This window comes from Pinus tabuliformis, chromosome 8 (assembly GCF_031772625.1).
Source record: "Pinus tabuliformis cultivar Carrire ecotype Pingquan chromosome 8, CPIR1, whole genome shotgun sequence".
NCBI lineage: Eukaryota > Viridiplantae > Streptophyta > Pinopsida > Pinales > Pinaceae > Pinus > Pinus tabuliformis.
The window spans coordinates 231534779-231606867 of NC_142294.1; the positions used below are offsets into that span (position 1 = coordinate 231534779).

A 72089-nucleotide genomic window follows, 5' to 3' on the forward strand; every position below is an offset into this window, starting at 1 on the left:
CCTTATTTGCTTCTATTACCCTCTTTCCATTCATTATTACCTCGTTCATCATTTCTCCCACCTGGGTCCACATAGGGTTGACTTGCCCCTTCCCATTGCCCACACCTTGGGTCATGGCCTGGAATGAAGCCTGGAGTTTGATGTAACTGAAAAGAAAAATAAAATCATATATGGCCACATTCAACAGGAAAATGTACCACAAAATGCAAAAGATGGTCGGGACAAATCTATTAAGCAAGTTGGAAAAAGCCAATACATTAACTCTACCCCATCATCATGGCCATCACCCTGGTTCCTACAGATGATCCTTCTTCATCATATAGGAACCCATGATTGTCCCAACCCCTCATGGGCGATGAACTACCCCACTCTAAAAGGGGTAAGTCATTGCTATATCTTATACATCATTCTCTAACCCCTTGATCCCAAGTAGTCAATCAAAGAAAATCATAAAAAGGAAAGAGGCATAAAAACAAGGGTGGACAAAGGAAGGTCGGGGCACCTCATGTACCATGATTTCTCCCTCCTATACATTATAAACCCAAGTGTGGACTTCCCTCTTATTAGATACCCTTGTACCCAAGTATGTGACCCGGGGTTGCCCCTTCTCATCCCCCAATTCATTCACTTATCTTTCATATGCCACCACCTTTTGAAGGATGTACCTTGAACATATCATCCCCTTTAGAAGTAGAAACTGCCTAATAGGGTACTTGGTTAACCCCATTTAGAGTTTAGGAGACATTAGCACATACCGAAGCCCATTATGGAAGGGCATGCCATTATTTAGTCCCCACCTATCGTCCATGATTTGGTAAGATCATTTCCTTGATTTCTCTAATGACTTGTTGTACTGGAAGGTTAGGTGATGCATTAGATCTTATGCAGGATTGCAGAGGGTTTCCATCTTGGGTTTAGTTTCCCTATACGAGGTCCTATTCCTCCAGAGGGATGCAGTGGAGCATGTAGGGTGAACCTTGAGATCCATGGGCCTCCACAACAATAGATTGCACTCCATGGATCCCCAAAACTATTCATAGATTTCTCGTGGTTCACTTATTGGACAAGGAGGATGCACATGATCCATCATGCCCGGTTGGCCCCAGATCTACACCATACACTTGGCAGATGATCTAGGACTTGAACGATGATGTGGCATCACCTACACCATCATCTTATCCCTTGAAGGTGATCTACAGGAATCTTTGATTTGTTTGGAGACCCATGAGGACACTTGTGTGCCCCCACATATCATTTGGAGTGCCACCAGTTATTACAAGGGGCCAGCCCCTTGTCCACTGCTCTTGAAGGTCCTATTCTTCATTATGGCACCCATGGACCTTATTAGGCCTCTTAGAGGGCCCTGCAACATGCATAGATTATTATTTGACCTCTTGAGAGGCTTACTTTTTCATTTATGAGCTAGTTTGGTGGGTTTGTCACCAAAAGTTGAATTATTAGAACATTATTTTACTTTTGGGGCTTATGTAGGCCAAGGAGGCTAATTTGAACTCCTAAGTTGTGTATAAATACAAGTGATATGAGCTCATTTTCGCATCATCACTTTGGTTTGGATCATTTATCTCTCTTGAAAATTTCACACTTTTTCTAGAGGATGAATTGTAGCTTTATGGATGAGTTTTGATGTGTTGATATTGGTCTACCTTCTCTTGGAGATTCTCTCTTTCAAATTGTGAATGGTTGGATATACCCTATTACATGTAAGTACATGCTTTTTTGATGTTGTTCTTGTTTACTTTTTTCATATACATTGGACTGGGATTCTCAATGTTCTAGGGCTAATTGTTGCATGCATTTACTGCTTAAAATTGTGGAATTTGTTTCTATTATAGCATATCTCAATGTATGGGCCACGTAATATAAGAGAAATCTCATAAAGGTGATTATTTCAAAGAATTTACCTTGATAAGCCATTTCCTTTGCACATCAAAGTATAAAAGTTGCAAGGTTGCTTCTTCTTGACCTAGAAGATGAGCGAAGTGATCTTGAGGCCTCCTTGACTAGGAACCAAGAAATTCTACTCATATTCATCATAGACTCCATTCTCCCAAATATTAAGGCACTTATCTACCAAGGGCGGTCACTAAAAATCATATTCTTTCACCTCCTTCCAGGTCTAGTCAAGTTGGGGTACCTAGGGCATCAATTTTCCACCAAGCTAACCCTCCAAAAATTTCGATCTCCTAGGGTCTCTTGTGTTGGCCTTTCCTAATATCCCCTCTAATTTTGAAGTCATTCTAACGGTGGAGTTAGGAGAAAAGCCAAGCCCTAGATTTGGGATCAAACATTGCCCTACCATCCCCAAAGCTAGTACCTCATACGGTCAAAACAACATCTTCAAGTGAAAATTATTTCTTTGACCCTTTCCCACCTTATCTAGGGTAAATAATATCATTGGTTGCTACATTCTTTCCTCATACTCTAGACTAGTCCACTTGGCCCCATGTGGTCCTGTTCCTTTGAAATATCATTCTTTAAGAACCATCCAGGATACCAATTCCAACAAGGATTTTAGGATTGGGGAAGTACTTCACAAGTCTTATCTCATAAACCTAACCCACAAATCCTCTCTTCCTTTCCTTAGAATACATAGTACCTTTCTTAGAAAGAAAGCATGCTCCATCCTTCAAACTCTTCTAGGAAAGGTTTTATTTGGGTCACTCATATCCACTCATTGACTTATCCTTCATTGGTGACTCCATACCTACCGGGTTTCCTCCCATCGATGAAAGTCTGTAAATGAAAGAGAGCCTTAGTTGAAGTGACAGTACGCTAAGTCTCCATTTGTTTCCCTTGGCCTAGCATTTTCCCTTTAGGTATCCCCCTTCAGTCCCCTGTTATTTTGAGTGGTAACACTCCCAAGGAACAAAGATTTAATTTACTCTTGTCCATGAGTTCTTCAACATATTTTCCACTTGTTTGTATAAGTGTGCTCAATCATCCAAGTTGCATCTAAAACTCGAAGGTTTTCCCACTTTACCAAGTATTCGAAATATTCTTTGTCCTTAGTTTTCTCGATGAATCTCTTGTCCAAAATCCTTTTAGGCTACAAAGTTTCAGTGACTGGCAACTGCTCTTACCATTTTACTAGCTACTGCTTTTGATCATCATTTGTTGGTTGTTTTGTCTCAGGCTCATACTTGTATAAATCTGCTACATTAAATATTAGTGAAATTCCAACTCCAGGTGGCAATTCAAGTTCATAAGCATTAGCAGAGAATTTCTTCAAGATCCTGCAAGGTCCTATCTTTTTAATTTTTAATTTTTTTTACTCGCCCTTTGGAAATCTTTATTTTTTCAAATGTGCAAGTACTAAATCTCCTACTTCAAAATTTTTCTCCCTTCTACTGAGATCTTCTCTTCTCTTATATTTAAGACTATTGTCATGAATTTTCTGCTTTACCTGGTCATGGATGTCTCATATAGTTGTAACAAAGTCTTCTCCTACTGCACTTATCTGCTCTTTCTTTCTAAATTTATGATCTCATGCACTCCTCTTAGGTTTATGCCATACAATATCTAGAAAGGGCTTTGTTCAGTACTCATTTTGGAGTGTCATTGTATGCATATTCAACTTGTGCTAAAATTTGATCCCACTGTTTAGGATGATCTCCAATCAAACTGCATAAAATATTTTCCAAACTTCTATTCACTACTTTAGTCAGACCACCAGTCTGTGGGTGATATGTTGAGTTGAAATTCAATTTTGTACCAAAACTCTTCCACAGTGTCCTCCAAAAATGTCCCAAGAACCTAGTATATCGATCTATAACGAAACTTTTGGGAATTCCATGTAATCTTACCACTTCTTTAAATAATATATTAGCAACATGGATAGGATCACTAGTCTTAGCACAGGGAATAAATTGAGCCATTTTTTAAAATCTATCTACAACCACAAATATAGAATCATTACCTTTCTGAGTTCTTGGTAGTCCTAAAACAAAATCCATACTCACTGAGTTCCAAGGCCTCTCTAAAATTGGCAATGGGTATACAGTCTAGTGTTTTGACTTCTTCCTTTGGAATATTAACAAATTATTTCCTGACAAATATTTGTACATCAACTCTCAATTTTGGCCAATAATAATGTATTTTCAGTAGATCATGTCTTATTTTGTCTAAAATGCCCTCTAAGACCTCCATTGTGCTTTTCCTTAATTAAATTCTCCCTCATGGAATAATTGGGAATATGCAATTGGTTGTTCTTAAATAGCAGTCCATCTTGAATCATATAGTCAAGCCCCGGGCATCAATTTTGAGAAGTTGGATTCTTACAAGCTTCAAAAGATTCTTTGAAATATGCATCCTTCTCATACAATTCCTTCATAAAATCAAATCCCAACACTTGAATTTCACTTTCCTGCAATAATAACTACCTCCTGCTCAAATCATCTGCAATTTTATTAGATTGTCCACTGATGTGCTTTAAAACAAATGTAAAACTCTGCAAGCAATTGACCCACTTAATGTGTTTTTGGTTCAATTTGGGCTGTTGAATATTATATTGGAGGGCATGATTATCATTATATAAAATAAACTTCGTAGATAATAAATAATGCCTCCATTTTTTAAGAGCTTGAACCACTGCATAAAGTTCCTTGTCATAGGTTGTAACAAGCAATGGGTTTGTCCTCCTGGATGAGTACCGCTCCAATTGCATCATTGCTAGCATCACTTTTCACATGGAAAGGCTTACTAAAATCTGAAGTGTAATGATGGTGGCTTTGTAATCTTCTTCTATAAGATATGGAACCCCATCTCAGCTTCAGCAGTCCACCGAAATGGTTGTTGATTTTTCTAAATTGTCTCCACAATTGGTCCACTCATTTTGTTGAAATTCCTAATTAATTTCTTGTAAAAAATTGCTAAACCATGAAAACTTCTATCTTCAAAAATATTTATGGGAGAGGGCCATTCAATAATAGCATTTATCTTTCCTGGATCCATATTCAACCCTTCACTAGAAATAACAAATCCTAAATATACAAGTTTTGACTTTAGAAAGGAACACTTCTTCAAATTTATAACTTTTCATGTTGTAATCTCTCCAACACATACCTTAAATGTCATAGATGTTCCTCCTTTGACTCACTCTATACTAAGATGTAATTCAGGTAAAAAATTACAAATTTTCCTATGAATTCTTTCGATACCTCATTCATCAGCCTCATGAATGTACTGGGTGCATTGGAAAATCCAAATGGCATAACCATCCATTCATCCAATCCTTCATTAGTTTAAAGACATTTTTCCACTCATCTCCCTCTCTGATATTGATTTGCTGATATCCACTTTTAAAATCAAATTTTGAAAACCAACTAGCTCCACTTAAACAATATAGCAAATCATCAATACATGGCAAGGGAAAATGATAATTGGTTGTGATCTTATTAAGAGCCCTGGAGTTTGTACACATGTGCCATCCACCATCCTTATTTGGACTCAACACTGTAGGCATTACACATGAACTAATAGTTTCTCAAATCGGGCCTTTATCCAACAACTCCTGCACTTGTTTCTTGACTTCTTCATTCTCCCTAGGTGTCATGCAATAAGCAACTTTATTGGGAAAACTTGCTCCTGGTATCAGATCAATATGATGGTTGATACTCCTTATAGGTTATAGTTCATTTGGAAAATCATCCACAACAATGTCATGGTGTTCCTCCAACAATTCTTGAATCTCTAAAGGCAAATCACAAAATAGTAGTGGAAGTAAGGACTACTCTAGGTTTACAAATAATAGAAAAATTCACCTCCTTTGTCTTCATCTATAGTAAAAACTCTTTCCCTCTCATCAACAGACATTTAGGATCAATGAATATAGAAGTCCCTTCTTCTTGTAGTGGAAGTAAGGTATGAGTGATGCCATCCTTCAAAAATTTATAGGTATTCTTCTTACCATCATGTAAAACACTTTTGTCAAATTGCCATAGCCTACCCAAAAAAAGAAACACGTCCATCGACATCACATCACATAGAATCTCATCCTTGTATATGCCAATTTGAAGCTCTATATCGCACTGCTCATTTGCCAAAATTTGATGTCCTTTATGTTGAAGGAAATGTAACTAGGTTCGGTCTTCATAAATGTACTTTTGATATTTGAATTTATTAAATAAAAGGAATATTATTTTTATAATGTCAATGAGTTTCTTTCTCATTGAAATAGGTCTAGCACTATTTAAAGTGTTATACGTAAGTCAAATAGTCAAAAGAAAAGGTTCAAGACCTTAAGGGCATGTTACACCTTGTATAAATATGTATTAAAGTCAAGAGAATACCTCCAAGCAAATTCAAGTCTCTTTCTATACTAAGGAACCATCAAGAAGCTCTTTCAAAGCAAGCAACACCACCTAAAGAACCATCCAAAGTCCACTCTTTAAGTCAGCCTACAAACATTTGACTAGTTGGCCTAAATGGAGGGACAATCCTCTATTTATAGAGGTTTTACACTCCAATAAAACACATTCATTTAGCGTTGAAATCCGCAAAAGAAAGGAGAAGAGGAACGAAGGAAGCCGAAGAAAAAGGGTATACAAGAGCAGCGAAGTAAGAAGGAAGAACAACAAAGGTAGGGGACTATTTATAGGGCTAGAAACAATCACATGAGCAAGGAGAAGAAGGAGAAATCCACGGATATGAAAACAAGGACAAGTAGTCAACATTCTTGTGTTGTTTGGGTTTGAAATTAAGGTCTACAAGGCCTCCCTCTAAGAGGGAAGAAGAGACCCTCACAAATGAAGGAAGAAGGAATAAGGCCGAGGAAGAAGAAGATTATTTCTAGGGCAAAAAACAGTCACACGTGTGGAAAAAGAAGAGGACAAATCTGCAGCTAGTGAGAAATCCATGTCACATCATTGTTTGGGTGAGAAATCTAGCCTATAAACACTCCCAAGCCTAGTGAAGGAGCCTATCTCAATAGCAAAGGTGGAAAGGAGGTGGAAGGACCCTAGGACGAAGTGTCGAAGGACAAAGTTCCGAAAGGAGGAAACTTATGCACTGAGGAACAAAGTGCAGAAAGGAGGAGAGGACTTGACTTGTGCATGGAGAATATTCTAAGTCAAGGTTCTAGGGTTTAGCAGTGATCAATAGAAGCTTCAATAAGAGAAATTCACTAAAGGGTTTTCGTCTCTAGAGAAGAGAGGTTTTGGCCTTGGCAGAGAGCCAATATCTTGTGTTCTTGTTCTTATGTTTTGGTACAAGTTTGATGAAGTACACACACATGCATTAATAATAAGAATAAGAAGATTAAGCTAACAAGAAAAGTAAAAAGACTCCACAAATTGTTATCAAGTAACGAAGAATCACACTACACCACTTTTCCCTAGATTCTTCAACATGGTATCAGAGCTAAGGTGACTCATCAAGGAAAGGGCATCTCAAGAACATTCATCAAGGGAGAAGAATCTACAAAGTTGAAGTATCAAGCCTAGAATTCTCAATTACCTCAAAGACAAGAAGGGTCTACAATCCATCATTCATCAAGTAGGTCTACAAAGCTAGAAGAAGAACCTTACATAAAGGCACCTACAAAGAAGAGCAAATTGAAGCAGGACCTACAACGAGCTACAAGTCTTCAAGCAAATATCATCATTAAGCAAGTCCACTTGGAGAAGGCAACTTGAAGAAAATCAAAATCCTAGGAATGCAAGCCATCAAGTCTTCAAAGAGGAATCAAATCCACTACATCTCAAAATCTATCAAGTACATGTTCCCTTATAAATATACATCAATGTCTTTTTGCAAGGAAACCAATAAATTGGTAGGTACCAATAACTTTCTTTCATGGAAGAAGAGGATGAATCCACTTCTCAAGGAGAATGAACTCCTAGAACATGTCAAAGGGAATATCGTTATCCCTGCTAGGAACAAACTCTAGCCTTAGCCAAGTACATAAGGATGAGACAAGAACTTAAAGGATTCTGATAGAATCAATCAAAGACTCTCTCATTCCCTATGTCTCCAAGTTTGAGACATCAAAATAAATTTATGATAAGCTAGTAGAGCTATTCTCGGTATCCACAACCAGAGAAGTAATATCTCTAAGGAATGAATTATACAAGATGAAGATAACAAAGGAAGGAATAGCTCCCTACTTCATGAAAATCTTTGAAATGAGAAATCAACTTCAAGAGCTTGGGGAAGTCATGTCTGACAGAGAGATGACAACTGTAGTACTCAATGCTCTACCTAAGGAGTGGGGAAACTTCACATCAAGCATATATTCCAATAAGGAAGCAACCACTCTCAGTGAAATGTGGTCTCTATGCAGAATAGAGGAAACCAAACTTAAGGCAAAGGAAGATGTGGGATCAAAGGAGCAAGCATTTGCTACCATGGCCAAGAGAGGGTAAATTTGGAAAATTTGTTCCACAAAGAACAAACAACAAAGACATGTCCAAAATCTAATGTTTTGAATGCCAAGAATATGGACACTACAAAAGGATTGTCCTAAGCTTAAGAATGACAACAACAACAAAAGGAAGAGGGAAGAAGCTCACATAACTCAAGAGGTGAAAGAAAAACGAAAGAAGCAAAAGAAGGAAGAACCTCGGGATCTCTACTATGACTAGGTAAAACTCTTTACTTCTAGACTTCTTTCAAAGTTTTGAGTAGTATAGGAGCATGTAGGAATAGAATAAAATTGCATGACTAGAAACTTCCTCTAGAATCTAGAAGCATGATATTCATAGAGTTCTAGATACTCATGAAGATGTAGCATTTATAATAAGAACAAAAATGCATGGGTAGAAATATCTTCTAGAATATAGGAGCATGGAAGATATAGCTCAAGATATTCATGTAGAAGAAACATATCTAGTATAGGACCTCATCCACGATAAATTGATCATAATTAAGAATCTTAGAAGACCTCCATCATCAAAAGAAAGGAAACATTTGCAAGACAAGGATCTTTAAGATCCTATGATGGAATCTTCAAAAGAAGATTCATGGACCAAAGAAGATGACTCATTGGGAATCTCATTCATGGGATTCAAGAAAAGGATGATATGCATGCAAGCTAAGATGAAGCAAGAAGGGACACACCAAGGAAAACCAAATGAAGCTAAGATGATCAAAGGAGAATCAAGATGAGGTATGTATGCATCAAAGTTTAGTCATGTTATCACTTGTATATCATTGAGTCATGGGTATCGTTCTATAACATGATCAAGTATGAAAGAATCTCTTTCACCATAGACATGCTCGAAGGCATGCACTACATTGCAATAAAGGTCAAACAAAATAATATGCTCACATAAGGAGCATAAGATTGCTGACTAAGAAGCAATGAAGGAATTCTCTCAAAAGAAGCATTAAATGGTTGACCTATCTATCTGAGAAGAAGCAAATGGAGAAAGAGATCAAGCATGGGGAAGAACACCATGATCATTGATAATCATTATCTGACAAGATACTTTGAAGATATATCCCGAAAGAAGGCAAGACCACTCTAACAAAGGAAGGACCCTTGACACATATGAAGGCCTTGGAGATATAAAATATGTAGATAACTAATTCTACCCTATGAAAATGTCGTGATGAAGAAGCCATCCAACAAAAGAAAAAGCAATGTTGAAGCAATATCTGGATGAAGTCATGATGGGATACTAGGTCAAAGCATGTAAACAAGCAAGTACAATGAAGCATCCATAAGAAGAATATTACAAAGCATGGAAAATATGACAAAGGAGTAGCCTAGATGACAAGAAAACCTGAGGAATGACATGAAAGCCACTTTCCCCAAAGGAAGCAAGACATGACAACCCAGGAAGGAAAGTGGTCGATGGATGGTATCCTACCTAGAAGAATTCCAAACAAAGACTTCGTGACATCAAATAAAGGAAGAAGATCAAGTAGCTAAAGGACACCCAAAGAATAAGTTGTTGATGAATGAAAGAGTCCCTAGTTAAGAGGGAGCTCTGACAAGTCCATGATCAAGAGGGAGTTTTGGATCACCGCTAATTACAGAGGAGTGACAATTATGTTTTCCATTTCATGGGTCATACACTAGACCAGGACTAACAACCATAAGTCTAGATGAAGGCCATGAATGAAAATGTAGACACAAGATAGACACAACATTCTTGTCTTCACTTGGGAAGAAAGAATGGGAGGATTAGGTAATCATATGGCATCTGATACTCTTTGAGGATGTGTAGGGTATCCAAGACAAGACATTAGGGGATTTTTGATGTCTAAAATGGGCCTCCTAAGAAAAATGTACAACAAAAATAAACTTTATAAGAACCAATAAGATTCAAGATGATGATGTCAACCATGGGGAACGGTTCACCATTTTTGGAGTAAAAAAGTAAAAATATTAAAAAATAATAAAATAATAAAACTCATATTTTCAACTTATCTCCATAAAGTTTTACTCAATTTTCGAGCGGAAATACTCATTGGGTTCAAAATTTAATTCCTCATATAAGGAGTACCCATGTTTCATACTTTTGATGGACCCTGCTACACGAAAAATGAGAAAGACATGAAAAAACTAGATTGCAATCACGTTTTTCATGTATTTCTAATTTTTTGTGTAGTAAGGTCCATTAAAAATATAAAACATGGGTATGCCTTGGATGAGAAACCAAATTTTTCATCCTACGATTGTTTCCGCTCAAAATTTGAGTAAACCCATAGGGAGATAAGTTGAAAAAAAAGGTTTTCCTTTTTTCCCTCTAAAATTTGATGATGTAATCTAATCTTATTTTATTATTTCCACTATTTTATAATTTCCTTAGGAGGCCCATTTTAGACCTCAAAATTCCCCTAATGGTAGGCAAGAGGACCGATATTCTTTGAGGACTGGGACCCCAAGATAAGAATAGTCCTAGAAGGTCATACTTAGAGAACACCCAAGTGGGTATGTACCTTGAGAGACAATGATGAGGGTGTCTATAAATCATTGGTCTTGCCAGTAGTGTAGCTCATAGTCTCATAAAGGGATGGAGTTATTAGTCAAGGCCTTGCACTATGACAATGTTGATGGATATGATGCTATAACAGATGGATTGCAAATCTGGTTTCTCTTATGTGAATTCTTCAAGATTGATAATAGCCAAACACTTTGGAATATTGTATGAATACCTCCTTAGTTAAGAGAGAGTGTTGAAGGAAATGTAACTAGCTTCGGTCTTCATAAATGTACTTTTGATATTTGTATTTATTCAAGAAAAGAAATATTATTTTTATAATATATGTCAATGAGTTTCTTGCTCATTAAAAGAGGTCTAGCACTATTTACACCTTAAGGGCATGTTACACCTTGTATAAATATGCATTAAAGTCAAGATAATACATCCAAGAAAAGTCAAGTTTCCTCCTATACTAAGGCATCATCAAGAAGCTCCTTCAAAGCATGAAACACCACCTAAAGAACCATCCAAAGTCTACTCTTCAATTCGGCCTACAAACAGTTGACTAGTTGGCCTAAATGGAGGGGCAATCCTCTATTTATAGAGGTTGTCCACTCCAATACAACACATTCATTAATCTCTGAAATCTGCAAAAGGAAGGAGGAGGAATGAAGGAAGCCAAATAAAAAGGGTCTACAAGAGCAACGAAGGTAGGGGATTGTTTCTAGGGCCAGAAATAGTCACACATGCAAGGAGAAGAAGGAGAAATCTGAGGATATGATAGCAAGGACAAGAAGCCAACATTTGAAATTAAGGTCTACAAGGCCTCCCTCTAAGAGAGAAGAAGAGACACTCACAAACGAAGGAAGAAGGAATAAGGACGAGGAAGAATAGGATTGTTTCTAGGGCTAGAAACAGTCACACGTGCGGAAAAAGAAGAGGACATGTCTGCAGCTGGTGAACAATCCATGTCACATCATTGTTTGGGTGAGAAATCTAGCCTAAAGACTCCCAAGCCTAGTGAAGGAGCCTATCCCTCTAGCAAAGGTGGAAAGGAGGTGGAAGGACCCCAGGACGAAGTGCCAAAGGACAAAGTGTTGGAAGGAGGAAACCTATGTGTTAGGGAACAAAGTGCAGAAAGGAGGAGAGGACTTGACTTGTGCTTGGAGGATATTCTAAGTCAAGCTTCTAGGGTTTGGCATTGATCAATAGAAGCTTCAATAAGATAAATTCACTAAAGGGTTTTCCTCTCAAGAGAGAAGAGGTTTTGGCCCTTGCAGAGAGCCAATATATTGTGTTCTTGTTCTTATGTTTTGGTAGCAGCTTGATGAAGTACACACACATGCATTAATAATAACAAGAAGGAGATTAAGCTAACAAGAAAAGTAAAAAGAATCCACAAATTGTTGTCAAGTAACGAAGAATCACACTACACCACTTTGCCCTAGGTTCTTCAACACTTTATGCAGCCATCACACCTTATAATGTGTTGGATGCTTTTTCTTCTTCAACTTCAACTTTTCTACAACATCTATAGACACCAAGGTGTGAGTATTTCCATTTTCAATAACCACATTACAACACTTCCCTTGAAATTTTCAAATAGTTTGAAATAAGGCTCTCCTTTAGACTGGCTCAACAACTTCTTTCTCCTTCTTCATCAATGCTTTCTTCATTAGCAAGACCTCTCCTGTCTCTCACACATTCTCATCTTCCTGCACCTCTGCTTTCTCTTCCTCTGTTAGAGCAATGAAAACGTCCCTTTGGCTTGTCTCTCTCTTCTCTTGGAAATCATACAGCATGTGTCCAAGCTTACCACACATGTAGCAGTGAACCTCTCTTATGCCTCTTCCTCATCCTCTGGAAAAGGATCTTCGACCTCTGGATTCTCCCTCTTGCTATCGTTGTGGACTCGAGCTACTAGCTCCATCTCTTATAGTAGATCTCCCTCTATTTGTTTGTTTCCCTCTTCCTTTAGCAACACTCTTACCTCTGCCAAATTGCTTCCTTGCAAGTTTTTCTTCAACTTTCAAAGCCAACTAATATGCATCCTCCATTTTTTTAGCTAAAAGTACACTAATCTCATCTTGTATCTCCAGTCTAAGGCCATTTATGTATTTTTTTGTCTTCACTGTGAACTCCTCTACATATCATGCCCTAATGTTCACTTTATAGAATTCTTGTGTGTACTCTCGGACTGTCATAGCTCTCTATCTAAGATTCTACATGCTCCTGAACAAGGTAATCTAGAAATATTTTGGAAAAAACTACCTCTGAGTTCCACCACCATCCTGTCCCAATTTTTAATCTTCTACTAGTTCTTTCTCCTTGTCTCTGCCTGTACACCATCCCACCAGAGAGTTGCATGACCCTTTGGTTTAGTTACAACAAACTTAACTTTTCTCTCTTCGTTCATCTCTTCAAACTTAAAGAATTTATCCATCTCTGTGATCCATTCAATAAGCTCCTTTGGATTCATGTTGCCTATATAAGAAGATAGATCTAGCTTGGGTTTCATAGCAAATCCCAAAACTTCTTCCAACACTTTAGCTTCTACAAGTTCTTCTATTGCTACTTCTTAAGATTCTTCCTCTTCTAGACCCACATCCTCTGCATCTGTTTCTCTCTGCAAACCAATCTCCATTGCATCCATTCTTGCCTCCAATCATTGCATTGCTCGTATTACTTCTCTATTAGCAATTGGCCTTTGTCTTTCTCCTCTTGCGCCTCGTCCAACACCTCAGTCAACTTTGGGTGGTATGATTCATTCTTGTTCCTGGAGCAAATACAAGGTCTACTCTAATACTACCTTATGCAAACACGCCTTTTATTAATTTCCTTAAGGAGTATCAGGACCTCTGTGGCCCTCTTTATACCTAGGATCAAACCTACGCAGCTCCGTCTTGTTCTATTTCAACTCCAGGTGGCCGCTTGTTAAATCCTCATTTTTATACCTTCGACAGTGGCTTTACTTTAATCGAGACACTTTCGATACCATGTGAGCCTATTCCAAAGAGTCGGCACTATGAAAAAAAATTGCTCGTGAATCCTTCAGGTTAAACCCATCGAGAAGAGTCCTCTGGGCAAGGTCCACTCAATCCTCCTCTTGAGTTTTCTGGCCCGCTTTATATATCTCGACACAAAGGGAAAGGGTGCTTGCAAAGATCGTCAGGGTAAGCCCTTTAGGTAGGACCACAATTAAATTTTTGGGTCAGTTTATATATATCCCAATGCGATGGAAAAGGGGCACGTGCAAACATTGTCGCGATAAGCCCTTCGAGCGGGACCCACAGTTAAGTTTTTGGGTCGCTTTACCAAGTCTGCTCAAATATTGTGTTAGAGCAAATATATATCATAAAGAAAAGAATACTTGATTCATATCTCCTTCATGGAGGTAGCAACCACAATCCTAAGTTTGTCTTATACATTTGTTTTGTTTCAATCTAAGAAGAAACCTCTGCCCTAGCTATATGTAAGATCATAATTCAAAGTGAATGCATCACAAAGACCCAATTGGTTAATTTCTCCTCGCGAGATCTCAGCAACATCAATGCAATCCAACATGTCATGATTCTAACAAAACACTTATGTATGAGAGGTGAATCATGACACCAGACTAGTCATTAGAGCACCATTAGCACATTATATCGTTCACAATATTAGATGTTCATTAGTTCATGTTTAGAAGACTTGTTTTATCCTGCAAATATTGGACTTCCAATTGTCCACCACATATAAATAGTAGGTGTAGGGATCTTATCAAGGGCCTCTCCCTCTGAATGGGAAGCCTCTTCAATCAATCAAGACATCAATATGTTTTTCATATGTCATGCATCAACAAAATTGTCAAATAAACTATATCAGGTTTTCATAGTCATGATAAGTCCCCACCAACTAGTTAGGGTAACTGATCAGTGTATCTCCATACAATATCAAATATTTATTACGACATACAATCATTTCCATCAAGAAATCCATCATGATCATACAACTTAAATTAAGTGTAAGATGTTTGCCACATACCAGGAGAGATGTAAGTCATATTTACTATTGTTGTCAAGTACACCAATATATCACATGAGTCAGAGATCAATCTTACTTTCACATGAATGTGACAGGCAAGCATAAATCAAATCATCTATGAAGGTGATATTCTTACCATACCTCGAGTCTTAACTTGCCATCCAACATTGCAACTAAATCATAATAATGAAACAATATACCATGCATACCTCCTAACATTCAAATACCTTTAGCTATATATGATTTGTCAATGATAGTTGTAAAGTTTTCACATTGTTCTAGCTTACCTTCCTACACCAGCTTCTTCCAACAACAACTTTTCTCTTTCGGTACTATGTTTATTTTCTCACACTAGCTTTTCAGATTCCTCACGAACTTTGCTTTGTTATGACACTTACATCCATAGATGCCTACGAACATATTGATATACATGGACCAAAGATTGTCGTTATATCCATAGACCAAAAGCAATTATCATATCCATCTACTGATTCTCTACCATCTTCACTTATATCCAAGCTAGGTGTTTTCATAGGGGTGATCACAGTGACTTTTCTTCTGCGCAACTCTATAACCACTTTAATTTTCTCTAAGGGCTATATTTTTCTTTGCTTTGATAAATGCAACGTTCCAACCTACTAAGCCAAGCCCTCTTATCATTCACAACATTGCCACAATATGCTCACACAGTACAAAGGGAGTCTTGTGATCTAGCATTTATAAACTTTTCATCATTTGCATATTCATTCATCCCATAACATCATTAGCAACAGATGCAATTATGTAGAAAGAACAAAATCATCAACAATGCAACAAAAATAAGAGAAACATCAAAAGAAAAGCACACAAACAAAGAGACAAGCCCGTCAAATCTTCTTCTATTAGATTTCATCAATTATTCAACTGAGATACAAATTACATCATCATGAGACATCATATGGATAAGGGTCTATACAAGACTTGTTCACAACTTCATTTGCGAACAAGTTACATCAATAATATAATTGTTGTCATCAATAACCTCATCATATTGGTAAATACCGCGACTAAACTTAGACTAATTTTGCTTTTTATGACACTGCCATCCCTAGATTCCTATGAACATACAGATATACATGGACCAAAGATTGTCGCTATATCCAGACATGATATGGATAAGGGTCTATACAAGACTTGTTCACAACTTCGTTTGCGAACAAGTTACATCAATAATATAATTGTTGCCATCAATAACCTCATCATATTGGTAAATACCGCCACTAAACTTAGACTAATGTTGCTTTGTTATGACATTGCCATCCATAGATTCCTATGAACATACTAATATACATGGACCAAAGATTGTCGCTATATCCATAGACCAAAAGCAATTATCATATCCATCTACTCATTCTTTGTCATCTTCACTTGTATCTGAGATAGGTGTCTTCATAGGGGTGATCACAATGACTTTTCTTTAGCGCAACTCTATAATCATGTTAATTTTCTCTAAGGGCTATATTGTTCTTTGCTTTGATAACTGCATTTATAAACTTTTAATCATTTGCATATTCATTCACCCCATAACATCATTAGCAACATATGCAATTATGTAAAAAGAACAATATAGCCACTCTCCACCCAACCATCGGGTCAACTACAATACAATTTTCTTGCAATAAGCCTACCCCTAAGTTGGTTCTAATGCCTTAAAAGGAAGATTCACTCAAGTGTTAACAAGGTCATTATAGGGTAGAGAACATGAAGGAAATTGTTCTCCATACACAGAAATTAGCATGCAACCTTCCAACCTACTAAGCCAAGCACTCCAATCATTTACAACATTGCCACAATATGCTCACACAGTACAAAGGGAGTCCTATGATCTAGCCATTCATTCATACTTCCCCTTTCTCAATGTTATTTGTATTTAGTTTAAACAAATCACTAAATAATTTTTCTCACCCTCTAGCTTAGGTTGAAAAACTTCAACATTAACTTAACCGAATCTTGGAAACTACAATTCCGCAAAAGTAGTTGTGACTCAAAAGGTTTTCTATCACTTTCTATCCAAAATCATAGTCCCAACACCCACAAGTGCCTAGCCTATGTTTATCTTTTCCATAGATTTACACTGATCCACACACACTTTCCTTTAGTCTCTATATCCCTGACCACACAACATCCTTTACAACAACAAATCTCTTTTGCTCTCTCTATCCTCGACCACACAAGAACCTTTACAACAACAAATCTCCTTCACTCTCCCTATCCAATCACATTGTACCTACATGAGAATTCAAGGTCCCAACCTCAAATGGGCTTTGTTGCCCACACCTTTAGAGCAATTTTATACTACTCCCATTCTTCCTCATAACTACTAGCAATTGGTAATTAGGAAAATTGGACAAAAATTCAAAATAAGTCAAACCCCTCTTATAAATCAAAATCCATGTAGGTTTCTCTCTAGTTTTGAGCAATTTATTGAAATTAAAAACACACAAATAAAGTTTATCAAGATATTCAAGATGGTCATTTCTAACATTACGAGTCTTTAATTACAATTAGAATATTTGGTGTTTTTAAGAAGGGTGTTAAAAAATGCTTAGCATGACATGAAGCACAAGGGCGAGAAAGGAGCACATCCATTATACTAAGTTACTAATGACTGCCCATTGAATAACTTTTCAATGGAGTGGTTGTAAAGAGTGGACAAAGAGTTATGCAATGTACTAAGTCTAAATTTTGGCATAGAAAATAACTAACATTGGTCAAGTCTTAGTTAAACAACTTGACAAGTGTCCAAGCCATGGAAAAGATAGACTAATGTTTTTATAAGCGAAAGAAAGGAGATTTACCTATCATTAGAAAAACTCGGTTGCATATTTAAGAATGTAGCTAAAATATAATTATGGACAAGCCCTTAAGTGAAAAGGTATAGCTAGATAGTAGTAAGTGCAAGTTGGTCAATCCTTCACAATTGAGGCTAGGTGATGTGAAAAAGGAGTTGAAAATGAAAATTTTTAAACAACATTGCACATAAATAATTTAATATATTACACATTTATCTTAGTTACCTTAATTACATTTCATATTTATCCCAATAACTTTATTAGATTTCCTATGTTATGGGAGCATTATTTTAAGAAAAATAATTTGCATCAACCAATCGGAGTGCTTCACCAACCTACATGTGCTCAGGTTTTCAATTTTGTGGGAGCTATATGTGCTAAGGTTTTCAACTATTTTGGGAGATCAATTTTGTGGGAGCTATATGTGCTAAGGTTTTCAACTTTTTTGGGAAAGATAAGATAATTGTTATGCTCCTTTTCAGTTTTTTGATTATTCACACCCATTCTTTATTTAAATTCAACGTATGAGTTAGAAAAAGAGGAATTTATTGACCATAGAGTTGATGGTACTTTTATTTTATATGAAAATACAAAATATCCTTTAAGCCAATTACCAATGACGCCAATTGCCAATGAGGCCCCAAGCGCCTTTTAAATGAAACTATGGCCTAGTTACTTTTAAATGAAACTATGGCCTAGTTATGGTGGACCTCTACATTCTATGCAATGTTATGCACATAAGAAAATGAATCAGTTTCAGGCATAAAACAAATGAATATGAACAATCAATTCCTCATCCCTTCCACTCCTTCGTTCTTCATATCATATCCCAGAATACTTGGAAGTTGGAACTTCAAGCATTAAAACGATGTATATTTCATACATGTTATTTCATTGGTCAGATTCCAATCTTTTCACTTCTCTGTAAACACTAAGCAATACTTTGGGAACCGTTGAAAATAGATTCAACATAAAACATAACGATAAGTATAAAAGTGTTTCAGAGTTGCACTGCAATAAAAAATATTAACCGCACAGTTGAAAATAGATTCAAATATGAAACCATAAAATAATAATAAGTGATTGAGCAGTACATTATGAACTGTAAGACCGTCAGTTTCTCATGCACTATGACATTGGAGAGATTCAAAATATGCATCCTCCATGCACACTATTACACAGTACAAAATAAATAAAAAATGGGCGACAGATTTCGGGCTAAAATCTTGCCATTCAACAAACAAGGACGCAACCATGCAAAAATGTACCTCTATCATCTCTACCATGACAAGATTATATACTCTAACTGCATCGAAATAGCTGAATATAATATACCCGTGATCACCTACTCAACTTCATAATAACTGCAATACTGCTTGGGAACTCTAAAAACTACTAAGCCACTGAAAATTAGAAACACTTTCTGTGAACAATTGACGGACCAGATTCATCATACTCAGCCTTGGCAATCCACATCTGCATAAAAATACATTAACAGTCAAATGTTGCCATATATATAAATTACAGAGACGAACACGGATATTAAAAAAAAATCGCTCTATTAAATCAGTAGAATGAAACCTATAAAGAAGAGACAGACGAAAATGCAAATAATCACCTGTTGGAATGTACTCAGAGATGCCAAGATTGATCCTCCAATCCAGACACTGTACTTCCTTTCAGGAGGTGCAACCACCTTGATCTTCATACTACTTGGGGCCAGGGCAGTAATCTCCCTGCTCATACGATCGGCAATACCAGGAAACATGGTAGATCCTCCACTGAGAACAATATTTCCATACAGATCCTTTCTGATATCCACGTCACACTTCATGATGGAATTGTATGTTGTCTCATGAATGCCAGCAGCTTCCATTCCAATTAGCGAAGGTTGGAACAAGACCTCGGGGCATCTGAAACGCTCTGCACCAATGGTGATTACTTGCCCATCAGGAAGCTCGTAACTCTTTTCCAGGGAGGAACTCGTCTTGGCTGTCTCAAGCTCCTGCTCGTAGTCAAGGGCTACATAAGCAAGTTTCTCTTTCATATCACGAACAATTTCACGTTCTGCCGTAGTGGTGAATGAATAACCTCTTTCAGTCAGGATCTTCATCAAAGCATCAGTCAGATCCCGACCAGCAAGATCTAGCCTGAGAATAGCATGTGGAAGAGCATATCCTTCATATATGGGAACTGTGTGGCTGACACCATCACCAGAATCAAGAACAATACCTGCATAATCAATGCATGGATTATTCAGTTATTGAAGAAAGCTGAGTTTCTTTTTGCCAAAAATATGTGAACTGCACAACATGCTTACCAGTTGTTCGACCACTTGCATAAAGAGAAAGAACAGCTTGAATGGCAACATACATTGCAGGTGTATTGAATGTCTCAAACATAATCTGAGTCATCTTCTCTCTGTTTGCCTTGGGATTCAAAGGTGCTTCGGTGAGGAGAATAGGGTGTTCTTCTGGAGCAACTCGTAACTCATTGTAAAAGGTATGATGCCAAATCTTCTCCATATCATCCCAGTTGGTAACGATCCCATGCTCAATAGGATACTTCAAAGTAAGAATACCTCTTTTAGATTGAGCCTCGTCACCTACATATGCATCCTTCTGCCCCATCCCCACCATGACTCCAGTATGACGAGGGCGACCAACAATACTTGGAAACACTGCCCTGGGAGCATCATCTCCAGCAAATCCAGCCTGGGCCACAAAGAATGCCAATAGTTCTCACTTATCACAAGAGTTAATAGCAATAGAAAAAGGTGATAAAGCTAACAGGACAGGACCGGATACAGTATGACACTAAACAATCCATTTTTATGATAGCCAAATTGCCACATTAAGTTACCCAACTATCGTAGATAGACTCACCTTGACCATTCCAGTTCCATTGTCACAGACAAGGGGCTGGATATCCTCTGCGTCAGCCATCTTCAATTAAATTGCGAGATAACTGCAAACTACAGTGAAGAAAGTCAGCAAACATTAGAAGTCCACAAAAAATCATCAAAATGAAATTGCCAAAACGGCATTACAGAAGATGAAATGACACTCCATCAATGAGGGAAGAAGTTCTTTAAGAAACCTATTTTGAAAGATTGATTCCCCATAGAAGATTTTCATCATCATTGACTTGGCATTAAAAAATAGTCAGTTCAAATGACATGCAACATTACCAAAAGGGCCAACGGTAGAAGAACCCAAAAGTGGTCAATTTCCTCGACACCTAGGAAACAGTTTGATTAGGAAACAGTAAACCTAATCAAATGATCAGAGTAAAAACCATTGCAGCCCCAGATATCATCCCAGTCGTGCCAAAGAGTCCACGAAAAGAAAGATGAAAGAGTTACAATATATTGTAGAGCGCAGAAAGTAAAAGAAAGATGTTATCAGTGAACTCAATCAAGGACGGACGATCAACAAACAAGAATCCTGTTGACGTGAAATAAAAAATCTGTAGGTTAGATCACTGAGTCAAAGATCGTAACCCATTTTCAATTAACTGATCAAGTAATCGTTCAATCAATTAGTTGAAGCCATTAAGGTAAGCTAGCCCTTCAGCCTAAATAAAGGCTACTATTACAAGTTAGAACAGCTTATCAATATAATTGGCTAAGATGTCATCCGCAGGAATTGCTACCTACACTATATTAATGAGTAATACGAGTTTTTCTTTTATTAGCGTTTCTGTATTGAGTAATTGCTGTGGATCTGCAGATACTTTGCTAAGCTTGCAATTATTTTCCTGTAAAATCACTGCCATTCTGTTGAAGGTTATTGCTCAGAAACACCTGAATCTAAGTTATTCTTTGCAAGACCAAAAAAAGATACAAAAAGAGAACACGATTCCAATGATGAGGATGTGACAGTTGTTGACAACTCATATGAGCTAAATTCCAGTGCGTTGCATCTATACAATATTAAATGACATTCAAAACTATATCAACACAAAGAAACCGGGCCTTAACCATACATCCCAGCTCAAGATGCTCCCCTACTTCATAATTAAAAGGTGTGTGCAAAGAGATCCTGCGAGGAAATTCTACATGGTCTTCTCGGTAAGAATTTAACAATCAAATCCATAGGCGTCTCTACAAGGATTTAACAAGGCAATCAAATCCAAGCTACCGATGCATCAATTCTATACGAACTTCTATGCAGATTGGGAAATCGATATGAAGCTAGCGATGTATCAAATCAACATCTGCTTCTATAAGGTACTCAATTTCAAGCTACACACATCGAATCTGCCGGTGCTACTCTGTGGCTATCAATTCTAAACTATCCATAATATCAAATTCACGCGGAATTTCTATAAGGCCATCAATTCTAAACTACCCACATATCAATTTACACTAATTTTATAACCAGAAAATCCATTCCAATCTATCCAAGTATCGACGACAGGAATCTACTCATGCAAACTCATCTGAATCGGCTCTGATGAGAATTAACACACGCAAGCATGCAAGGGCTGGCTCTAAAATCAGCGCTTACTGTCTTAATGAGCGGGACCCTATCAAAGCAAACCCTTGAATCCACAGATTCAAATTTATGCAGATCCATATGAAAAACATGAAAATTCTCGCATATATTCATGTTTATCAGCAACCTGAACTTAAAATTGCTAAGGCAATGACCCGAGCCGACATGAGAAGGGTTTTTAATGCAAAAGTACTCCGCGCAGATCGAATCCGTTAGACTTCAGAATACCTTGGCACTCAAGGGATCCGATCCGCTAATGCCCGATCCACCCGAAAATGAGAATTATGATACTCGATGCAAGAGAAAAGCAATCTGGCACCGTCAAAAGGGCCATAAAGTATCTGGAACGATATAAAGGTCGAGAGATCGAAAAGAAAATCCCTTGCCAAATTTACAGAACGAAATCTCAGAAAATTGAAAGAAATGGAGGAAAAACATACCGCGAAATAGAGACGAAAATTGACGGCGTGCAGTGCCCGTCGTCTGAGCTCTTTCCTTCTTTCCTTTCCTTCACCGAGAAATGAAATGCTATGCTTACACTGAGAGACTCTAGAACCCCCGGGGCATTCAGTTAAAATACCCTCCACCCCAAGTTCGCTCCAAATTAAACTCAAATGAAATTTCCCCAAATGAAATTCAACATTAAAACACGGAGGCAAAGTAGGCAGCCACCCTGGCAGACAGCGCGCATCCCGCCCTTCATTCAACGTGCCCGTCAATCCCCACCGTCCGTTCATATGGTCGGCGAGTGTCCGCCGTTCGAACCAGCTCAGCTTAGCTCGAACCAAGTCGGATTAAATCGCTGGCGATATCTTAACCGGCGGACGAAGCCCCTACTGGCCGGCAGGTTAGTCAACGATATCGGACGGCCCTCATTCCGGTCAGCGAAACGACCGTTTAATATTTGCGGTTGGATCTCAACGGGGGTGGCAGACTTACGTTTCGGGTTGCAGCTGGGGGAATCATGATTATGTATTTTCCGTTAAGCAAGGGAAAGGAGTTCGATCCGTGGGACCCACATTGGAGATTCCAGCTATCTTGCCAGTTGGCAATTAGTACGACGTGACGTGGATGTGTTGGCAAATGGCCTTTTCTTTTGGTGATGGCGGGGAGCATAGTGAATGTGCATATTATGTGGCTAGAAGACGTGGCATATAGAATATACATTGAATTTCTCATAAGTAAGGGATCTTATTTTTAGGGATTGATGTAATTTAATTTAAATATTAAAATTAATTTGATGTTCCCCTTAAATTTAGGACCCCCAACGGGTCGTTTTACCTTGTGATCCCATCATGTCTTTGTCCCACACCGGGGTAGTTATGTTTTTATTGATCGTGGAGAGTTTTAAATTTCAACTCCACACCGTATCACCAGACAAGGGGAAGTTATAAACTTTTCTCTTGCACTATGACGGAGGGTAATCTCATTTCATTTAAAATCTTCTTTTTAGCCTACAAAGGTTTATGCTAGTCAAAGGGGTGGTTGTAAATTCTAGGTTCTTTTTCTATTAGTCAAAGTGGTGGTTGTAATTTCAAGGTTGATACTAATGGTTTAAAAGTTGGTATTAATAGGGAATTTATGGTTTAGTAATGGTCGAGATATTTAAAACACATATGTAAGGAGTCTTATTCTTGAGGGGCATCTATCATTTTAGCCTCATCACAATAACTCAAATGTCTCATCAAACATGGGAGTGAAAAACCTACCTCCTAACCATTCAAGCTATTGCCTCTCCCACTATTCAAAATTTAGCTATTGCCTCTCCCACTATTCAAAATTTTCAAAATTTTGAATAGTGGGAGAGGCAATAGCTTGAATGGTTAGGAGGTAGGTTTTTCACTCCCATGTTTGATGAGACATTTGAGTTATTGTGATGAGGCTAAAATGATAGATGCCCCTCAAGAATAAGACTCCTTACTAGTAAATTTGGGAGGGATAAATCTTGTGCTTTGGTTCATGGGTGTTTATGGGGGATTTTGCTCCTCTTCTCCTATCCAAGGTTCCATTCTTGCCCAACAATATATCACTCAACTATAACCCTAAACAAGTGTAATGTCATTTGCAGCTCACTAGTTTAATCAAACATTACCCTATTTCCTCGAACAATATTCAATGCCCAACATTTTTTCTATGGAAAAAGATTCAAAAAGAGCATAATCTCAATCATATAAGAGTATATACTTTTGCATAAAAACAATGCTTATCACCTCCGTTATTCATGATGCCAATATATAAATACATTCAACATGATAGAATCATCTTTTAACATATAGAGATAATCAAAGAGCATAGGCTTGTTGTGCAATTGTTTCACCATGTAACAAGAGTGATTACGAGGAAACCTTTCAAACTCTTAGATAAACACTTCTTTCTCTTCCCATTCAAAATTCACAAAACTAAATGTGCATTTCTAAAGGGAGAAATCCAAGATATGTATGATACAAAACATTTTTGAATTCCATAATCATCAAGGATTTGAAAATGTATTATTCTTATTGATTTAGTGAAATTTTCAAATTTTCTATAATATCCAATTTTAATTGACATATTTTAAATGAACACTTCACTCATCTTTAAGGCAAAAAGGGAAAGGAAACATTCAAAAAATGGATTCTTAATTGTGTAAAGATGGTAGTTGGTATTATTATGTACCAAAAACCATTAATGTATATTAAAGGGAACAACCAAGTCAACTAACGAAAGTAATTATTTACAAGTAATTATTTACAAGTAAGATTATTTTAAATGACTAAGGCAAGTTGCTTTATTGAATTAATTCATTCCCTAGATTTATGTTTTGGGTTAAAAAGTGTGTACTAACTATAAAAGCTATGTGGATGAATATTAGGGATTAACTTATGACCAATTAGTAAAATGATTACTCTAATTATCCTTGCATTAGAGAGATGCAAAGATCAAATCTTTACCACTTTTGTTATGCAACCAACTCACAAAAAAGATAGATCAACTACTTAAAAATTATCCTCTTCGAGGGGGAAACCTCCATTACATTACATAAATGAACAATTCTTGGACGATACTAATGACAAGACCTCCTTTGTATATATAGGAGTTTAAGGGGTCACAATATAATCATAGTCTACATAACAATAATAATGTAAGGGCACAACAATAACAATAGTGGACTTCTATGGGGCACAACAATAACAATATGGGGGCTACATGGGCATAATAATAACAATAAGGAGGCTACACTAACAATAACAATAAGGGGGCTACATTAGTATTATAGGGACCTAACATGTCCCTCTCCTTCAAAAAACGATTGTCCTCAACGCTTGAGTAGTTCTGGATGCTTCTGTATAAAATTCCCATCCTCCCATGTGAAATCCTCAGTGGGTAAGTTCTTCCACTTAATGAGATACTCTGAAATTGATCGCTTTCGTAGTTGTCGAGTTCTTGTTTTCATGACTACTTCAGGCTCAAATATGAGTTTTCCTTTTTCGTCAAGTTCTGAAAACATTGTTTGAATTGGAAACTTGTCACCAATAACCTTCTTTAAGCATGAAACATGGAAAACTAGGTGTACTTGGAAAGATGTAGGCAACTCCAACTTGTATGCCATAATACCAATCTTTTGTAACACCTTGTTGTAAGGACCGTAGTACTTGGGTGATAATTTATTATCCTTCTTAGCTTCTTGAGAGACATTTGTTTGTATGGTTGTAGCCGTAAGAATACCCAGTCACCTACATCAAAAATTCTTTCACTGTGATGTTGATCTACCTGTTGTTTCATTCGATTATGTGCCAGAGTGAGGTTATCCTTTAAGAGTTGGAGAACTTGTTGTTGATGCTCGATGTGATCTTCCACTGCTTGAACCTTAGAATTTTCTCTTAAATATGATGTGATGGATGGCGGATGATCTCCATGAAGTTCCATAAATGGGGTCATTTTTATTGCAGTATAGAAGGAAGTGTTATACCACCATTTAGCTAGAGGTAACCACTTGACTCATTGTGTTCGTTTATCAAAAACAAAGCAATGAAGATATCCTTCCAAACATGTGTTCACTATCTCATTTTTCCCATCATATTGATGATGATAAGATGAGCTATGAGCTAATTGAGTACCAAGACAAGAAAATAATTTTGTCCAAAAATTTCCAGTGAAAATGGGATCTCTGTCACTTACTATAATCTTTGGGTTTCCATGAATCTTTTTAATTGTTTCCATAAATGCAGTACCAGTTGTATTGGCTTTAAAAGGATGAGATAATGCAAAAAAGTGTGCATACTTGGTAAGTCTATCGACTACCACCATGATGACACTCTTTTCTTCAGACTTGGGTAAACCTGTGATAAAATTCATTGAGACATCCTCCCAATGCTGACTTGGAATGACTAAAGGTTATAACAGACCCGAGATATTAATTGTCTCAATATTATTTTGTTGGCAAACAAAACATTCTGCCATAAACTTCTAAATATCAGATTTCAGGCCATCCCAAAAAAAATCCTTCTTGACCCTATGGTAAGTTTTTAAAAATCCTGAATGCCCTCCTAAGGGAGAGGTGTGCAATTCCAAAAGAATCTTTTGTTTTAGTTGGGAATTTTTACAAAAATATAAGTGATCTTTGTACCATAATGAATCGTTTTTCCATCTAAATGTATTAGATGTATTGGGATCTTGTTGCAACTTTTGAATGAGTGTCTACACCTCTTCATCATTCTTCCATTAATCCCTTGCTTCGATTATCCACTTAGGTTGGATAATAGAAATGGCACAAATTAATGCTTCGACATCCTTATCCTTTCTTGAGAGTGCATCTACAACAACATTTTACTTCCCTTTTTTGTAGATGATTTCAAAGTGATAACACAACATCTTCGTCACCCATTTTTGTTGCTCTTCTGAAGATAATCTTTGTTCCAAAAATTATTTAAGACTATCATGATCTGTTTTTACCTTGAAGTGTCTTCCCATTAGGTAAGGTTGTCATTGCTTTAGTGCATGTAGTATTGCTAACATTTCCTTCTCATAAATAGGTTTGTGTAGATATTTTCCTTTGATTGGACGACTTTTAAAAGCAATGGGTCTTCCTTCTTGCATTAAAACAATGCCAATTCCATTTCTCGAGGCATCACATTCCACAATAAAGGTTTTTGTGAAGTCTGGCATAGCCTTGAAAATTGAAAATTGAAAGCTACCGTCCCCAAATATTGTAACCATTGGACTCCTAGTACAACATCAACACCACCCATTGGAATGGAAAGCATTAGACTATTCAATACATATTCCCCCATGGTTACCTTGATATTATGGAACTTTTCTGAGCAATTTATAGTTCCTCCATTTGCAACCATCACTTGACACTCTCGTGCTCGATATAGGAAGCAATTCAGTTCCTTGGCTATCTTACAATGAATAAAATTATGGGTACTATCTAAATCAATCAACACTATTACCTTTTTCTTCTTGATATCACCTTCTATCTTGAGAGTTTGAGGAGTGATAATTCTTTCCGATGTGTTACAAGATATGGTCGGATTCATTTCTTCTTTCTCTAGGGTTGGTTCTTGGTGTATATCCTTCTCTTTTGATGTTTCTTGTTCCTTTTTTCCTCCTCTTTACAATTTATGTAGAATAATTTATTCTCAATACACGTATGACCTTTAGTGTATTTTCTAGCACAACTATAACAAAACCCTTTTTCTCTTTTTTCCTCCAATTGTTGTGGTGTCAACCTTACAGATTGTGGAAGACTAGCAACAACACTTCCATCTTTATAGTTGTGAGTGGTAGACTTCCTTGTTTCCATAATTTTTCTTTCAAATTTTCTTGCCACCATGACTGCCTTCTCCAATGAATCAGGTTCCCAAAGGAGAAACTCATGTTGGATGTTATCTTTTAAAGTCCCTATGAAGACATCAATCCTATGCTCCTTTGGAATATTAGTTACCCTAATATTCAATTTTTGGAAGTCTTCAATATGCCCCGCCATTGAACCCTTTTGTTTGAGATTTATCAATTAGCTAAATAAGGTGTTGCTTTTTGTATCTTCATAATGTGCTATCATTTCCTCCATAAAAATTGACCAGGTGACAAGTGATTTACAAGAGAAAAGCCATTTATACCATACAAATTGATTGGGTTCTAAATATAAAGATGCAATATGTACCTTTTGTGAGGGTTGCACATCCTATAGATCAAAATATTGCTCCATTTGTAGTATCCATGTTACTAGATCCTTGCCATCAAAATTCCTCATATCTATATTTGGAATGTGGTGGTTCTTAAACCCCACATTGGAGTCTCTAAAATCATAATTCATATTCCTTTTGTCCTCATCATGATTTTCATGGATTACCTTGTCACCACTAGGAATCCTTTCTTGCAACAACTTTGTCAACCCTTCCAACTTGACATTCATCACATCCATGTCTACTTTAAAAACCTCCATGTTTCCTTTTATTCCATCTATGTCCCCTTTTAAGTCATTTATGTCCCCTTTTAGTTCATCTTTGGTTGCTCTTTGTGAGAGCGAAATTTGTTGCACTTTGTCCCATAATTTTGATACATCATGCTGCAATTCTTCCTCTTGATGCGTCATAGTAGAGATTTATGAGGGCTTAATGGGTGTAGAATTATTTAATTTGGGAGGAATTTTAGAACCAAATACTGATATACATGCTTCAATGTGCCATTTGAATCACTTCAAACTGATTTTTGAAACAAAATTTATGAAAAATTATAAAATACACACATTTTTCTTTCTTTTTAGGATCTCGATATTGAAACTGTTGTATCTCTGTAATTTTGGATCTCCAAGGTCTCCCTCTAAGTCTTCTTTCTAACCCCACAAGTCCAACCGAAATTGGATTCTTCAAGAAAGAGTTATTCCTGGTAGAGAGAACTTGTACGACGTGCCATATGTCATTATTTCAACATTAGGTCTTGAAAATGATACAGAAGAAACTAGAGTCTGTTCTCTTTCTGTCATTTTTTACGAAATTCAAATTTGATGCCCAGAGAGAAAGTTTTGATGATTTTCCCTAGGTTATCTGTTTGAGATTGAATTTTGGATCCTGCAAAAACCCTAACTTCCTCAGATCATATCTCTGAAAATATAGAACCAAGCTCTGAAATGTTTACACGAAGTTAACCAAGATTTCAGTTCCACGTGGTAAAATTTTCATCTTCTGAAGCATCGTAGAAAATAATTTATAGCGAAAATTCCAAGATGACATGTTTGAAGAATCAAAGCCCTAGAATCCAAAGTTCTTATACTAAATGTTATGCAACCAACTCACAGAAAAGATAGATCAACGACTTAAAAATTATCCTCTTCAAGGGGGAAACCTCCTTTACATTACATAAATGAACAATTCTTGGATGATATAAATGACAAGACCTCCTTTGTATATATAGGAGTCTAAGGGGTCACAATATAATCAGAGCCTACATAACAATAAAAATGTAAGGGGTCACAATAGTGGGCTTCTGTGGGGCACAACAATAACAATATGGAGGCTACATGGGCACAACAATAACAATAAGATGGCTACACTAGTATTATAGTGACCTAACAACTTTACCTTAAAATAGGTATTTATATTATATTAATATAATTTTTTATAGATCTCTTATTGATCCATAAAACATTTACATATATTAAAAAACTTAATTTTTTGTTGATTGGTTAATACCATTTACATATATCAAAATATTGATACCTCTCATAAAAAGTAATTTAATTTTGAGAAATAATATTATATATTCCATACTAGAAGATTGCATGAAGGATTGGGCGATTGACAGAACATTGAAGGATTTGATGGTTTTCCCAACGCCTTTTCTTAGGGTATTTGGGGGAAATGGAATTGTGCCACATTAAACATATTGTTAAGAATTCCAAATTAGAAGTAAAAGAGAAGAAACAGAGGGTGTCTATCATGCCATTATTCGAAGATGGCATTCCCTAGGGTTTCTTCAACAGAGCATGCCAGGGAGACCAGCCCACATATGGGGTTAGTGTTGCCTTGTTTATAATCTACACACATTATTATCATATACAATATTCACCCTACAGAGGAGAAAATGCTCAGGTAGAACTATCAATGCTATGGGAATTGGTGCACACCATAATTTTCTATGGAGCAAAAGAGATCCAAATCCATGGAGATTCAAAAGTAGTAATTGACTAGATCAATAACCATAATGGTATTTTTTACCCTCATTTGGCACGCATCTTGTTTACCATTAAAAATGAATTTGAACAACTAGAATGGTACACTTGTAGACATATTTATCAAGAGCTAAACATTTTGGCAAATTTATTATCTAAACATGGCACAATAGGAAGATAAGGAAAGTTGGTAATACATGAGGTTTTTTAAGGGCAATCATTGGAGGTTGTTGGCATGGAGAATTAATATATATCTCAATTGTATAAATATTAGGAAAGGGTAGACTATAAAATGATTTTATTTATTTATTTATTTACTTTTGTGTCTCTTTCTTTTTGAAAGATAAACTCAAGGAGGGAGATTTATATTAGAACTCTTGCAGGACCTATGGATCTGCATGATGTGTATTTCAATAATAAAATATAATGATTTTCCTTGGTAAAAAGTAAAAAAAAATTATGTATTTCAAAAAAATTGTGTATATATATTGTTGGGCCCTACTTTTGTACCCTTTTTCACATCTTATCTCACTGTTTTTACTATCATTTATCCTACTTTACTTCCTTTTTGACACCCTAAAACCACTCCACGCTAGCCAAACCATGTTACTTTACCATGGAGGTAAGATTAATTAATAAGTACTATTTTTGTATGTCTTTGTTTGGTTTAGGTAGATGTTAAATAAATTTATCTCTTGACTCAAATTTGCTGATATATAGAAGGACTCTTGAATATAGGGCATACACTTGAGTACGTGGACAGGTCATTAAAGGTCCAACACCCAGTCCAACAACACATCAAGCGACCATTTTTGGAGCAGCCATTATGTACTCAGTTTTGTACTTAAATCAGTGTTATATTTCAGGTTCAACATCGGGCAACCAATCAACCATCGGCATTCCAGAATAATCTTTCTTGTTCTCGAGCATGGAGTTAGTTTCTTTGGTCCAAAGATATTGTCACGATTCAGACAGATTAGGTTACGATCTGAGTGAAATGGTCCTGAAGACTTCATATAGCTTAACTTAGTTTAGATCCCAAATAATTTTACTCTCTTTAGCCAATCTGTTGTAACTATTTGGTAGGCTTGAATTCTTTAAAAGGCCCAATGTTTTGTATGTGGAGTTACATGCACAGACATATGCATAGGCTGAACTAGCGATTTTGGCACAATACTATTTGACTCTATTATGTTAAGATCGAACTCTTAGAGTTATGCTTTACTGAAGTTTTTAATACAATTATCTTGGCTTCTATTCATATCTGAGCATTTATGTTTCTTTGATCTGTAAGTATTGAATTATCTTAGGCTTGTTTCAGGTTGTGGCAAGGGCCCACCACAAACCTTGATTGACTCCTATAACAATCTCATTGTGTAGGAAGAGTGTTTTGAATTTATTAGGTATAACTGCACTAAAATTTTCATTCGCTTTCATTAATGATTTCCAGAATTTCTACACTTAAATTCATACTTAAGTTTCCTTTAATGTTGTCATAGATCTGAGTTGAAGATAACGAGTGTAATTTTATTAATTCTTTGCAAGCTTGTGGAGAATTGTTATAAGCATACTCTATATATGTTAACCTCTGTGATTACTCTTCCAATTTCATGAATGCTAGAAAAGAAGTTTTTGATTTAAGATGAATTTCTGAAGAAACGAATTTTTATGTTTTAAATTGAATCTCCTGTATTGAATGGAAGTGTTTCATTGTATGTGAATCTATATATTAGTGGCATGACACTCTTGTAGCTTATGCTCAGTTTGAATACCCAAAATTGATTAGAAACATAATGTCATTCTTAGTATAGATAGTGTGTTAATACTTGGAGAATTACATATCATTTACAATGTAGTTATTTGATTTCCTATGTGATGATTGCTTGAGTTGGCGTAATAATAATTTGAATGGATAGCTCATTATTTACTTGATTTCGTAATTAAGCTTTGATTAAATTTATTCTTGTTCATCATTAGATAAATTGAAGTTCTGTGTGTTGTTTAATTACTCAGATTGGTTCTAAGTTAGAAAATCATAAGTTATGTGTTTTAGATGCACATTTCGCTTTGAATTAAGTGGCACATAGGGAATGGTTTGAGTTATTATTGAGTTTACTTTTGATACCTAGTACCCTGGGGATTAGCTTTGTGTAATGATTCTGAATAGATTTAATGAGAGTATAGTTAGAGGTAATTGTCAATCTTATTTCCGAATGAGTTTTTGAAGTTAGAAAAAAATAGTAATTAGAGTTTTAGACATGAAATAGATTTAATTACCAGTGATTCAGATTGTAGCTAAATAGGTTTCTTCACTTCAGTAATTCCTGGCATGATTGTTACGAACAGAGTTTGAGCATTCTGTACTTAATTTTGTGTTGGATTTGTATAGGGTAAGTTTGAATCTGAGCCGGAATGCATTGCAACTCGAAGTTTACAAACTCTAGTTGACAAATTTAATTTAGGGAATTCAATGATATATAAAATCCCTAACATTTTTGGCGTCGTTGCTAGGGAGTTGCAAACAATCCAGGTAATATTTCTTTAAGGATTTATGTGTGCTAAGGATTTTGTAGGGAAATCAAAGGGCGGAGAGTGTATGGTAAGACATGAGTGAAGAGCCACACATCCACTATGGTGGGGTTGCTCCAAAGTCTAGTTGTCTTCAGTAAATCTTTGTAGTGTTTTCTTTCTCTTATGCGCAAAAGTAAAGGTAGGCCTAGAGATAGTAAGGGTAGATTTATTCAGAGTACAAAATTGTTTTCAAAATTAGTTTTCCCCACAAAAACACCCCCAACTAATCCCGCTAATCATTACGCTGGTATCAGAGAGGAGGGAGAAAGCTCTACCACAAAGGTGGCCTTAGTACAAGAAGTATGACATCAAAGGGAGGCAACACGGCCTCAAAGTACACCACAACAAGAAAAAATTATCTTAGGAGCTGTTGTGAGCACATAATTGGTGGTAGTTTCACAAGTAGAATTAGTAGTAAGAGGACCTCAAAGGGATTTGGGACCTAGAGATATTAGGTCCAACCTAGTTGAATCTTCTTCTAGCTGAAATACTATAACACCCTCCTCCCACATCCACCCAAGTAACCATGCCAACTGGGGTAAACATGAGACGAGAGGCTACTATGATTAGATTCGACCTCCTAGGTAACCTTAAGGAAGTGGAATCGATGGAACATCACACACAACCATCCAACATCATCAACAGAACCCTCAGGAGACAAGTCAGCCACTCAGACAACCTGTCCCTGGGTCCCACTATTGTTATAGACAATTTAAGGCTCATTCGCTCTCATGCTATGGGCAAGGGAGTGACCAGAGACCTAAAGTCGCTCTCATAGGCCTACATGATAATGACTGTGGATGAAACTTGCTAGTTATGTGTCGATGACTCCGAGATTTGAGCCATTTTTTCAAGCCCAAAGCCCAGGCCACTGCCCAGAATGGAACAAAAGCTCAGAATTATGTAAAGTATAGGGAAACAATGATGCAAAAGTAAATAATTGATGAAGGCCTTAGCCAAACCCCTACTAGCCATGATAGGCATTTCATCAAACATATCATTGACATGTAACCTACAGGTGTAAATAACAGAGTTAAGTGTAGGGATCTCTTACTTATCTGAGAATCACCATGAACCATTGTTTCCTCATGTCATTTGTTGCCTTATCACTTATTAGGTCATACATACAATATCCATTCAAATACAAGTAAAACATGTTGAGAGCCAAACATAGCTATTGCCATAAAATGAACATATAACCAACATAATAGGAACAAAACTACAATAAACATATCAGCCATCAAAATCCATATATGCATTAGTACATTTACACTTGAAAATCAATTGAATGAATTTCTCATTAACCAATGCAATGAACCAACGGGAGATGGGACTACCACGTTCCACCCGACCATAGATTGGTTGAGCCAAGTCTCTCTTCAACTAATCACCCCTATGCCATATTCCAAGCATGAATGTTGTTAGGGTCCCACCCTAACCCCTTTATTTATGTAGTAGGATTGAGTCATAGTTATAGTTAAGTAAAGAGTCAATAAAGCCCATATTAATAACTGTAAGTGGTTAACTCGCATTTAATGACGGGACCACAGTTAGTTGCAAATGGGCCATGGTATTAGATAGATGGTATTAATAAGAACCATGGTATTGCTCCATGTTATTGCATTTATGAATCATATATAAAGGATAGAGACTCCCTGCGAGGAACATCGTGTCTTATTTTGTAATCGAGCTCTGCTTTATTGGAGGTTGCCCCCTCGAAGAAGCAAGTGAACATTGCTTTCTGAATAATAAAATATTTGCTATTGATTCTCACTGTTCTATGTTCTGGGTATATTTCTTCGCATATTTGGTATTCTGGTATCGTCTTTTAGGTTAAGAGCATAACAAGTGGTATCAGAGCACTTTCCAGGGCCGGTGGGATCTCCAATTTTTAGCAAATTTTTTTTGGCTAGAGACGTGTTCCAGCGTCTTTAAACCACGGGATCTGTCGTTGAGTGCATAAACCTGTGGATTTGGGGAGGCATGCACGTAGGAAATACAAGAGGTGGTCATGCTTGTTGAACTCCCTTGTAACCCCTGTGGGTACCCCTTCGAGTAGTAGAGCATTAGACAGAATCCTGCACGGACTATCTTCCAAGTACCCTCTGGGTATATCAGAAGCCCCCTAGCTCCTTTGAAACCTCGCCATAGATAAACCGTCAACTGTCTTGCTGCTACAATACACCGAGAATAGCACTCTGAGAGATTAGTCGCCCGTACGATAGGGTAGTCGGGTTGTATGGCTAAGGGTACGATTGATCCTCCTTAATTAGTGCCCTGAAACATTGGGCCGAGTACTACTGTCAAACCCTTATGTATATTGTGATTTGTAGCACCTGACACTCCTCGAGACCATAGTTCACTTCTCTATCTCTGGCTCACGCATAATCTCTGCCAGATCAGATCTTGCAAGTGGGGGTTTTACAGCAGCAGCTGCAATCAGTCCCGTTGTTCAGATTTATCAGAACAACCATTCAGATCTATTAGATCCATCAGATCCATAGCAGAAATCTATTCCGCCGTTCAAGATCTCTCCGATCAGCCATTCAGATCTCTCAGATCCATCAGATCTACCATCTAGATCTGAGTAGTTGTGTGGGTTCCTATACCTGGGCATGATTTTCGCAGGACTTTTGGCAGCATTGACATTTCGGAGATTCGGCAACTGCAGTATTCCTAAGCAAGGAGTAAAACTCTGTTAGGAGTTTTCAGAACAAAAAAAAAAACCCCCGGGGCACTTATTGGTGACTTAGTCCATAAGAATAAGGACAATGAGCTGAGCAAGTTGGTACCATTCAATTGTTAGTGCCAAAAAATTCAGGTGGTCCCAAATTTCAAGTACATCAGATCGGTGCATGGTAGAAACTAGAGCTCAAGCTATGGCCAATGAGAAGATCGACAAACTTGAACAATCCTTGAAAGACATCCAAGACCAGCTGGCGAAAATAACTACAACACTCTCTACGGGCAAGGCGGAAGCCCGCGAGGAGGTGTATATTGGCAATGAACATAGTGAGGGTGAGTCTAGCCACTTTCTTCACCTCTGGGGCACCCACCCACAATCTCGTCCGTGACCAGCGAAGCTGGATATACATAAATTTGATGGCTCTCACCCAGCAGCATGGATAGCACAAATGGATCAATATTTCAATCTGAATTACATCTTGGATAATGCCACTCAGCTTATGGTGGGGAGCATGTACTTGGACAAGAAAGATGGCAATGGTGGCAATGGCAGCAATGTTGCAATAGAAGGCCCTTGACTTGGGACACATTCAAAAAATCTCTTATGGAACGCTTTGACCGTGACTCTGCTTTTTTGGGTCGTCTCACTAAGCTCCGACAGACTGGCACAGTGGATGAATATATTACAGCCTTTGAAGCCTTAGCTTTCCGCACTTTAGGTCTACAAGATGAGTTCTACACGGAATGTTTTATCAGTGGTCTTAAAGAGGCCATACAAGCTCACGTCCGACTGCACCACCCTCCCACATGGTCGGAGGCTTGCAAGGTAGCTCGTGAAGTGGAACGTGCATTAGAAGCCTAGTCCAATCACCCAAATTTCACCTCCAAGGGTCGCCCCCCACAGGTTCACATCACTACCCAAACACTTAAGGTTCAAAAGGTGTCACCTGCAGAAATGGAAAAAAGAAGAAAGCAAGGATTATGTTACTACTGTGATGAAAAATACTCCCATGGTCATAAATGCAAGGAGCCCAAATTCTTTCAAATTGATGCTACTAATCATAGCTCATCGAAGGAAGCCCCACCGCTTGAGGAACCAGAGGAGGAAGAAGAGGACAACCAGAAGGACCATGTTCCTGAAGAACCAGTTATTTCGCTACATGCTTTGGTAGGGATTTCTCCGCCTCAAACTCTCAAAATCAGAGGTTTTATTAAGCATCGCCGAGTGGTAGTCTTGATTGATAATGGAAGTACACATAATTTTACCCATCAAAGAGTCGCGGAAACAATGCCTTGTTTTGTATGAGTAGTTTCTAACTTCCAAGTCCAAATTTCGGATGGGGGAACAATGAAATGTGACGGCTGCTGTGAAAATGTCAAACTTCAAATGGGGATTATCAGTTAAAGACCCACATGTTTGCCATCCACATGGGGAGGTGTGACATTGTCCTTGGTGCTGAATGGCTCCGCACATTGGGCCCAATCACAATGGATTTCCAGGAGTTATATATGAGCTTTAAGCAGAACAACCACACACATACCCTCCGCGAACTCCAAGCAGGAGCTCCCTCTATCATTAGCTCACATAGGATGGAAAAATTGTTAAAAAAGGGCCATCATGGAGTTATAGCTCAACTTAATGCCATCCAGGCCATCGAACCCAATTCTCTTCTGATTCATCCTGAGATGCAACAGATCTTAAATAACCATATGCGAGTCTTTGACAAGCCTCATGAGCTTCCACCCTCGAGAGGGGAACATGATCATAGCATCACTTTGGTCCCAGGGGCCCAACCACCAAATGTGTGCCCATATAGATATCCGTTCGTCCAAAAGAATGAAATAGAAAAAATAATCAAAGAACTTTTGGAAGTAGGCATCATTTGTCCCAACATTAGTCCTTATTCATCACCGGTGGTCATGGTGCTCAAGAAAGATGGGGAATGGCGTATGTGTCCAGACTTCAGGGCCCTCAATAAGTTGATAGTCAAAGATAAACTTCCCATCCCGGTTGTTGATGATTTGCTGGATGAACTCAATAGGGCTCAATTCTTCACTAAGCTTGATCTTTGTTCAGGCTACCACCAAATTCGCATGAAAGAAGTCGACATTCCAAATACTGCTTTCCAAACTCATGAAGGCCATTATGAGTTTCTGGTCATGCCATTCGGTCTTTGTAATGCCCCATCTACTTTTTAGAGCCTTATGAACCACCTGCTCAAACCATATCTCAGAAAATTTGTCCTTGTTTTCTTCGATGACATCCTCATCTACAGTCGCACTTGGGCCGCACATCTTCAACATGTAGATCAGCTCTTGCACCTGCTCTGCGAGCATAAATTATTTGTTAAGATGTCCAAGTGTTCTTTTGGCATGGAAGAAGTTGAGTATTTGGGCCACATTGTGAGGTGTGAAGGTGTTAGGGTGGACCCTAAAAAGATCCAGGCAATGCAATATTGGCCTCAAACTAAGACTTTGAAGAGTCTGAGAGGATTTTTGGTCTCACGGGCTACTATCACAAATTTGTCCGCAACTATGGTCGCATTGCGAGGCCCCTCGCTCAACTCCTCAAGAAAAATTCATTCCTCTAAAATGATGAAGCACAACAGGCCTTTACAGCTCTCTAAAATGCCATGTGTTCCACTCCAGTCTTAGCACTACCCGACTTCACCAAATCTTTTTTCATTGAATGTGATGCTTCCGGCACGGGTATTGGGGAAGTCTTAATACAGGAAGGTCGACCCTTGGCCTTCACAAGCCAACAACTAAGTGGGAAGAATCTGGGACAATCTACCTATGAGAAGGAGATGATGGCCATCTTACATGCAGTAGATACCTGGCGACCTTACTTGTTGGGGCAATGCTTCCAAATCCGCACAGACCATCAAAGTCTTAAACATTTTTTGGAGCAACGCCTATCCTCACCACAACAAAATAAATGGCTTGCTAAAATGTTGGGATATGATTATGAGATAATTTACAAGAAAGGGCGCGAAAATATTGTAGCAGATGCATTATCTCGCCAATTTGAGGACGAAAGTACCCTGTTCGCAATTTCCCTTCCCATTTCAGAATGGATTGAAGAGGCTTGTAGGGAATGGTTTTCACATCCCTGGCTCTCCCAACTCATTACTCAATTGCAGGCGGATCCAAATTCCACCAAGGGCTACTCGTGGCAGGATGAGATTCTGCACTACAAGGACATAGTCATACGATCACCAACGTCCACCCTCAAAAGTAGCGTTTTGGCAGAGTTGCACTCATCCCCGACTGCAGGATATTCAGGCTTTCAGAAGACGTATGCTCGCACTCAAAGATCCTTTTTTTGGACAGGAATGAAAAAGGACATTCTTACTTTTGTAGTGGAATGTGACGTCTATCAGTGCCACAAAGGAGAGACTGTCAAAGCACCAGGCACATTACAACCATTGCCCATCCCGACATCAATATGGACGGAGGTTTCTATGGATTTCATTACAGGTCTTCCAAAGTCAGGAAACAAGTCAGTCATCATGGTGGTGGTGGACAGACTTTCTAAGTATGCTCATTTTTGTGCCCTACCCCACCCTTTTACACCAACTTTGGTCACTCAATCTTTCATGGATCAGATCTTCAAATTGCATGGCATGCCCACTTCCATTGTGTCTGATTGTGACCCGGTCTTCACCAGTAATTTTTGCTAGGAATTCTTCAAGCAACAAGGTACCCAACTAAAGCTCAGTACTTCCTATCATCCACAAACTAATGGTCAAACTGAAGCAGTCAACAAATGTCTGGAAACCTACCTTAGGTGTTTCACTTCAGAAAAGCAACATCTCTGGGTATAGTGGTTACCTCTAGCTGAATGGTGGTATAACACCAAATATCATGCCACCACCAAAATGACTCCATATGAAGCAGTTTATGGTCAACTCTCTCCTTCCCCTACTTCTTATATCAAGGGGTGCTCAAAGGTACAAGTAGTGGATCAACTCTTACAGAACTGCACAACCATGCTCACCCATCTTAGAGAGAATCTTCATCAAGCTCAAAACCACATGAAGCAACAGGTATATCAACATCGATCAGAACACCAATTTCAAGAAGGAGATCATGCATTTTTGAGGCTGCAACCATATAAGCAAACATCACTCAAAGACAAGGGGTGTCAGAAACTATCTCTAAAATTTTACGGACCGTATCAAGTACTTCAGCGCATTGGAGAAGTTGCCTACAAGCTAGCTTTGCCACCCACTGCAAAAATCCATCCAATTTTCCATGTCTCATGCCTCAAGAAAGTGATTGGGAACAATTGCAGAATTCAAACCAGTCTACCTGAACTGGATGAAGAAGGGTCAATCTGGCTCCAACCTGAACAGGTCCTGAACACACACGAATGACACCTACCTGGCCGCATGATCAAGGAAGTCCTCGTCAAGTGGAAAGACACGTCTCCGGAAGATGCAACCTGGGAACCAACCACTATTCTTCAACAGTTTCCGTAGCTTCAGCCTTGAGGACAAGGCTATTCTTATGGGGGAGGGCATGTTAGGGTCCCACCCTAACCCCCTTATTTATGTAGTAGGATCAAGTCATAGTTATATTTAAGTAAAGAGTCAATAAAGCCCATATTAATAATTGTAAGTGGTTAACTCGCATTTAATGATGGGACCATGGTTAGTTGCAAATGGGCCATGGTATTAGATAGATGGTATTAATAAGAACCATGGTATTGCTCCATGGTATTGCATGTATGAATCATATATAAAGGATAGAGACTCCCTGCAAGGAGCATCGTGTCTTATTTTGTAATTGAGCTCTGCTTTATTGGAGGTTGCCCCCTTGAAGAGGCAAGTGAACATTTCTTTCTGAATAATAAAATACTTGTTGTTGTTTCTCACTGTTCTATGTTCTGGGTATATTTCTTCGCATATTTGGTATTCTGGTATCGTCTTGCAGGTTAAGAGCATAACAAATGTGGGACTCATAGAACACATCAAAAACATCAATCAATGTGGATTCCATCGAAGTTCTCTGCCTACACTGTGAGGAATTTGAGTGCCTCCTAGTCTCTCAGGATTTACTGTGCATCCGCAGTCTGATCCAGGGATCACTAGGCCCTACACTGAGACATACTCTCCAAGCTTTACAATGCATTCCATCCCGTAATCACTAGGCCCGACGGAGAGAAAATCACCTCTTGGATTTACTGTATATCCCATCATTCACCAACAAGGATTCCTAGGCCCACTGAGGCACACAATCTGGATTTACCGCAACCCACAGTGTGGTTCATGGGTTACTAGGCTAGTGGCTTCATGCATTCTCAGTCCGGTCCAGGGACCACTACACCATGTTTTTTTCAATTCAGAGATCCACCCCACTCAGCGTTGAATCCAATCCGGCCATCCCATATAAACCAAATGAGAGAACCCATCTCATCAAAGCTATCATGAAATGGCAAGGCTAGGCTAGAAATATTGTCATAACTGGCAAAACCCATGCCATGGTAGAAAAGAAACACATGCAATCCCATGCATGCAAAATCTAGCAAGAAAAATACGCATGCAAGTTGATAACTGCAATGAAGGCTATTGTAGCTATTTGATCTTGCCTTTCCCTACTTAATACTTGCTTCCTCTTTCCTTCTTTGCCTTTCTTGCTCCATTGCCAAAATTCTCCAAGAAAACTCTAAGTTTCCAAGAGTATATGAGAGAGAGAGAATAATGAGAGAGCTCCAAAGATAAACTGACAGAAGGTTACAATGACCAAGCTTGCCAAATGATCCTCAGAAGCCTTTTTATGAATGAGGCCTATATTTTCTTCATTTTCCATTATTTTCCTTCATTTCCTCCTCACATGCAACATGTGACCTTTCACCTTCCTTTTCTCCTAATTTCATTTTTTTTCATAATTAAAATGACAATAAATGCCTCATGTGTCTCCAAATCCTTAGCCATTGCCTTTGCCAATTCTCTTTAGCCATAAACAACCAAATGAACACCCACTAGGATGTCTTTCCCACCATTCATCTTGGAATACGTGTCCCATCATTCGTGGTATTTATATATTTCTACATGGAATTTTCATTAGGGTTGTTACAGAACCCTTCCCCTTGGGGGAACATTGTCCCTGGTGTTCAATGACACCTATAACAAAAAAGATTGTTGAAAACAAAACATACTGCCCATGGAGCTTTATAACAAAGCTCATTGTAGTATTTACAATGACCATCTTCTAAAACAAAATATGACAACATGACAACATACTGCATAGTGGAGCTTTATAACACAACTCATTATGGTATTTACAATAATTACATATACACATCTACTAAACCAACAATTAAGAGAATATGATGCTTGTATCAATCAACAAGGGAATCCAGAGGCTCACACCTCCACCCTCAAAATAGTACTAGGATTCATCTCCTTCCCATGAAGTCCAGAATCCACTACCAAATTCAAACTGCATCCAATGTCTAACGCTACAATCCCGCGCCACTTGTTCTCTCATTGACCAATTACCAGCTCATTGTTACAGGGCACACTTCCAATGTGCATCTAATTCCATCTGACAATGCTCATGACCAAAACAAATCCATCCCCGACCTTTCCTTCTCTGCTACACAGTCCCTCAGGAAATCCAGTCAACCCATCCATGCAATCACTCACCTTCCAAGTTCCGTTGGCACCCCCATCCCGGGTAGTCCATCCCTTGGCAAGGCTTCCTTACATCAGAAGATACAAAAAACAAGGCATATACCTACCTCAAAACCATCATACCGGTCATAGCATGCTCATGGAAATCAATGGACACTATTGGGTACCAATGTCCCATAATGGACCTATTCCTGAAGTGCTTTACCAACGTATTGTTGCATATTCCAATTCTTTTCACTACTATTGCTGAATCTTGTAATTGATTTTAACCACCCAACTAGGCATTTTTGTGCTTCCTGTACCAAGCACATAGCTTCCATTAGATTTAAAATAAATTGAAATAACTTCAAATCATACCTCATTGGTAGCTCATCAATAAGGTACACTTCCAATCTTGTCACAACAAGTCAAACTAGCATATTTGACCAAAACATGTATAAAAATATCAGATCAGCTTAGCTCGAAACATAACCATCATAGATAAAAATCATAAATCACATGTAACCATCATAAACCAGAATCATAGATCACATATAATCATCATATACCATAGTCATAAATCACGTGCATAATAAAATTGAAATAAAATGCTAATACTTATCCTTTCATAAATCCTTAGCTTCTACCATTATTCTTTTGTACACACACCGGATCAGTTTCCACACCCAGCAAACACCCAGTGCCTTCTCCTCCACCAGGTGCACATAAGCATAGTGTGCATCACACACATACAATCACACACGCCATACAACACCAGGCAATGCATGCACCTATACCTGACATACAACACATACACCTACACGCAGTGTATGTATGTATACATGCACAATGTACATCATAAGACATTCATTCGCACATAATGTGTGACATCAAAAAATGCATACAAGTACACCCAGTATACAACACAACTCATACACCTACACCCAGTGTAAAACACAATACATGCACCTACACCTGATGTACAACATGACACAAATATGTGTCTAGAGTGCAACACAATGAATGCTTATGTCATGATACCATGAATACACAATGCACATGCATAGTACTGCTTGTCTGCAACAGAACATGTATGACATGCACTCAATCCCCACGTGCACCAGTACCACATGTACCAAGCACCACCTGCACAACGTGTGCACCACATCACATGTACATGATACCACCTGCACAACGTGTACACAATGGCATATTTACACTACACCACTGTACAACATGTACACAATACCACATGTACATAGTACCACACGCACGACATGTACGCGACACCACATGTACACAACACCACCCGCACACATCGCCACTTGTACAACATGTACACAACACCACATGCACACAACACCACTTGTACAATCATGTACACCACACCATATGTACATAGAACCACACGTACAGCATGCATGCAACACCATATGTACATAGTACTGCATTTCCAACATGTACATAGCATCATCTGTACACAACACTACATATCCAACACGCACAGAGCACCAGATGCATACAACACCGTATATCCATCATGCACACAGTACAATATGTATACAACACCATATATCCAACATGTACATAACATCATCTGTACCCAGCATTGAATATGCAACATTCATACAACACTATCTATACTAACACTCTGTACATAATATTGCATAAACAACATGTACACACACTATATATGCACAATATTGCATGAACACAATCATCATAGATGCAACATGTACAACATGTATGACATCTGCAAAACAATAATACCACACATTTGAAACCACACTACCTCTACCACGCAACCTTGCTTCCAACGTCTTATCCATGCTTGTCCTAGCATGCCGCAGACCACACTGCTTTCACTTTGCTGATGTATCCCTTGGTATAACATGTCCATAACATAAGCATACAATATAAATTCATATTCACATGATACTAACCTCATATGTTTGTCATGACTACTCTTCCCACTTGATTCCTCATAAACCAGGAACCTCTTCATGCCATTCACCTACATAAGAAATCATTCCTCCACAAGGACGATTCCTAATAACCTGTCAGAAAGTAACATAGATACACACACACACACACACACACACACACATATATATAAACATTAGCATAAAACATTCGTTGTTTTTTCAAACAATGACATACATACACACCTATATATACATGACATACATACACCTACATGTATACACATATATAAACATCAGCATAATCATGATCATAACATAATTACTAGATATCAAGGCCAAGGTTAAGATAAATCCCTTTATTCATGCATAACATGTGCGACATTGAGAACAACAATTCCCAACATAGACAAGGCATATGATGCCTCCAATCCATTCACCTTACCCTTCTTGATTACCTTTCCCATGAATGTTATGTCATTGTCCATTTACCACAATGGATCCAATGAGTCCAACCGACTGTCATAGTCTTACCTTTCGCTGCGCTTACTCATACACCGAGCTTCATCCATGTCTTAGATTACCTATGGGTACCACACGACTCTCCCCGAGCTCCATCAACTTTTCCTCTTTCCCAACCAATTCCCTAGACTCAAAACATAAAAGGCAAGAACGGAAACAACAAGAACAAGAAAACCATGAAAACAAATAACAACACGACTCCGCAAACAAAGTGGTATGGCCATACTCTAGACATATATAAAGCTGTAAATCAAGCACAAGTAAATAAAAAAGGACCAAAAGCACAAGACTAACAACAAACGCCATGACTCATTCCCCATGGTGCCCAGGGAAACTCAACCGGAGCCTTCTTCAATATTTGATGGCAACCTCTCTTGCCATGCAACCCCCTGCATCATATTTCCATTAACACATAATTCTTAGTGTATAAATAAACATAAAAATACATCATTTACCTCATCTTGTTGTACCAAGCACGTTGCTTACAACTGAACACATCCATGCCATCTCTCAAGGGCCTCCAATCCTTTGACAAATCCACATGTAACTAAAGACTAGCTAATATACCGGTCAAGTACATGTTCATGAATATAACACATATCCACATAATTTCAAACAAAATCAAGGTTAAGAAGCCTCCCTATATGCAAAGCACTCATTCGTTTGGAATTAGGGTTTCCAAACATAGCCAAAGGAATTCTTACCTGATTCCTTTATTTTACCTTTACCCTGCTGCAACTGAGTCTTACTATATACTGTCACATCACCCAACTATTAGCTATATAAACACATCAATTATTACCTCGTCATGCTAATACCAAGCATGTTTATTGCAACTACTCACATATGTCAATCACATGTTCCAAATATCAAGACAATCATATCTATCAATTTGAAATCAACTTTTACAAACAATCATGTCATAATCCATAGTCAACTCATACTCATTAGACATAATGCTACAACTATCACCTACATTCAAGTACATATCAACTATCTCAGCACATATATGTTAGTACAATCATCTTAAAACGAAATCATTTGAACCCATACTCATATTATGCAATTCATCAAACATTCCACCAACTTGCAAACATACCATGTTAAATAAATCAACTAGGCACCAAACACTCAAACACCAAATAAACATCATAATCAAACAACCAAGCACCAAATATACAACATAAGAAAACTCATACCTTAGTGTATATCAAGGGAGGCTATCTTGTCTACACAATAAAGCTAAGTTAACACGATACAACTTCACAACATATCAACTCAAACATGAATCATATTATCCATAACAATAACTAACTAAAATGTTCACGTGATAAGCTCATAAGCATTTGCCATTCATGCATAACAATCACATATGTATGCTCAATCTAGATTAGTATGATACCATATCACAAAGATGTCGGCTCATACCTAAATATCGCAACCATGACCATCTGCATAGGTCAAACCAGGTTAACAATATATATATATAACATCAAGATCTTTAATGTAATGAACATAACCATTACACATATGACCAATCCAAATTACAACATCTAGATCTCAATGAAAAAACCCTAATCATCAAGTTAATAGCACATAACAATAATAAGCTATATATCATGCTCATCAACAACATAAAACTTGATCCTCAAGCTTATTGTCATATAGCAACAACAATTTAACTTATAACATACTCGTCAACAACATATCATATAACATAATCATCAAGTTATCTAACCTAACCAATAATAACAATGCTTACAACCACATGTTACTATCATTCTTGACTATCTGACTCATGTGCATATGACTATGCTAATTAACTATCATCTATCAGGTACATAACCATAACATCAAAATACATGTACATAACCTAATGTATATAACCCTAATGCATATAACAATCCTTAACTTACATACCTGCATGCCCAACATGCAAACTTGTATGACGACATGCTCTCGCCTCGAGGTCCAATGTTGTAACTTCACTTTGATGATCTGCATCTCCTGCTTTACCTCATTCAACACATTAGCATAATAACATACCAATAACACTATGATGACCTAAATTGTATACAATGACTTCACAAGGCATGTTTAACATAATATTCAAACTATAACCAAGACCATACATGCATAACAATTGTATATAGACATATAACAAATGACTACCAAACCATACACAGATTATTCTAGCTAGAGTCCAGCCATCAATGTGTGACCATATAAAGTACAAAAACCATGACCTCATGCATGACAACAACCATTAATCCATTGTACACATTGCCACATGCAACCAATAGTATGTATCATTAATGCCAAATGAACTACACCTATGCATAAATGCATGTAGTCGAACATAAGCAATCAAATCTTGTAATCAGCCTACAAGATTGGTAGACGTAATCCAAATATTCGAGAATGTAACCTAACATACAAGGATGTAAGTAAGTTCCATAAAATAAACATGTAAGTGACATATAATCCATACATAGTCATTCACATACTTATGAAAATGCATTTCACGAAATCAATATCAAATTCTCCATAATAACCATACTACAACCATACTCAAGCATCAAGCAATGCAACAAGTACATGATATGCAAGTATAAGAGACACACATGAAACTAACATGCATGCATGACCAACACATTCAACTCATCTAGTCTAGGAGTTGAACCATGCTCTGATACCACTTTGTAACACCCTCCTCCCACCTCCACCCAAGTAACCACGCCAACTGGGGTAAAGATGAGATGAGAGGCCACTATGATCAGATTCAACCTCCTAGGTAACCTTGAGGAAGTGGAATTGATGGAATATCACACACAACCATCCAACATCATCAACAGAACCCTCAGGAGACAAGTTAGCCACTTAGAAAACCTGTCCTTGGGTCCCACTGCTATTTTAGGCAATTTAAGGCTCAATCACTCTCATGCTAGGGGCAAGGGAGCGACCAGAGACCTAACTTCGCTCTCATAGGTCTGCATGCCAGTGACTGTGGATGAAACTTTTCAGTTTTGTGCCAGCGACTCTGGGATTTGAGCCACTTTTTTGGGCCCAGAGCCCAGGCCACTGTCCATAATTGAATGAAAGCTCAAAATTAAGTAAAGTATAAGGAAACAATGATGCAAAAGTAAATAGTTGATCAAGGCCTTAACTAGACCTCTACTAGCCATGACTGGAATTTCATCAAACACATCATTGACATGTAACCTATAGGTGTAAATAACAGAGTGAAGTGTAGGGATCTCTTACTTATCTGAGAACCATTGTTTCCTCATGTCATTTGCTGCCTTATCACTTATTAGGTCATAGATACAATATCAATTCAAATACAAGTAAAACATGTTGAAAGCCAAAGATAGTTGTTGCCATAAAATGAACATATAACCAACATAATAGGAACATAATTACAATAAACATATCAGCCATCAAATCCATATATACATCAATACATTTACACATGAAAATCAATGGAATGAATTTCTCATTAATCAATGCAATGAATCAACAGAGGATGGGACTACCATGTTCCACCCGACCATAGATTGGCTGAGCCAAGTCTCTTTTCAACCAATCACCCTTGTGCCATATTCCAAGCATGAATGTGGACTCATATAACACATCAAAAACACCAATCAATGTGGATGCCATCAAAGTTCTTCGCCTACACCGTGAGGAATTTGAGTGCCTCCTAGTCTCTCAGGCTTTACCATTGTTACTTGGAAAACTAGTGTTGATTCGAACTGCTAGTCCCACTAAGACAGGTAGCTATCTTAGAAACAAATAATGAAAGCTTTTTCAAGAGTTTCTTTAATTGTGATAGATGGAAGAGAAGAAAAGAGGACCAACCTGGATCTTGCACTTTGATCCCAGCTTGATTTCCCCTTCCCTTGATAGAATTTGCCACTCCTCTCCTACTTTTCCCGCTCCAAAGAGCACCTGTAGAGTCAAAGTAACAGCAAACTATCAAAGCATCTCTATCTAAAACATCATAAACAATGCAGAATCAGAAACACATTGACCATACAATTGCATTCATAAACAATATGATTCATAAATACAAGATCATATGGAGGAAAAATCAAAGAACTTTATTAATAGTAATGTAAGAGAGGATTACAACCCAACCATCTAATCCAGCATCATCCTCCCAGTTGTAGAAGCCCTCTTCACCTCATGAACAAGCAAATCACCCAACAATGTAATGTCTCTTCTCACCAAACCAACAACACTTCCTTACAAAATACAAAATTCCAGCCTCCAGATCTCTCAGATGAGGGATCCATTTATAGATGTCTTGCAAGGGTGTGAGTCAGCTCTGGGTTTTTGATTAGTGTCATTTCATTGATAGTTATTGGTTCCACTTGGAGATTTCGTGATCTGTTACTCATCCTTGGGCGAATTCAGAGAGGCAAGTGTCACAGGAGAAGTTTCTGGAAGATTCCATGATCATCCACCTTGCAAACTGTCTCTGCCATTTGTTTATTCTCGCTCATCGCACCCCACAGAAGGCCATTTGAGTATGCATCGCACCTAGCCAGTTACACAGTTAGTATGCATCGCACCTTGCCCATGGAGCAGTCTGTATGGTCCAGTTTTGGCCAGTTCTGAGTAGTTTTTCATGTGGAACTTCTGGGAAATTATGTAACCAGTTGACCGTGATCCTTTAGGGTGTGAAACAACACTTTTAGGGACTTAAGGAGTCCTTAGTTTATGGACATATGAATTTGGGGTTGCAGTGCCCAAATATGTCTATAACAGCTTCCCCCTAAAGCATGAGGTCGTAAATCTTCTGATGTCGAGTGAAATGCTTTATTCGCGAGGATCCAAGGTATTCGAACTGGAAGGTGACCTGTATAAGATACAATACAATACATCATCCTCATATTATTTTCATGATCTAGCTGAGGTGGGCATTCCCATGCTCAGCTTTATAAATTCATTTTCATGTACATAGGATAGACAATTGTCTGATGTTGTAGATTGGTGATTCTTCGCATGAAAAGTCATCTTACCTGGCTTAGATGACTATCTGTGCAACTTTTGTGTACAATTGATGTCTTTATTTTTCCTAAATATATCTCATCCCAGATGGATGAAACTAGATCCAGGGTCTTCAAAACTTGTCCAATCTTTGCCCGATGTACAAGTCAATCCATGTGAAAAGATGTACTGAAGTCGAACATGGAAAGACATTATCTGATTACCAGCCAATAATATTAGTTGTTAACAGACATGAGAGGAGTCACCGATAATGATGATGATCCTCAAGGTACTACAGTACCATTCACATGGTGTGAATATATGAGTTGAAGTCGAACACGATGCAAAGTCTTTCAGTCGAAGGTCATTGATGTAAACCTGTCGCCAGAAGTGAGAAACTTGCCATTAAGGCATGCAAGCTTCTAAGTACTGAAAGGGTTGTTTTTGAGTCAACTTCTTGGATAATGAGCTAATGTTGATAAGAAGTGACCTGTTGTAGGAGGGCCTTGATGTATCCCACATCTACTACATGAAACGGAGAAAATGATTTTTGTGGAGGTCAAAACGATATGATGATATGAGGTTCAGGAATGGCAATCATGAAAATGAAGCGTGGATGTAATGCAGTGGATAAGGCATTTGCTGGATGGTGAATTCTCTGAATGACTTCTCTTGAACATATTGGCGACACTGATATGGACTAGTAGTGTTAACCCCATGGATGGCATGGCGGACCACTGGTGACAGTGAACAGAAAAACCCAACCCAACTCAATTACGGTGATGGAGTGAAAGTGTCACGTTCAAGAGCGACTTGCTACCAATAGAGTTCTTCAAGTTTTCTTCCCTTTTTTCCCCAGTCATTACTGACCAGTACCTATTTATTTTTGACAAGCTTGAGGAGGATAACATATGCTTGGTCTATAATTTTCCCTTTGGGAAAACCTGTCGCTTTGTGTTTAGCGAGCCTAGCGTCAGTGAGACTCGTTCTTGTCTGGGTGGACAAGTTTGTCGCTATTGTTTTAATGAGTTTAACGACAAAGATAACTCAGTCCTTTTCTTGTTTAGAGAGTCTAAAAATGGATGAAAAGGAGACTCCAACAGTCCTTTTTCATGGCATAATCCCTTAAGTCCGAAAAAGTGTAAAATAATATGAAAGGGATTACTTTTCGATAGTTTTAATGAGCTGAAAAAGACAAGCGCTCAATCTTTTTGTTTAATGATCCCTCAAGTCCAAAAAGATTAAAATATATGAGAGGGATGGAGTTCCCCTTACTTTAACGAGCTGTGAAGGCCAATAGCTCGACAATCTTTTTATATTTAACGAGTCTAAAAAGAGTTTAAAAGAGGCTCGTTTTTTAGGAACGAGTGAAATTTATGGGTAGCAGCTGGTTCCAGGTAAGTTTGGAACTTCTCAAAACATGGCAGTGTGAAGAGGTTGGAAATCAGAATCACTCATCGCAGATGTTCCTCAAAAGGGTAAACAATCAAGTGGAAGCGTATGGTCGGCCAAATGAAATGGAGGTGACGGAAGGAACACAACCAAAGTTCAAAAGGGCAGATAGCAAAGTGATCACAAAAGGTTATTTACCAAAGGCGGGTTTTTTTTTTTAATGAGCTTGAACCTTGTGCCAACATGTGCTCAGTGTAGGTTGATTTTTTAATGAGCTTGAACCTTATGGGAACATTGCTCTTACTAGTCTTTTGATAATGTCTCTTGGTAGATTTATTTTTTAATGAGCTTGATCACTACTATAACATGTGCTCATGACCTTTTTATGTAAGCTAGAAACGACTGAGCTATGAGGTTAAAGGGTTAAGAACCTAAAAACTAAGAAAATAAAAGGTCACTTTTCACTTGCATGCAAAGGTTTCCATGCCCCCAGGTCTTTCAGTAAAAGGAGAGTTTCTAGGTTACCAAATGGAAGTTCCTGCGGTTAGGCAGGATTGTTTCTGTCGGCCGACAAAAACTCTTCCTTTGCTTTGTCCATCAAAATAGACGAAGGTGATCGCTGTGAGCTTCCAATCACGTAACGTACAAAGGTGAATGCTATGATCTTCCATTCACAATCGTACAAAGGAAATAGTCACGTCAGACTGATCACATAACCTATATGGGAATGTTATTTGGTCCAAGTATTATGACCTTTCAAGAAAATCTCTCTTTTGCTCTGGGTTCACCTGCTGAAGCAGACTAGGGTGCATGCCCCCCTATTCTTCCTCACACTCACCAAACTACTCGCGGTAATTAGGTGGATGGGATGAAGACGGAAGAGACATTGTTGATGCAAAGAGACCATTTAGGGATGACGGTTGATTTATAGCTGTGTTTGAGCCAAGAAATGAAAGCTAGTCAACAAGCTGTACCAGTCTACCCTCATGTGGAAAACACATCACTCAAAAGAATGTGGAGACAATGGATTCCATGCTATATATATAATCACGTCCAAGGAGTAGATTGTAATCTAGTGGACCTTGGACAACCCTCACGTTCACATAAACGGTTTTCTTTCTCAAATTTATTGGTAACTTTGGAAGGATCCCTAATGGTCGACTGGTTCCTTTATTGAAGCCCGACAAATTTTGTTTCTCAGGAAAAAGCGATGGCGAACCAAGTGCTTTCCAAGTAGTTGAGGAAAGGATACTCACTAAAGCCCCTTCATCTATGATAGTGCCAGACATGATCATTTTGTAAACTTGTACTATGATTCGGAATGGTACATTAGATGGAAGGCGGGGTTTTTCTAGTTGATTCCAGTTAAAGAAAATAACTAGACTGCTCGGAGGAGGTACTGGATAAATGTTCGGATAAGTTTCATGAACTGGGGGGGTCTCTTCCTGTTGTGAAGGAATGGGTGGATTGCCCCCAAGTTCATTAGACTCTATATCGACAAAAAGAATTTGAACGGTGTCGTTCTCATCCTCTTTGGGAACTATATCATTGGAAAGTGGATTTTTTGAAGGCAAGACTGGATTGACTGCCATCTCGACCAGCTGACTTTGATCCGGTATGGACTCAGAAGGTTCACTTTCAATGATAGGCGATTCGATCGACAATTGAGTTATGTCAATTGGGTTTTCAACTAGCGAAGGACTTGGCAAGAGTTTCTTGTATCCAGGTGGAAGTTGCTGCGGTGAAGTAGGACGGTTATCCAAAATGCATTTGGCTTTGTCCAAAAAAGGACAACGGTGAATAGTATGATCACCTTCACATAACCTACATGGAACTCTGACTTTTCCTTTTTGTCTGCTGACTTCGTTTTCACTAGTTGATGGTGTGCTATCAACCTGATTGTCAGGGGTTGATGACACTGAATGGTGCAACCGGGGAGACCATTCTCTCAAGATCCACGGGATGCAAGGGAAATCTTGATGGTAATGGTTCTCCTTGCAAATTGCGCATGGAGTTTTTGGTTTGGAAACTTTAGTTTGTGGATTTTTTCTAGATGATGCCTTGGTGTTCCCTTGTTTAGCTAGCTTCTTCTTCCTCTCCTTCCCTTTCTTTTTCTTCTCAGTTACTTGGTTTTTAGTGTCACTAGTTTCACCAAGCGAAGAGGAAGAAGGGGAAGGAGAAACAAATGAAGTAGAAGGTGAAGGGGTAACTTCAGTGTCATCTGGTTGCTGATTAGATTGTTGAGGAATTCTAGTGTTTTGAATGACAAAGGTCGAGAAAATCCAGACTGGCAGGCCGATTGTGATTCCCGAAAGGGACAATGTAGCCATATATGGAGAACCAATATCTCCCCAAGAGGTGAAAGGACTAGGATTCCCTCCAAGAGGGATTCCTTGATTGGTAGACTCCATTATCTCAACCTCATATCAACAAAGGAACAAGGATGTTATTCCGATTAAAATAAATTTTAAAGACACTTTGATGCAACTTGATTTTTCAATTTTTAAGAGTCGAGAAAAAGCTAAAAGTGACTCTAGTCGCCTTCAATTTTTAATGAGCTTGAAGCGACAAGTGCTCAGATGGACCTTTTCTTTTAAGGAGTCGAAAAGGAACGAAAGTGACTGCTCTGGTACTCTAGACAGAGGGTTTAAAAAATCGATTGTAAAACTACAAAATACATCTTAGTGATAAATGATAGAGAAATTACCAAGGACTTATGTACGGTAGTCAATATTCTCGAATGTTATGTTCAGTGCATTACGATCGATAGGGCGGCAAACACACCTTCCTAAGGATAAAGGATATCAGCCTATTGTGGTCTCCTAATATATACTTGATGGTATGGGGAGCACAAGTCCGTACTGGCACTTGTCGTATCAAAGAGGAGGAATCACCCAAACTACGATGAAAATGATAGTTACCAGGTTTTACGATGTTAGAACACATCTCTAGCCTAGACTTCTAGATGTGTTGCGTTAGATTCCAAAGTGTTTTTATGTTCACCACGTGATGTAGATGTGAAATTCCTAAATATGCAATCTAAAATGATAAACAGTTGTTTATGTTCTTTTAGCAATGAAAATCCTAGCTACAAAGGAAAGAAGATAACGATTTTCTTTCAGCAGAGAGCATAGAGCACACACTAAATGCACTTTCCTAAACCAAATTTCGCAAGCAGTCAAAATGCAGATGCACATGCATGTATTTGTTTTCTGCTTTCTTAATGTGTGAATGACAAAAAGAAAGCTAAGTACAGATCTGAACTATTTTCTTTCAAAGCGACAGTACTAACAATTTTTCTTTTCAAAAAACGAAAGGAAGACTAAGACGACACTTTTCGATTTTGAATTTAAAACTGTTTTCGACACTTGAAATACTAATAATTTCAAAATCAAGTACAAATGACAAAAGTAAAATCAACTATCTAGAAGAGGAAGACTTTACGACACTCTTCTTTTGATTCAGAATGACAATTATGACACTTGCATCAAAGACGACAGTTCGATTAGGCTACTTTCGACAAAGGAAGACTGTAAATGATTGACAAATACAAAAAAACATTTACAATTCCTAACTGATGGAGGCTAAAATAATGTGAAGGAAGATGGTTTTAGCAAGAAGGTACTGATCATGAACAACAAAACTACTGAATAACGCTGAAAACAAGGAAAAAAACCAAATTTCAGAGAAGAAAAATAGTTCACTCAATCATCGTACCTGCAACACAGGGAAACAGGGATGCATCTAACCTGCAACACACGGGAGGTGCGATGGATCCAGGTTGCACAGTTACAGACAATGCGATGGGCCAGGGAGCGAAATTGAGCTTGGTTTTTGCTCAAAACTTGCAGCTAAGTTTAGTGATTTAGGTTGAGTAATGATGGACAGTAAACACAAAGCATAAGGGTAAGATCTGATGAGGTTCTGAGCTACCACAAGGGCACTTAGGATGCTTTGTAAGTTAGATGTTTAGTTCATAAACCAACCCAGAGTTTTGACTGAAGTAGCGTTTATCTACTTCACAATTGTATAGCAAAGGCGTTTTGAAGGCTAGCTGGCTAACTTCAGGCTCCGTCTGTAGTTTATAAAGCAAACAATAAACAAACAAAACAAACTATTTGTTCCCCAGCAAATTTGCCATTTTGTGATAGGGAAAACTAGTGTCGATTCGAACTACTAGTCCCACTAAGACAGGTAGCTATCTTAGAAACAAACAATGAAAGCTTTTTCAAGAGTTTCTTTAAGTGTGATAGATGGAAGAGAAGAAAAGAGGACCAACCTGCATCTTGCACTTTGATCCTAGCTTGATTTCCCCTTCCCTTGATAGAATTTGCCACTCCTCTCCTACTTGTCCGCTCCAAAGAGTACTTGTAGAGTCAAAGTAATAACAAACTATCAAAGCATCTCTATCTAAAACATCATAAACAATGTAGAATCATAAACACATTGACCATACAATTGCATTCATAAACAATATGATTCACAAATACAAGATCATATGGAGGAAAACTCAAAGAACTTTATTAAAAGTAATGTAAGAGAGGATTACAACCCAACTGTCTGATCCAGCATCATCCTCCTAGTTTTAGAAGCCCTCTTCACCTCATGAACAAGCAAATCACCCAACAATATAATGTCTCTTCTCACCAAACCAACAACACTTCCTTACAAAATACAAAATTCCAGCCTCTAGATCTCTCAGATGAGAGATCCATTTATAGATGTCTTGCACAGGTGTGAGTCAGCTCTGGGTTTTTTATTAGTGTCATTTCACTGATAGTTCTTGGTTCCACTTGGAGATTTCATGATCTCTTACTCATCCTTGGACGGATTCAGAGAGGCAAGTGTCACAGGAGAAGTTTCTGGAAGATTCCATGATCATCCACCTTGCAAACTATCTCTACCATTCGTCTATTCTCGCTCATCGCACCCCATAGAAGGCCATTTGAGTATGCATTGCACCTGGCCAGTTAGGTAGTCAGTATGCATCGCATCTTGCCCATGGAGCAGTTTGTATGGTCCAGTTTTGGCCAGTTCTGAGTAGTTTTTCAGGTGGAATTTCTGGGAAATGATGTAATCAGTTGACCATGATCCTTTAGGGTGTGAAACAACACTTTTAGGGACTTAAGGAGTCCTTAGTTTATGGACATATGAATTTGGGGTTGCAGTGCCCAAATATGTCTATAACAACTATGCATCCACAGTCCGATCCAGGGATCACTAGGCCCTACACTAAGACATACTCTCCAAGATTTACCGTGCATTCCATCCCAGAATCACTAGGCCCAACGGAGAGAATATCCACCTCTTGGCTTTACCGTACATCCTGCCATTCACTGGAAAGGATTCCTAGGCACACAGAAGCACACAATCTAGCTTTATTGCAACCCATAGTCTGGTTCAGGGGTTACTAGGCTAGTGGCTGCATGAATCCTTAGTCTGGTTCATGGATCACTACACCATGTGTTTGTCAATTCGGAGATCCACCCCACTTAGCTTTGAATCCAATCCAACCATCCCCCATAAATAGAATGATAGAACCCATCTCATCAAAGCTATCAAGGCAAGGCTAGGCTAAAAATACTGTCACAACTCGAATAACCCATGCCATGGTAGAAAAGTAACACATGCAATCCCATGCATGCCAAATATAGCAAGGAAAATACACATGCAAGTTGATACCTACAATGAAGTATGTTGTAGCTGCTTGATCCTGCCTTTCCCTACTTGATCTTTGCTTCCTCTTGCCTTCTTTGCCTTTCTTTCTCCAATGCTAAAATGCTCCAAGGAAAATCTAAGTGTCCAAGAGTATAGGAGAGAGAGAGAATAATGAGAGAGATCCAAAGCTAAACTGGCAAAAGGTTACACTAACCAAGCTTGCCAACTAATCCTCATAATACTTTTTATGAATGAGGCCTCTATTTTCTTCATTTTCCATTATTTTCCTTCATTTCCTCCTCACATGAAACATGTGACCTTTCACCTCCCTTTTCTCCTAATTTCCTTTATTTTCATTAATAAAATACCAATAAATTCCTCATGCCTTTCCAAAGCCTTAGCCATTTCCTTTGCCAATTCTCTTTAGACATAAACAACCAAATGAACACCCACTAGGATGTCTTGCCCATCATTCAACTTGGAATACGTGTCCGATCATCCGTGGCATTTATATATTTTTACATGGAATTTTCACCAGGGCTATTACAAATACTGTGCTTGGGCTTCTTCTGAACCTGTAACAAAGATGGCTAATAGAGGAGGTGGTGAGGAGAACATAAATGGTGACCGAAACAATGACAGAAATAATGGTGGGGCCAATGCTGGGGATAATGATAGAATCCACACTTTACTTAATGGGAATAATGACTGGAGAGATGGGCCAAGAGGGGGACTTGAGGAAAATGAAGAATATTCGGAGACTACCTTCGAATTTTCAATATTTGACATCACCAGAAATATAACTATGAATAATATACCTTTGGCATCTCTTCCACTTTTCCATGGTACATCCTCTGAAGACCCTGACTCTTTCCTATTCGAATTTGATATTCTTTGCAGAAGTTATAATTACTATGATTATTCACATAAACCTAAGTTATTTCATGCTACCTTGAAAGATTTAGCCCTGAGATGGTTTATGAGTTTGGGAGAACACACTATTTACCCTTGGGATGATATGAAGTCCATTTTTCTTAAAAAATATCAGGATTACTATAAAATCAGAGGTATTAATGATATTTTTAGGATGTCACAGATGGAAGATGAGAGTTTAGAGGAATACCTTGAAAGGTTCCTTTATAACTATCACAAATCTCGAGTGGGTAATTTGGATGAGAGAACCTTTAGGACTGTCTTTTTAAAAGGGTTAAGGGAAGAATGCATTGAAACACTAAATCTCTTGAGTTCTAGTAATATATATTAGAATCTCTTTGCTGAAATAGTTGAGTTATGTCAAACCTATTCTAGAAATCAATCTAAGATGGGCAAAAGAATCTGAGACAACTCAAGGGATTACATATCTAGGAATTCTAAACTCTTACAGGGTGGTGTCACTAGAGTTGAGTTGGGGAACCTCTTGGAAAAATGTAAAATAGACATCCTCAACACCATTAGTGATCAACTAGATACTCTGAAAGTTAAAAGGAAACAAGAAGAAGAAAAGGTTGCCTTGGTGGTTTTCTGTCCCAAATGCAGGCATAAGCATGTTGAAAGAGAATTCCCCATTAATGTGGTAGAGGTTTGCAAGATCTATACACACGAGCACCCCACTGACCAATGACCTTCCCTTCTTGGATTACAAGTTATTTACAAACAGGGGGCTGAGACTAGTGAGTTTCCTCAATTAGCTAGGAAACCATTGTGGAGGGGGTCAAACAATAATACTTATCAAGATTCTAATATGCAAGGTTTTGCTCAAAATTAGCCATGGAATCCCCAACCACTTTATCCTTAGTGGCCTACACGACCACCTCAAAATTCACCTTGGAACAAATGATGGAGAGGGAATTTATATGGGAACACTTTTCGGCCTCAAAACCAAGCACCTCCATATCCTCAATATCAATGTCCACCCTGCATGACTTATGCATTGAATGTCCCTTAATTTCAGCAAGAGTATAATCCATCTTACTTTCAGGAACCTTCATTGCCGCTACCCTCCAATACAAAAAACCTTGCCCTTACCTTAAAGCACTAATTCATTTTCACAACCAGTGCAACAATCTTTTAACCGTCCTCACCCAACACAACTGCTTGCACAACTGATTGCTAATCCCAATAATAGACCTCCTCAACCTGTACAGAATATTGAGTTGCAACCTTTTCCCACTTATGTTATCACTGCTTTTCCTTTAAACGAAATTCAATTAAGGTATGGGAAAACGATTAAAAAAAATAATTCAGCGGTGGTCATTCAAGAGGAGGATATTCATATAGAACCTAAGGATAAAACCATTAAACAAACAGATAATGAAAAAAAAAGTGAAATAAAAGAACCACAAGTACTCTTAGAACCCAAGGAGCTTCCTTATTCGGAGAGATTTCTCGTAAAGAAAACTGAAAATCCCAAAGGATATGACTTGGAATCTGAATTTAGGAATGTATACATAAAAATTCCTTTGCTACAAGATATTAGAGACATTCCTATTTATACCAAGATTATTAGGGATCTTTGCATCAAAAATCCAGGAAGAAAGAAAAATAAAAATCAAAATATTAAAGTAATCAGTAAAATGTCAAAAATGATATTGGATTGCCACCAAAATATGTTGATCTAGGGAACCTTGTAGTAACCACAGAAATCTATTGTAGCAGCTACAACCACCCTGCAAAATTTTTCCTTAGCCTTGTTTTGGGGCCTCCCTTCCAACCTTCACAGCAGCTTGCCTTGCTTCATCAAGTTCACAAGCTTCAATGTCTTTCTTGCACAAAGGCAGCCTGTCGGTCACAGCTTGATCCATTCCCCTCATAGGTTGTTCACCTGGACTTCATCCAACTGTAGGTTGAGAAGCTTCCCCTTGAAAATTGCGCATTTCTGGAGGGCAACCATCCTTCCCTCCAGAAATTGCACAATCCTCTTTGGCAGCTTGCCGGGCTCCAAGATTGCGCAATCCTGCTTGTCAACACTCACAACAAGATTTGCGCAAATTTCCCCAACAAGGCTGCTCAGCCCAGAATTTGTGCAAATATGGGTAGTAGTCAACTGCTCTGCCAAGAAATTTCACAAATCTCCTAGGCAGCCAACCCAGATCCCAGCCAAAAATGGGCATTTTTCTCCAGCAGTCGAGCAGTCTCTTGCATGTGCAGCTGAGTTGACTGGTTCCCTCTGGGACTGAGGACTTGCATGCATAGGCTACTTCTCCCAAGGCAACATGCAAAGGCATCTCTTGTCTCAGGGATCTATTTTTAGCAGTTGGAGGTTACATGCAAGGAGAAATTCAAAAACCTCTCGCCAAGTGTTGCTTATTCCATTGGATTTGTAGCATGCATGTCACAACCTCGATGTTATCAAAACTCATCATCCAGACGCTGCAGAGGTCATTCCTCACATAAACCTTGCAACTCTGACATCCCACATCACATCTAGGAGCAGTCGACACATTCAGCTCAGATGTTTTGGGGTAAGCTCGCTTCCCATGCCTTGTGTTGCATTTTTGTCACTTTTTGTGTTTTCACTTGTGTGAGTATTGTTTGCTTGATTTCTCTGAACGCTTGCTATCATTTACATGTATTCCAGCTTGTCCTAGCTCTATTTCAGTTTTTGTTGCTATCTCACTACTGTTGCATGCATGAAACTGTTGTGCGGACGTTTTCCCAACCGGTGAACTACCTCACCCACATGTATGTTGATTTGTTTGCTGAATCTTTCATTCATGTGTTGCATGCACTATCAATCACTTCTGCTATCACTTAGTGTTGCCATGCATTTACTACCTTAGTTGCTTTCAGTTGCTCGTCGGAAAGTCGAGCCAACCTTGGCCCATACTCTGCTTCACCAAGGATGCATTGCGCAATCTGGGGAAGGAAGGCTCACCTTCATCTCCAGATTTGTGCATTCCTACTCAACACTGGCTTCTAGGACTATTTTGTACATTTCTAGAGGAAAGTGGCTGCTTGGCCCAAGAAATTGTGCAAATCTGTCCTTGGGCCAGCAGTCCTTCCCAGCTGGAATTGCGCATTGCACAATCCCAATAGTCAGCAGCCAGGCTAGACAGTGCATTGCACAATTCCACTAGTCATTCAGTCTCTTAGTAGCCTAGACTGTGCCTTGTGCAGTCTTAGCAGTCGGTCTCTCGACCTCTCGGCTGAAATTACGCAACCTTCATGATCATTCACCCAGGTATGTTGCAAGTCAGTTCTCATGTTCATTTTGGTTTTCGACTGATAGATTGCTTGCCATGAGTGTTTCCATGTCTCCAGGTATTGCAGGTGTTCATCTACCTCTCAGTAATATAGGTATAATGGTTTCCAAGAGAGCAGAGATGAAGACACCATTTAGAGCACACTTGGGGATGCAGTCGATCAAGTGTCTATGGACTTGCCTACCCATGAAGATATCAAGTTGTTTGTAGACAAGGACATCAAGATATGACAACAGCAGCATCACAACGAGTAACATCATGAACAACAGCTGAAGACAACATACCAAATGCAACGAATGCAAGAGGAGGGTTGTTGACAACACAGAGGCAGAACAAGGTTGCAAGCTCAAGTAGATCCATTGATGATGAAAGCAACTTTGGAGACTCCAGCTATGAGGTGATGGCATGACATGAAGATCATGCAAAGACAGAGAATGGAACAAAGAAGGAGTTGCATGTGCTGAAGCAACAACTCAAGGAAGAACATGAAGCTGCATAGATAGACGAATGAGTTGCAGCAGGATCAGGAACAGTAGTGGGTGCATCATGCACTCACAGATGAAACTGCGCATGTACAAGTTAAAGATCCATCCCAGCAGCTAACATAGAGCAGACATGGTGAGCAGTGTTGGTGATCGCATGAAAGGGATTCAGTGGCATGCATGTCATTGTGCGCATGCATGCACTCTAACCCATTCAACACACTCACCAAGGTGAAGACAAGAAGCAAGTCCAACTGGAGCTAAACATGTTCTTCAACAAGTTGATGCACATGACCACCAGCACACACTTGAAGATCAGCACAGACACTATGCATTAGTGTGTTGCCAGTTTAGCTGCACCCAATAAGACCATGCACATGTTAGCAAACGAGTTGGATGAAGGGGCCGAACCAATACACCAGTTGCAAAGGAGGCAAGAGTTCACTTCAACAAGATGTCACCATGAGTTGCATACACACCATCATGGATGACCAAGCTTGGCATCAACTCACCAGCTTCACCATCACAAGCATGTCAAAGAATTGGTCTCACCACAGTGGACCGAGTGTCAGTGATGTCTTGCAAGGCTTTCTCAAGCCATGTTGTCTCACATGAGTACATGTGCATTGTAATGTTGAGTCATGTCAAGTGTAAGTCAAGTGTCAACAGTTGGATGTAACAATCATAGAGTAGGTGAAGAGTCATGAGGGTAGTTGAACTGTCACAAAGGGGAATGTCAAGGGTTACCCCACCCTTTGCTATAAATTGTCCCTCATAACTCATTGTATAGGCTTTTGGTCAGCCAAGATTCTGATAAGACTACCTTGAAGAAGGCTTGGACAGTATTGTAATGCACCTTGGCTTCTCCACTACACGGAGCTAGTACATCTCTTTGGAGGAGCAGGTGTATGTGGCTGTAACGTTTCACTGATGGGGCTAGTAGGTTTACATGGATGTATTGTATGATTGGAACTTACACTTTTATATAATAAGAGCTAACACATTTTCATGCATATGTTGTTATTGTAGTTGGACTGCTCCAATTGCCTTAATGATATATGTTGTTTAACTTACGTATTTGTGTATGAACTGATTCACATGCAATTATATGAATCTTGTTGTTAATGTGTTGTATATGTTGTTAATGTCATCACTGTCCATTTCGACTGCTCTGCCGGACACTAGACAGGCCTTTCACATGAACCTTGCTGTAACAATTGTTGCACTCGTTCGAACTAATCTGTGAGTGTTGTACGTGTTATCTTACCTTGTATGTTGTGACTACCACATCCAAGTGGACTGCTCCGCTGGAAGCTGTGTATGTCCTTTTGTGTTGTGTGTTCCTAGCTGAGTTGGGACTAATCCCTTTCAACCTGGAACTCACTGTTATAGACATTTTTGTGCCTTACAGCTCTAAGCATGAAATGTCCATAAACCAAGGGCTCCTAAGTCCCTAAAAGTGTTGTTCTAACTCCTAAAGGAACAAGGTCAACAAATTACAGCTTCTCCTAGAAGTTCTCCACCAGAAACTGCTCAGAATCAGTTAAATCAGGATCATTTCAGCTGCTCCACTAGCCAAGTGCGTTGCATAGCACCCAAGTCCACTAGCTAGGTGCGTTGCAATGCACCTAAATGCACTACCAGGGTGCGTTGAGCGGGAAATGACAAGTGGCAGAGTCATTCCACGAGGTGGAGAGACAATGGAAGCTTCCAGAATCTTCTCCAATGACACTTGCCTCACTGAATTCGACCAAGGATGAGTAAGAGGCTCTCAGTCTCCAAGTGGAAGCAAGAACTGACAGAGAGAAGCCACTAGTCAAATCATAAGTTGACTCATACTCCTTGCATACATCTATATATGGATCCCTCATCCCAGAGATCCAGAGGCTGGAATTTTGTACATTGCAGAGAATTGCTGTTGGTTTTGAGATAGATATCAGAGTATTGGGTGATTTATGCTTTGTTGGAGGTGAAGAGGGGCTTCTTTGCTGGGAGGCTGATGCTGGATCAAGAATCATCGGTTGTAACTCCTCCTGGATCTTCTTGTTATATCAATAAAACTATTTGAGTTTCTCCTACATGCTTGTGTATCATTGATGTTTGTTACATTTGTATGTTTAGCTTAAATCTGATCCTAAGCTTTTTATGAATATAAACCCATGTCTTTGTATAGTTTCCTTCTTCTGTGATCTTGCAGGTACTTGGTGAAGCTGGGCAAGTAAGGGAGCAGGTAGCTGAAAGCTGTCAAAGAGGAGAGAGATTGGATCTGTTATCACTTAGAACTATAAACATATGTATATAATCCTTTGTCCAAGTTAAATGTCAAAAAGTTGGTGTCAAATGGTTTTTGTCCTATGTTTCTTACTTAGGGTTGAAGTTTTAAAGGTGTGTGATGTAAATCATTCTCTAATCCTATCGGTCATCCTCCATCATGATTGTTAAAGCCATGTCTTGTCTTATTCATGTCACCGATCCTTTCTGTAGTTTCGCAGCGCAGTCTCATTGGTCAGTTTTGCAGCGTAATCATTGTTTAGCCATTTCGTAGCGCGTCAGCATCAAGCCGTTTCGCAGCGCATTATGCCAATTCATAACTAACTGCGCTACGAAATCGCAGATTCGTGCGTTTTGCAGCGTATATTCCTCAAAGGGTCAAGTCTGTTGATGAGTCATCACTTCCGTCCATTCATGTCAGTGAGCGTACCTCCCAAACACTCATTAACCATCACTCCACCAATAGATTTTTAGGCATGCACATGAATATTATTCAAATGGGTTTTACCGTGCAAAGATTTTTTATGATGATCGTAGATGATGCATAGATGACCAACCTGTGCGATGAGATATTTGAGTTTGCAAGCGAGCCCGAGTTTTTCAAGTGAGCCTGATTACAAGCGAGCCCGCGTTAAAAAAAATTGAATTACCATTTGAGTTGAAGCTGCTGGCCATTCTCTGTGTGAAAATTTCAAAAGCGAAATGGAGAGGAAGGAACATAGGTATGGAAAATGTCAGAGAATAGAGCCTGAAGGTTTGGACCTTGCATTAAGAGATGAAGGCGTGAAGAAAGCCTTCAAGGATGCTGGCTGTTGGAATTTCTGTGAGAAGCTGCAGGGTGGCCATGCTCAGGTAACAAAGGATTTTGCTTTAAACTTCACGAGTTTGAATTCTAAAATAGCTATGTTAGAAGTTCAAGTGTCTCCAGAGTCAATTGCTGCTGTAACTGAGATTCCAAGAGGGGGGAAAGAATGGTTTAAGAACTTTAAATTTGATATGAACCCCTGCAAAGAGTTCTTAAAAGAGGCATATGTAAATGAAGACCTAACAAAAGCAGTGCCTAGAAACTATGTTAAGGAGCACTATGCCCTTCTTCTCACCTGTATTCAGAAGTACTTAACCTGTGAGGGAAGATACAATAAGGTCTATTCCTATCACTTCAAGTTGCTGTTACATTTTACTGGTAAAGCATCCATAGATATTCCCTTTTACTTGTTTCACAGTCTAAGCAAAATGTGTGACAAAGTGCAATTAAGGAAGGACGACTGTGAAACATCGTTATTTCACCATGGTTTGGTTAAGTTGTTGGTTTTGGATGGTCTTCAAAAAATAGGTAAGGATTGGAACTCTTTCATCTTCATGGCTGGTTTCCATAGTAAAATAGGTCTTACTCCACAGCCGGTTAGAGAAAAAGAAAAATCAATTGAAGAACCCACAATAGCTGAGCTTCGAAAGGAGACAAAAGATAAAAAGAAGGCCAAGTTACAGTTGAGAAAATCAGTGAAGCCACTGATCATTAAAGAGCAACCTCAGCCATCATCAAAAGAAGAAGCTAAGCACAAGAAAGCTGTACTTGGACCAAGTGAATCTGAAACAGAGTCAAGAATTAGGACAAGGAGTCAAATAAGCAAAGAAAAAGGCAAAGCATTGGCTGTTGAGGAAAGCCCGATATCTAAGGCCAGCTTGAGTGATTTGCTTGAGGCCATTGAGTTTGAGCAGGTTGAACCGGTGCATATTGAACCAATGCACATTGATTTGACTCAATCATCACCAGAAAGCACTAAGAAATCTAAAGCTTCAAAAAGACTGAGGTTTGATGAACCAGGTGATAAATTTATCTTCAAACCAAGAAGACCTGTTACAAGAAAACAAGTAAGGGAAGCTGAGAAACTGCCTAGAGCAGAGGAAGTTGAAAAATTGCCCAGAACAGAGGTAGCAGAGGAATTGTCCAGAACAGAGGCAGAGAAAATTAAGCAAAAGGACAAGAATAGAATAGTCATTATTTCCCAAGGAGGTAACATTATAGCTATAAAGAACCAGTTGGAGACAGCAGAAAATGTAATCGCCAGGGTGAAAAGTGCCACTAGGGAGTCTGCAGTCAGATATGCAAATTATCGAAAAGCTGTTTTGAGAGGAAGTAAAAACCTAGTAAGCCAGGTGGATTCAGTAGCTGATGTTTACACATGGACTGTTCCAGCTTTCAAACAAGCTAAATCCATTAGAAAAATAAACATGCATTTAAGAGCTGAAAACAAAGCCTTGAGGAAGGAGGTCGCAGACTTAAAGGCACAGCTAGGTCAAAAAGTTGCGAACTGATGTTGAGAAAAGTGTTGTTCTAAGTTTTGTAAAATTTTGCATAGTTTCATTATTTTGAAGACATATAGATCTCTGCCACATGTAAAGGAGGTTTAAAAAATTAAAGGTCCAGCAGTGAAAATCTCAAGGAAAAGATAAACTGTTTAAACAGTTTCGCAGTTTCGTAGCGCGCTACGAAACTGCGAAACTACTGTAGGTGCTGTTTTTAATACAGGCAAACAGTTCGATGGGATAATCAGAAATTTTCAAAGGGAATACCTAATGTGACATGAAAGAGATCAAAGGAAGCTACCAGGCCATTCAAATTATGACAGGTGTACCTTTAACAAAGGTGAAATGTTTTGACCTAAGTTTAAAGTTTTTGATTATAAAGTCACTTTATTATCGGTCATTAGGGTTTGGAAGGAGCTGCATACGGGGAGTTTTGGTTGGCACACCTGTTCATCAAAGAAGCCTCCAGCACATCAGGAACATGGTGATGCTCTATATTCTTGGGCTATTAAAGAGCTGGAGACAGGCTGCTGCATTTTCGAATAAGTGGTGGAAGACTGGAACCAGAAAAACAGGGGTTTTCTCCTAATATTACTGAACCATCAAAGCATTCAGCATCCAAAGCTGGTATGGGACATTGAATCCTTTTCTCAGCCATCTCAGCCAAACTAAAAGGAGACAGGTGTCAGAGAACAAGAAAGAATCATTCTACGAGGAGGATAGAATTAGAGTCATAGATAAATTAGGACTCTTTAAACTCCAGTTTAGCACTTATTGTATTTAATGAGTTAGTTCAATAGTGGATAGGGGTAATTAGTGGCAGTCATCGAGCTCCCCTCATGCTGGAGGAGGAAGCTCAATGTAGTTAAAGTTATGTTTCTATATATAGTTGAAACTTTTATGTAATGGGGGTTGGATATTTGAGAAAACAGAGTGTTATTTTGGCTTGTGTACAAACTCATTTTCAGTAATACAAGTGACTGCTTTTCTTCTCAGGATTCATACAGTGTTTCAAATGCTCAAGATATGTGGTTTTGTTTTATCCTTTATGCTTTTACAGTTGTATAGATACACAATCACTCAGAATTCACTTTGCTGCTCTGATTTCCTGTGTGTATTTATAAGCTGAGGTTTCTATGAGATGTGTTTTGAGTATTTAAACATTACATGCCCTGACTTCTATGAATGAGTAGTGTTATAGTTTACTGAAGGATGATTAACTCCATGAGCCCAATGGAAGTCTTTGTAATGTCTGTCCAGCCAACATATTTGTTAAATTTACTTTGCAAGAGTTAGCCATCTCATCAATAGTCAAAATCAATAACCCTTTTGAGAGAGCCCTCTCAGGCTAAGGAGGCTAAGCCTTAGTCAAAAGTCTGGTTTGAAATAGTTACACAGAATCTACCTGGTCAGCAGCCTTCCAGTGCTTGATTTTGTGATAACAGGATCAAAGGACTAGCGCAAGACACAGGTTGGTTCATCCTGTTTCTCTTTGTTTATAGTTCATAAAGAAGAATACAAAAGTAGTTTTCTCTGTTTGTTTCTAAGGTCACTGTCACACCTTAGTGGGATAGGGTCGTTCTGAATAGACACTTTTCCCGATAACAAAATGGCGACTCCGCTGGGGACGATTGTCTAGTTAGTTAGTTTGTGTTTCTCTTGTTGTTTGTTTCATAAACTTAGAAGTAGCAAATCGAACTGCATTTGCCATTAACAAATGCAAAGTAGACATCTGCTGCTTCAATCCATTCACTGGATCTGTTTATGATTTGAACGGCTGATTCACAAATGATCTGATTGCCCTTTGTGATAGCTCTTAGACCTTTTTTAAATCTACCCTCTGATTGTGCATTACTGATTGCTTTTACTCGGCCAAAAACCACAGATCAAACTGCAAACCGTGACCCAGAACCCGGATAGAATTCTCGTTTCTGCCCCAGCATAGGTACTGTGAAGAGTTCCTGCATTTCAGCGCAGTTCCCGAGAGGGCAACCTGCGTTGCAATCTAGTTTCTCTGTGTAACAGGTGCGCTGATTAGCCTAGCCTTGTGCAGCTGAGGTTCTTTGTTCAATTTTTTCAGTTTTGTCTCTGATTTTTGCAGCCTGTGATCAGTGTATGTGTCTGTTTAAAACCCCCTTTTCTTTGCTGTAATTCCGCCTCAGTTGTATAAAATAAACTGTAGATGTTTTTGTGTGTTTGTTACGTCATTTACAGTTTTCCATTGCAAAAGTAGAATAGTCATACTGTCGTCCTTTGATTTAGATCTGTCGCAAGCGTCGATTTTGATCATAGGAGAAAGTTTATTTGCTGTTGACAGTCGATTATGCTTTTACTTTTGCCTTTGGTCTGAATTTGTGACTTTCTAGTGTCGAAACGAGTATTTATTTCAAAATCATAAAGTGTCGTAATCGTCTCTACCTTTTGATTTCGAAAAGAAGCTTGTTGGTGTTTTTCACTTGAAAGCGAATTCAGATTTGTACAACAACTTTCTTTTTAGGCATCAATATTAAGAAAGTGAAAAACAAAACACATGCATGTGCATTTGCATATTGACAGTCTGTTTGGCTTGATTTAGGAGAAGTGCATTTACAGTGTGCTCTTTGCTCTTTGCGAAAAGATTGTGTCTTTCTTTTCCCTTAGTAGCTAGGATTTTCATTGCTGAAAAGAGATAAAAGTTTGTTTATCATCTTTAGATTGCATTTTAGGAATTACATCTACATCTCGTGGTGATCCCAAAAGGCAAACTTCATAAGAAAGATCAACTTAAAATAAACTCAATGAACTTAACAACGCTTTGGAACTTAATGCACAACATTTAGAGGTCTAGGCTAGAGACGTATTCCGACGTCGTAAAGCCTGGTAACTGTTGTCCTCACTGATGGTTGGGTGATTCCTCCACTTTGAGACGATAAGTGCCAGTACGGACTTGTGCTCCCACGTACCGTCGAGTATATATTGGGAGACCCCTATAGGCTTAAAACCTTTTATCCATAGGAAGCCGTGTCAGCCGCCCTACTGATCGCAATGCACTGAACACAGCATTCAGGAAGATTGACTGCCGTACCGTAAAAAGTATTCTGCAGTTTTGCGATTGGTTTGGTACTCCCTCTACCTAGACCTCCAGAGCAGTCCCTTTCGTTCCTTTTCAGACTCCTTAACGGAAAAGGTCCATCTGAGCACTTGTCACTTCAGGCTCATTAAAAATCGAAGGAGACTAGAGTCATTTTTTGTTTTTTCTCGACTCTTAAAAACTGAAAAAACAAGTTGTGTCAAAGCGTGTTAAAATTTATTTTAAATGGAATATTCATACCCTTTTCCTACGTTGATCTTGGGTTGAGAAAATGGAGCCTACCAACCAAGGAATTCGCCTTGGTGGAAATCCTAGTCCCTTCTCCTCTTGGGGAGATGTTGGTGCGCCCCATATGGCCACATTGTCGCTTCCAGGACTGACAATTGGCTTGCCAGTATGGCTCTTCTCAACCAATGTTGTTCAGAACACCACTATTCTTGAACAATCGAATCAGCAATTAGACGAGTCCAAAGTTACCCACCAGCCTTCTACTTCCTCTAAATCTTCCTCTCCTCCTTCCTCTTCGCTTGATGGAGCTGGTAAAACTAAAAACCAAGTTCCTAAGGAGAAGAAGGAAAAGAAGAAGAAAGAGAAGAAGAAGAAGGAGCCAAAGGCGAATGTGGGAAAACGAGTGTCGTCTAACGAAAATCCACACACAGCACCGACCAGGCCTAAATTGCCATGCATCATTTGCAAAGGAGACCACTTTCACAGAGATTGTCCTTGCATCCCCCAGATACTAAGGGACTGGTCTCCTCGTTTGCACAATCCAGTGTCATCAACCTCTGGTGATCATGTTGAAAGCACACCATCAACTAGTGAAAGTGAAGCCCCAGGACAAAAAGGGAAAGCTAGATTTCCTTGTAAACTGTGCGAAGGCGACCATGCCCTCCACCATTGTCCCTTCTTAGACGAAGCTAAAAGAGTTTTGGATGATCGTCCGGTTTCACCGTTACGACTTCCTCCTGGATATAAAAAACTCTTGCCGAGTCCATCACTAGTTGAGAATCCAGCTGGCCCGCTCAGGTGGTCGGCTGAAGCGCCTATCATTGAAGATAAACCAACTGAATCCATACCAGACGAAAGTCAAAAGGTCGAGGCAGCAGTTGACCCGGTCTTGCCTTCAGAGGTTTTATCTTCGGATGATACAGTCACTGAAGAGAACAAGGATGACACCATCCAAATTCTCTTCATCAACACAGACTCCGACGAACATGGGGGCAATCTACCCATTCCTTTACCGCAGGAAGGAAGTTCGTCAGAGCCATACTCGGCCGTCTACCCGGTCCCACCTCCAAGCAACCTAGTTGTCTCCTTCGACTGGAATCAACTAGGTAGACCCCGCCTACCAGCAAGCGTACCATTCCGAATTATCGTTCAAATATATAGAATGGTCATGGCTGGTACCATCATAGATGAGGGGGCTTCTGTGAGTATCCTTTCCTCTATTGCTTGGAAAGTGCTTGGTTCGCCATCGCTGTCGCCTGAGATGAGAAATCTGACAGGCTTTGATAAAGGAACCAGTCGACCTTTAGGGATCCTTCCCGATGTGCCCATAACATTGAGAGGGAAGACAATTCGCATGAATGTCATGGTAGTTCAAGGACCCTTGGATTATAACCTACTCCTTGGATGAGACTATATTTATTGCATGGGAGCCATCGTCTCCTGACTCTTTAGAGTAATGTGTTTTCCACACGAAGGAAGAGTGGTCAAGCTCGTGGACCAGCTTTCATTTCTCGGATCACACATAGCAAATAGTCATATACCGTCCCTAATGGTCTCTTCACGCAAGAAATGTCTCAATCCCTGGTCCGTCCTCCCGATGAACGCGAGTAATTCGGAGGGATATGATTGAAACCCAGGGGGCATGCATCCTGGTCTGCTTCGGCAGGAAAACTTCGGGTATAGGGTAGGTTTCCGCGGGAGAATATGACTAGTCTGTACCCCGTCCGTCGGTGAAAGAGGGGTTATTATAGAATAAGATTCTTTTGTCAAAGTTATGTGAGTTGGCGGACGTCATTGCTCACCCTTGTTTATCTCGGTAGACATCGCCGAAGAAGTGTTTTGTTTACGCCGTAAATAGAACAATCTTTGGGTAACTTGTAAGAGGTAGGCCTCTCCTAATAGAACAAATGTTTTGTCTGCAAATTGAGGGGTAACCTTGAAATCATATTTTATACCTGGGGGCATGCAAACCTTTTGGAGTGCAAGCGAAGGGCAACTATTTATTTTTTAAATTTTTAGGTCCTCCCTTTAAACCCGTAGGCTAACCCTTTAAACTCGTAGGATTAGTCATCACCTAACTTGCATAAAGAAAGGATGTGGGGCAAAAATCTAAAAGTTTCCGTTTTTATATGAGACATTCTTATCATATGACTGGATGAATCGAGCAGTTTTAGCACATAGTTCAAGCTCGTTAAAAAATAAACATAAGACATGAGCAAATGTTTCCACCCGCGTTTAAGATCGTTAAAAAATGAACTATTCCTCGGTAAATAACCACCGTGAATGAAGCATTTCAGCCATTAAAGCCTTGGTCATGTTTGCACCGTCACCTCCACTTTTCCATTGGCCGATCATTCACCTCCATTTGATTGTTTACCCATTTTGAGGAACAGCTGCGAAGAGTGATTTCACTAGCCATCCTTGTGACACTGCCGTGATTGGAAAATTCCAACCCTTACCTGGAATCAACTACTACCCATTTTATCACTCGTTCCTCAAAAGACGAGTCTTCTTTAAGCTCTTTTCAACTGACTCGTAAAATATGAAAAGATTGCCGAGTTTTGGCCTTCCAGCTCATTAAAGCGACAGGAAGTGCTATCCCTCCTCTAGATTTTAATCTTTTTGGACCTGAGGGATTATTGCACAAAAAGATCGAGCGCTTGTTTTGTTCGGCTCGTTAAAACTATCGAAAATTCATCCCTTCTGTATTGTTTTATACTTTTTCGGACTTAAGGGATTAGATGACGAAAAAGGAATTTTGGAGTTACCT

At 38.7% G+C, this 72089-nt stretch overlaps 1 protein-coding gene across 2 annotated transcripts; it reads right to left on the minus strand.

Moving 5' to 3' along the window:
* Positions 1-18781: 18781 nt before the first annotated feature.
* LOC149234973 (actin-like) lies at positions 18782-22839 on the minus strand. 2 transcript variants are annotated; one of them, XM_089372029.1, is made up of 5 exons: positions 22683-22839; positions 20629-20710; positions 20064-20457; positions 19362-19975; positions 18782-19219 (listed from the first exon to the last, which is right to left on the minus strand). In XM_089372029.1, exons 2-5 carry the CDS (start codon positions 20686-20688, stop codon positions 19154-19156), a joined length of 1134 nt encoding a protein of 377 aa, XP_089228155.1. In that variant the 5' UTR covers positions 20689-20710; positions 22683-22839; the 3' UTR covers positions 18782-19153. The 2 variants fall into 2 exon arrangements, with proteins under 2 accessions (XP_089228155.1, XP_089228154.1); XM_089372028.1 differs by having other exon boundaries at positions 20629-20717.
* Positions 22840-72089: the final 49250 nt, after the last annotated feature.

Bases quoted from the DNA above. Each gene is read 5' to 3' on its own strand.
- LOC149234973 (XM_089372029.1), bottom strand. From the start codon at position 20,688: ATGGCTGACGCAGAGGATATCCAGCCCCTTGTCTGTGACAATGGAACT. The intron at 20,458-20,628 runs GTGAGTCTATCT...TTTGTGGCCCAG, and splicing joins ATGGAACTGGAATGGTCAAG to GCTGGATTTGCTGGAGATGA. The intron at 19,220-19,361 runs GTGATTATTTGC...ATTTTTATGCAG, and splicing joins CTCTGAGTACATTCCAACAG to ATGTGGATTGCCAAGGCTGA.